This window comes from Megascapheus bottae, chromosome 22, assembly GCF_031878675.1.
Source record: "Megascapheus bottae isolate mThoBot1 chromosome 22, mThoBot2.hap1, whole genome shotgun sequence".
Lineage (NCBI taxonomy): Eukaryota > Metazoa > Chordata > Mammalia > Rodentia > Geomyidae > Megascapheus > Megascapheus bottae.
In genome coordinates, this window is record NC_143530.1 from 7,487,579 (window position 1) to 7,557,923 (window position 70,345).

Here is a 70,345-nt window from a genome sequence, read left to right on the forward strand (position 1 = left end):
CAGGGACAGCACTCAGGCCCTGAGTTCAAGCCACAAGACCTGGAAGGACACACACACACACACACTGTCTGTCTGTTGGTCTGTCTGTCTATATCTATATATATTTTAGACATTAGACTCCCAAGCCTAAGCTTGCAACCAGACAGAGAAGGAGGGAGGGAAGGAGGAGGGGAGGGTCTCCTTGAGTGTTAAGAACATGCTTTACCACTCCCCAGCACAGAAGAATACTTTCAACTGTTTCACTAATTGGCCCATCTCACTGGGTGCATATCCAGTCATGCCTGGAACACTGCGGTTGCACCCAACACCCTGTCCCAGAACACACGCATCCAGATTTGGGCATCCCCTTTCCCTCTGGCGGAAGCTCTTCTTCCTCTGGGACAAGTTTATCATTCTCCCAAATGCCAACTCCTCTGGGAGGTCTTCTATCCAGACAGCAGTTTTTAAAGTATTTAGTGTGTATGTGTGTGTGTGTGTGTGTGTGTGTGTGTGTGTTGTGTGCTGTATGCTCATGGCTCACATCTGTAATCCTAGCTATTCAGGAGGCTGAGGTCTGAGAGTCAAGGTTCAAAGCCAGCCCAGGTAGGACACTCTTATCTCCAATTAACCACCAGAAAACCAGAAGTGGTGCTGTGACTCCAAGTGGTAGCATGCCAGCCCTGAGCAAAAGAGCTCAGGGACAGTGTCCAGGCCCCAATTCAAGCCTCATGACTAAAAAAAGGAAGGGCTGTATGAGGGGAGATGTGTGTATGTGTTTATGCAGGTACTGGGGCTTGAACTCAGGGCCTTGGATTCTCCTCTGGCTTTTATTACTTAACGGTGGTCCTCTACCACGTAAGTTACCCTTCCACGTCCAGTTTTGGGCTGTTTAATTGGAGGTTAAACAGACTTTCCTGCTTGGACTGGATTTCAATAGTGATCCTCAGATTTCAGTCCTGGGTACTCAGAACTACAAGCGGGAGCCAGTGGCTTTCTCACACTCTGTAGTTAACGGGTTGGATCATGGTTGAATGCGCCTCACTCCCCTCCCCGAGGTCTGTGCACACCACCACCGAGTCAGCACATCTCTGGCAGTCTGCACAGCTGTTGACAAACGCAGCAGTGAGAATATCAAAGAAGGAATACTTTCATTGCTTTGGCTCATGTTCACAGCACAATCTATTGGCAAACCCCCAGGGCTGGGCTGGGCGATTCACTTCAACCTTGAGGTTGGCATCCATTTTCAAAAGTCATTGTAGTTCAGTACAGTTTCACTCCCTTCAAAATAAAAACTGTATATAGGTAAAACCAACCAGAAAATATTGGTTGCTAACTTGCCAAAACAGAGCAAATGTAGCCAAATCCTTCACTTAGATAATCAGAAGCAACTATTCTACTATTAAGAAACTTCAAAAGCCCCTTTCTTACCTTACCTCTTTCTCACTAGGCAGGTGCATGCAAGGTTCTGCCCCCGTGCCTAAAGCTCCACGTCTTATTAGGCTCAGAGAGGAAAAGGGCCCAGTGCCAGTGGCTCACACTTGTAATCCAAGCTATGTAGGAGGCTGAGATCTGAGGATCCTGGTTCAAACCTGGATGGGGCAGAAAAGTCTGTGAGACTCTTATGTCCAATTAACCAGCAAGAAGCCAGAAATAGAGCGATGGCTCAAGTGGCAGAATGCCAGCCTTGAGCAACATAGCCAGGTGAGAGCATGAGGTACTAAGTGTGAGTCCCTGTACTGAAACCAAAAAAAAAAAAAAAAAAGGAGAAAGTCCAGGAAGCCAGGGAGAGGCTAGGAAGGGCAGGGGTAGGCTCTCTGGGATGTGGGTCCATAGACCCATATGTCTTAATTACAGCCACATAAAAGGTCACAGTGTGACTTTAGGGTTTTGTTGTCCTTTTTCTGTAGTACTTAGTTTAAAATTCAGGGCCTCAGTCCCATGAGATAATCTCTGTACTCATCTGAACTACCAAGTACAAGTACCCAGCTATGTCCCTCCCTTCTCTTCCGTGTATGCGATAGTGAGGTTTGAACTCAAGGCCTTATACTTCCTATGAGGGTACTCTATCACTTGAGCCACAGTCTCTTTCTTTCCAGTGAAAAACAATGGTGTGTGTGGGGGGGGGGTTGAATGCTGTCCCCGAACTGTTTTGCGCTAGGCAAGCACTCTACCACTTTGAGCCACAACACCACTTCTCCATTTCTGGTGATGAATTGCAGATGAGAGTCTCATGGACTTTCTTGCCTGGGCTAGTTTCAAACAGGGTAGTAGAATGATAGTCATGTGCCCCTGGTACCCAGGAAACATCTGTAACATGGGATCTCACATTGTACGTGTTTTAATTACAGTTTTTATTACTGTGTGTGTGTGTGTGTGTGTGTGTGTGTGTGTGTGTGAAATTCTAGGCCCTCTGAGACCTGGTTCCAGCTTTGAGATCTTCCTCCCTCTTTCCCTTTTTTTTTTTTTTTCTTGCCAGTCCTGGAGCTTGAACACGATACCCCTCCTGCCTTTTTCTTTGTATTTGGTACTGAGGAATTGCAACTACGGCTTCATGCATGGTAGGCAAACACTCTACCACTAAGCCACATTCCTTTTATAAAAAAGAAAAAAGGGGGGGGGGGCAGGAGGAGTTTGGCCTAGTGGTAGAGTGCTTGCCTAGCATGCATGAAGACCCAAGTTCGATTCCTTGGTACCACATACCTACTAAAAAGCTGGAAGTGGTGCTGAGGCTCAAGTGGTAGAGCTCTAGCCTTAAGAAAGTCCAAGGACAGTGCTGAGGCCCTGAGCTCAAGCCCAGGACTGGCAAAAAAAAAAAGATAGGATTTTACTATGTAGCCCAAGCTGGCCTTAAACTCAAGAACCTCCTTCCATTGTCAGCCTCTCCAATTCTGGGATTCCAGGCCTGTGAATGACTCCTTCTCCTTCTCAACAGTTCTTATTTTACCTGCTCCACTTCCAGTGATCCTTTTCCTGAAACTAAAGCATGCCAATCAGCTTCTACCCAGAGCCACCCAGGGGAGCGGGCCCCCACTGAGGAAGACCCAGGCTCTAGAGAGTAACAGCTCACACACAAGAGATCAACCTGTATTTTCACATCATCTTCTGTAGAGTGAATGAGACCATCTAATTCTTCGGGCCTCGTCTTTATTTTCAAGGAGTAATTCTTCGATTATTAATGCACTTGAGTTGTAAAAGTTGTGTTCTAGCCAGCTGGTTTAGTGGCTGGGTAAGTTCGTGCCCATTACAAATTCACGGATTGGCCTAATAATATAAATCATTCTAGAATAACCTCCCTTTCATGTTCACTGCCCTGGGTCTAGCCTGTCATTTACCCATAGCAATCATCTCTCCAGGGCTCGGCCCCCATTCCAATCAATTCTCTTCACCTTCTTGTCCTAAGCACAAATCAAATGCCTCCTTCCAGCTCAAAACCCTCCACTAAGCCAGGAGTCAGTGACTCACACCTGTAGTCTTTGCTACTCAGGAGGCTGAGATCTGAAGACCGCAGTGTGAAGCCAGCCACGAGACTCTAACTCCAAATAATCACCAAAAAGCCAGATGTGAAGCTGTGGCTCATGTGGTACCTTAAGGACAAAAGGTAAGGGACAGTGTGCCCAGGCCCTGAGTTCAAGTCCCAGTTCTGGTGTGTCTGTGTGTGAATGCACATGCCTTCATGGGGACACACACACACACACACCTTATGCTAGGTTCCCAAGGCCTGTAGAATGACTGCAGACGCCAGCCCCTCCCTCTCAGCCATGCGGATCTTGCTGTGGGCATTCTGCCAACTTTACCACATGCCACCAATGCCTGTCTAGCTCTGCTCCCACTCCTCATACTGCCTGGCACCGTTCACTCTGGGCGCTCCCCTACCTGCCCTTTTCCCTTCACTTCTCTTGCTGGACTTCCTCTGATCTTCCTTCCTCCCTGATAGCAAACTGCCATCTTGTACCCATACTTACTAAGTATGGTCTTCATGCTGACCCTTGTAATTTGAGCCTCTCAGAGACAAAGCCCATGCTGTATTTGTATGCTTCTCTTCCTACTCCCTCTATAGGGCTTACTACAGCATCTCCCATCAATACGTTAAATGAACATTTACTAAACAGGTGGAGGCACTTGCCACAGAGGAAGCAGACACTCAACAAACAGCAGGAGCCACCACCTCGCTCCAGCCAGTGGGGGGTGGCACTAAGGAATGTTCCCTGAAGACTGGGCACAATAGCTCATGCCTGTAATCACAGCTACTCAGGAGACAGAGGTGGGAGGTCTATGGTCTGCTGTAGTCCCAGCACAAAAATGTTACCTGAAAAGTGAAAGGGAACGGGGATGGTTCAAATAGTAGAGTGTTTGCACAGCCATTGTAAACCCCAGTACCACCACCCCAAAAATGTAAAAAGAAAATGTTCCTTGGGTCTTAGGCTTGAGTGAAATGGTGCATGCAGAGCTGGGAAGGCACAGTTAGGCTGACGGTGGCATCTACCCAACAGCAAGGACATCTCTTTGGCACTACTTCTTTTTTTCCAAATCAAAACTGAGGGCTGGGAGTGTGGCCTAATGATAGAGGACTTGTCTCGAAGCCTTGGGTTCGATTCCTCGGTACCACATACACAAAAAAAGCCAGGCTGGTGCTGTGGCTCAAGGGGTAGAGCTCTAGCCTTGAGAAAGTTCAAGGACAGTGAATGCTCAATCTCTGAGTTTAAGCCCTGGGACTGGGAAAAAAAAAATCGGGCGTGGTGGCTCATACCTGTAACCCTAGCTACTCCGGAGGCTGAGATTTGAGAATGGAGCATCGTGGTTCAAAGCCAGCCAGGGCGCTAAAGACTGTGAGACTCATCTCCAGTTAACCCCAGAAAACTGGAAGTGGTACTACAGCTCAAGGGGTGGGATGATAGCTTTGAGCTGAAGAGCTCAGGGACAATGCCCAGGCCCACAGCTGACAAAAACAAAACAAAACCCCTGTGGTGTGGTGTGGTGTATGCTGGATGCTAGTTGCTCAGGACTGTAGTCATAGCTACTTCAGAGGCAGGGATCTGAGGATAACGGTTCAAACCCAGCTTACCCAGACAAATCTGAGAGAGACTCATCTTCAATTAACAGGCAAACGGCTAGAACTGGAGGAGGTGTGGCTTATATGGTAGAGTGCCAACTTTGAGGGAAAAAGGTGAGTGAGTTCAAGGGCTCTGAGTTCAAGCCCTACTACCAAGCACACAAAACAAAAGATGGCAGAGCTCTGCAGCCTGGTAGAGCTCCCTGTAGGAGAGCTGGAGGAGACAGAACCAGCCATCCATCTGATGCTGGTAGACCTCAAGTGGCTCTGACCGTCTAGAAACCACACTTTTGTCAAGAGACTCTCTTTCCACCCTAAGCCCCACTCAGGCTTCCCTTTCACTTGCACAGTCACTCTCTCTCCAGACACTGCTGAAGTTCTGATTACTTCAAGGGAGTTAAGCTCTTAAGACAAATAGAAAAAAATCAAATCAAATCAAATCACAGCATGCCAGGAGTAAACACAGAAGCAGGGTGAGGTGGCCTCCCTCCCTCGTCCACTCCCCCCCACAGGCCACCCACCACAGTGCAGCCCTCAACCAGTTCCCAAGGTCTGCGCGGGGTGGACACTGGGATCTGCTCCCCAGAGACCTCACAACTGTGCCAGAGCCCCACGTCCTCCTGCCACACGCGAGCATGTCCTCACCACTCCTCCCTCACCACCCCAGCAGCTCCCCCACCTTCCCACAGCTGCTGCACCTGCTTCTCTCACTATTCTGGAGTTGAGCTCAAGGCCTCATGCTCTTGCTTAGCTTTTTCACTCAATGCTGGCATTTTATCACTTAAACCACCGGCTGTACCCTTTTATTTTTATCTTTGCCTGTCCTGGGTATTGAACTCAGGGCTTGGGCACTGTCCTTGGACACTTTTTGCTCAAGGCTAGCACTCTACCACTGGAGCCACAGAACTACTTCTTCTGTATATATGGTACCCAGAAATCAAACCCAGGCTTTGCGCACGCTAGGCGAGCGCCCTACCACTACACCATGCTCCCAGGCCATCACCCCCCCACACACACACACTGTACCCTTTTGTCAGCATTGTCACTTTCATCATTTCTACAAAACCAAAAGAGGGGAAAACCTTGGCTATCCCATTTTTTTTTTCCAGTCCTGGAGCTTGAACTCAGGGCCTGGGCGCTGTCCCTGAGCTTCTTTTGCTCAAGGCTAGCACTCTACCACTTGAGCCACAGCATCACTTCAGGCTTTTTCTGTATATGTGGTATTGAATCAAACCTAGGGCTAGACAAGCATGCTACCACTAAGCCACATTCCCAGCCTTATTGCTATCAAACAGTCATAACACAAAAAAATGTCCCATCCCCTTATCTACTACTCAACACACACACACTCCCACACCACCCTCACACCCCAGCCCTAACAGAACTGCTTCGCAGGCTGGTGTTCAGTGATAGGATTCAAACTCAGGGATCTGCCCAGGCTAAACCCAATCTCTGTCTCTGTCTCTGTCTGGCATCAGTAAACACTAGAGCTAGAGCTCCAGAATTTGTTTGCTGGGAATGGAGCTGTGGGCCTTGTGGTGCAGGCCAGGCAAATATTCTATTACTGAGCTACATACTAGCCCACACCAAACGTGTGTGCATGTGTGTATCCTGGGGCTTGAACTCACCGCTCAGGCCTTTTGCACTCAGGACTAGAGTTCTACCACTTAGGACCACAGCACCACTTCCAGTTTTCTGGTGGTTTACTGGAGCTGAGAGTCCCATGGACTCTGCTACCCCGCTGGCTTGGAAGGCGGCATCACCATTCACCTTTCAGCACACAGCGAGCCTGTGCACATACAGTACAGAAGGCAAGGGACAGCTCTATCATATATCAAGATGGCAGCCAACCCTACACTGATTGCTGACACCTATGAAGGCATGTTCTATTGTGACAAAGACTCCAAACTCTTCCCCCTCCACCCAACCCCCGTCTTGGGGCTTGAACTCTGGGCCTGGGCACTGTCCCTGAGCTCTTCAGCTCAAGACTACCGTCCTAACCCTTGAGCCACCGCGCCACTTTCCAGTTTTCTGGTGATTAACTGGAGATGAGTCTCCTGGACTTTTTAGTGCCTGGGCTGGCTTTGAACAGAGGTACTCAAGTCTCAGCCTCCTGAGCAGCTACGATTACAGGCGTAAACCACCACCCAAACACTTCTGAGAAGTAGCACTTTTGTCCCTGGCTCTCTTCTCCGGGGCAACACACTTTACTGTTCACTTAACATATGCTTATCAAGCACTCTCTGCCCCAGCACCATGCCAGGGAGGCCTCAGGCTGCCAAAGAGAAGAAGACACATGGGCCCCACCCTCCTTGAGGAGGATGATATTGGGCAGAGAATCACACAAACATGTGAAACTGTAACAAGGTCCCACTGGCAACTGTTATCAAAGAAAGAGGTACAGGGTGTCTCCTGTGTGTTAGGGAAGGTTTCAGAGGCTGCTGGACAGCGAGCACAAGATGAAGGGATGAGTGGAACTTATGAGAGAGAAGTCCAGCAGGCACGAAGAGCGTCCTCAAGACGCATGGCTGGCACAATCTGTGAGAGGCCAGAAGGGTGCCATGGGCCAGGCTGAGTACCAGGCTCAGGATGGAGGGTGGGGGTCAGGGACGAAGGAGGAGCAGAAACAACTCTTGGGAGAAGTCTGGAACAGAAAAGTACAGGAGCTAGAGAATGGGAGGAAGCTCAGAAATGTAATCCTTGCTACTCAGAAGGCCGAGATGTGAGGATCATAATTCAAAGCCAACCTGGGCAGACAAATCCAAGAGACCCTTATTTCCAGTTAACCAGTGGAGATGTGGTTCAAGGGGTAATGCACCAGCCTTGAATGATAAAGCCAGGTCTTAAGTTCAAGCCCCAGAACTGGCACACACACACACACACACACACACACACACACACACACACACACACACAACAATTAGTATTATAGTAATAATAACATTCATCGCACTGCACCTATGAACTGTTTCATTTTTCAACATTACTATAGAAAAGTAGCACTTTTTTTTTTTTTTTGGCCAGTCTGGGACTTGAACTCAAGGCCTGTGCTCCGTCCTTGAGCCTCTCTGTGCTCAAGGCTAGCTCTCTACCACTTGAGACACAGCATCACTTCTGGCTTTTACTGGTTATATAGTATTAAGGAATCAAACCCAGGGCTTCACACATGCTAGGCAAGCTCTCTGCCACTAAGCCACTTTCCCAGTCCTGAATAGCACTTTTTCAACAAGCCCCTTAAGTACAGCAGAACTCAATCTGCACTCACCACCTTCCTGCGCAATGAATGTCTCTCCCTCTACCATAGTTCACCCTTACCTTTGATGAGCTCGGAACACACCCCACATCCTCAGCCATCAAATATCAGAAAGAGGATGCAAATCCAGCCAGGCAGAGTTAGATGCTTCTTAGCCTTTCCACTGCTTAGAATGTAGAAATGTAGCTCCATATCCACTCCTTTTGTGTGTGTGGGGGGGGGGATCATGGGGCTTGAACTCTGGGCCTGGACCCTGTCCCTAAGTTATTCAGTTCAAGGCTTCCCTACCCCTTGAGCCACAGCCCCACTTCCTGTTTTCTAGAGGTTAAAAGGAGATAAAGAGTCTCACAGACTTTAGTGCCCAGGCTGGCTTTGAACTGAGATCCTCAGATCTCAGCCAGCTGAGTAGCTAGGATTACAGATGTGAGCCACTGCACCCGGCATATACTCACGCTTGACCACCTACACTGACCTGAAGCTTTCCTGGGGTCTGCAAACTCTCAAGTGTTTCCAGACAGCCTCACCCCTAACCTCTGGCCCCAGCCATTTAGTCTTCTTAAAAGCCGTGTGACCAGTTAATCTTTGCTTCTTTTCTCTTAAAAATTTATACTAGAGCCAGGTGCAGGTAGCTCATGCCTATAATCCTAGCTACTAAGAAGACAGATTCGAGGATCCTGATTCTAAGCCAGCCCGAGCAGAACCATCCATGAGACTTTTTAATCTCTGGTTAGCCAGCAAAATACCAGAAGTGGAGGTGTGGCTCAAAGTGGAAGTGCCAGCTAAGAGCTGAAAAAGCCAAGCAAGGCTTTGAGTTCTCAGGATCATCATAAAAAAGAAAAGGGAGGGAAAAAAGTTAAAGAAGCCAACTATCAAATTAAAATCTCATGGTCTCCAGACCTATGCAAAAATCTGCTAAGGAGCAGAAATGAAATTCTTAAAAGAATTTATGACATTAAATTCAACTCTGGACACAGCCAAATTCACTGTGAATGCCACCTCACTCTGCAAGCCCCAGGTCCAGTAAACTTTCTTTGGCTACAAGCTTTCTTAACTCCGGGGAGAAGGGTTTAGCTACTGAAAAACTTAAAGGTAGCAAGTCAGATAAACCTGAGGTTCTACCAGCGGTTTGGATGAAGCCCACCACACAGCCTAGCATCTGGGGTTCAGCCTGTACTCCCAGCTACGCAGGAGACTGAGATCTGAGGATCCCCCTTTGGAAGCCAGCTTGGTTGGGGAAAACTCCAAGAGATTCTTATCTTCACATAACCCAGCAAACAGCCGGGAAAAGCTCCTGAAAAAGGCAAGCGGGACGGCAAGGCTCCGAGTTCAAGTCCCAGGACCAGACAACAACACACAGCGTCCACCTCCCATCCAACAGCCATCGCATTCCTCCACAGGACCTGGCCAAGGCCATCGCCGTCTTTCTTTCCCCACAGATGCAGACTTCGGCGAAAATAAAACTGCTTCAGGGAAAAAAAAAAAGGCCTCCAGGAAGCCTCACCTATCGTGTCCAGGGAGTCACACTAAGGAGGACGAAGAAGAGCTCGCCAGCCTGGGCACCGCGGCTTCCGGGCGCGGCTCCCTCTCGGCCTCCCCCGCCCGCCTGCCCCCGCGGGGCGTCCACCGGGGGTGGGGGGGCGTCCACCGGGGGAGGGCGTCCACCCGGGGGTGGGGGGGCGTCCACCCGGGGGAGGGCGTCCACGGGGGGGCGGGCCGGGTTGCTCGCCGAGAATGCACTCTGCACTGGGGATCTGTGTTGGGGGACTATTATTATTATTATTATTATTATTATTATTATTATTATTATTGGTTCGGATCGGAGGCGAGCGGGGCGTGGGGGTCGGAGCTCGGCCTCTACGCCGACTTCACGCCGCAGCTCGGGCTCCCCGCCCCGCCCCGGGATGCGGGACGTGCAGTGACAGCTCCCGGGACAGTGCAACACCTCCCGCAGCTGGGAACCGGGGCGGGGAGACACGAGGTGAACTCGGGGAGTGGGAGGGCGGGCCGGGTCACGCGGGGCCGGGGCCTCGGCCGCCGCCGCCCTGGGCTCCGGCCAGCGGCGGACCGCGCGGCGCCGGGTCCGGGTCGCAGCGCGGGGCCCGCGCGGCGGAGCCCGCGCACTTCCGGCGCAGACCCCTCCCACCGCTGCCCACGCGGGGCTCGGCCTCCCCTCGCTCCCCGAGACCCGCGGCCCCGCCGAGGGACGCGCAGCCCGCGGCCGGGGTCTCCGCCCCGCGAGGCCAGCGGCGCCCAGCTGCGCAGGGCGTGGACGGAGCGGGAGGCGGGCGGAGGGGAGCGAGGCCGCCCCTTCCTGGCTCCCCCCTGCGACTGCAGCAGTCGCCCCCCCATCGTAGATGGATGCGTCTAGAGTCCTGTTTATAGACTCCCCGGTGCCCCGGAGGCGGCCGCGGAGCGGCGCCGGCCTCCCCCACGCGGAGCCCCCGGCGGCGCCCGCCCCACACGCCGCCCGCGGTGGCCCAGGAGCCCCAGGCCGCGCCGCACTGCCGCGGAAGGGGGAGGGCGGGAAGGACGGAGGTGGTAGGGCGGCGGGAATGGATTGGGGGAAGGGGTAATGGAAAGCAAAAGAAAAAACCCCGAGGCATGCAAGCGGCTCCCCAGCCAGCTGTTCCAGCCGCCGCTTCCCCGGCGCGGGCCGGGAGGTGCCACCCCCCCATCCTCCTCTCCACTACCTGTCCCCCCACCGGCCACACGCACTCAGTCCTCCCAACCTCCCCGCGGCGGATCTGCGGCCTGGAGGGGGGTAGGAAGGGGGAGCTGGGGGGGAGGGGGAGGCCTGCGAGTTTCTAACCTTGTTCTTATAAACAAACCCACATGTGCAGCTGCCGCTGCTGCAACTCACCCCACAATCCCGGATATAAGTCCTGCCCCTTTAAGAGGGAAAAAAAAAAAAAAAAAGCTTCCCCCGCCCGCCTCCCACCCCACCCATCCACAAGGACCTTTGTCTCCCCACCCCCACTTGTCAGTCGGCCCCGCCTCCGCGTCCCCGCCCCCGGGCGCGGAACAACCAATCGGCGAAGAGAGCCGGGCCAACGGCCTTACGTCATCGAGGCTGACCAATCGTAGCGCACGTTGGTGGGAGGCCTAGCGGAGGGCGCGCCCGGAGGAAGAGGGGCGGAGGAGCCGCCGCGCGCGTACAAGATGGAGACTGCTGGCTGTTCAACCGCAACCGTGGGCAACGGGGACCAGGGAGCGCCGCCGGACCGCAGCATGGTGCCCGAGCGGCTTCAGAGACGCGAGCAGGAGCGGCAGCTGGAGGTGGAGAGGCGGAAGCAGAGTCGTCAGGACCAAGCCGTGGAGGAGGAGAAGAGCAGCTTCTTCGCCGCCACCTTAGCCCGCGAGCGCGCGGCCGTGGAGGAGCTTCTGCGGGGCGACGATGCGGCCAAGCGACTGGAGGAGGCGGCCGAGCGGCTGCAGGGGCTGCGGAGCCTCCTCAACGATTCGGTGCGGTTCCTGTCTTCCTACAACCTGCGGCAGGGCCAGGAGGCGCTGACCCAGCTGCAGGCCGCCCTGGCCCAGCGGCGCCAGGAGCTGCAGCCCGAGAAGCGGTTCGCGTTCAGGGCCCGGAGGAGCCAGGCCGCTGGGGCCGCACGGGTGGATGCGGCTCCGGAGGCCCCGGCGCCTGCCAGCGCCCTGGTCCCCAAGGAAGAGGTGGAGGCGGCATCCGAAACCGGCTGGGCCTGCGGCTTCTCCGACTTGGCGTGCCAGGTCTTGGAGAAGAGAGGCGCCGAGCTGCGGCAGCGCGACGTACTCTTGAGCGGACTGAGAGACTGCACCGTGAAGCTGCTGGGCAACCCCAACACCTTGCGACTGGCCCAGGCCCGCGGCTGCCGGGTGCTCTGCGGGCCCGTGTCCACCTCCGTGTTCCTGGAGAACTGCTCGGACTGCGTGCTGGCCGTAGCTTGCCAGCAGCTCCGCGTGCACACCACCGTGAACACACGCATCTTCCTGCAGGTCACTAGCAGGGCCATCGTGGAGGACTGCAGCAGGATCCAGTTCGCCCCGTATACCTGGAGCTACCCCGGCATCGAACAGGACTTCCAGAGCTCCGGTTTAGATCGCAGCAGAAATCACTGGAACGACGTTGATGATTTTAACTGGCTGGCCCGGGGTGTGGCCTCCCCGAATTGGAGTATTCTTCCCGAAGAGGAGCGGAATATCCCCTGCGACTAGGCTGCGGCCAGCGCCCCTGGTCTCCACTCTTACCAAATACACTCCTCCTGGGAAGGGCTGCTGCTAACAAGTTTAGATATTGTTGTCACATGGTGTGCGGTTTACAGTGTTTCCAGGCTTGAGATTACAAGAGGTTCCTGACTTGAGACTTCCATTAAATTCATGTTCATTCTAACACTTTGAGTTTTTCATTATGGTAATCTGAAGCAATAAAGAAAAAGAGTGCTTTTGTGGATTTTTTTAATGGCTTGTGGCCTCAAACATGTAATACTGGCTATTCAGAAGGCTGAGATCTGAAGAATTGCAATTCCAGGTTAGTCTGGACTCAAAAATTTGCTGAATTCCATCTCCAGAATAACAGCAAAATGCTCAGTTTAGAGATGTGGCTCCATGGGCCGGTAGGAGACCCTGAGTTCAATCCTCAGTAACTGGCTGGTGCCTCAGTGTAGCTTTTATACATTTTTGAAATCCGAAAATATAAGAGGTTCTATCAGTCTAGCAACTGCCAATCCTTAGGCATTGGTTTGTGTGTATAAGATAGATGAGGCCTACCCCAAACCCAGCTAACTTCCTGTACTACACAGCACTTTCTTCTTTTGGGGGGGGGGGTCGATTGTGGGGCTTAAACTCTAGGCCTGAGCTCTTCAGCTCTACCCCTTGAGCCACAGTGCCATTTCTGGTTTTCTGGTGGTTAGAGATAAGAGTATCACAGACTTTCCTGCCAGGGCTGGCTTTGAACTGGGATCCTCATATGCCAGCTTCCTGAGTACCTAGGATTACAGGCATGAGCCAGCAGCATCTGTCTTTATTTCTATATATATATATTTTTTTTTTGCCAGTCCTGGACTTAAGCTCAGGGGCAGAGGACTGTCCTTGGATTTTTCTTTCTTTTTTTTTTTTTTGCCAGTCCTGGGCTTGAGCTCAGGGCCTGAGCACTGTCCTTGGACTTTCTCAAGGCTAGAGCTCTACCACTGAGCCTCAGCACCACTTCCGGTTTTTTTTCTATGTATGTGGTACCGAGGAATCGAACCTGGGTCTTCATGCATGCTAGGCAAGCACTTTAACCACTAGGCCAAACTCCCGGCCCTGTCCTTGGATTTTTCTCAAGGCTAGAACTCTACCACTTGAGCCTCAGCACCACTTCTGGCTTTTTCTAAGTATGTGGTACCAAGGAATCGAACCCGGGTCTTCGTGCATGCTGGGCAAGCACTCTACCAGCAGGCTAAACTCCAGGCCCTATTTCTATATTTCTTTATTTCCATAGAGTTCCCAGATTTTTTGTGTGTGTGTGGAGGTTATGGAGCTTAAAACTGGGCCTGGGTACTGACCCTGAGCTCTTCAGCTCAAGACTACCACCCATCCTGTTGTGCCAAGATTGTCCCATGTTCTGGGAATGACCCCTTCCCCCCTGCTCAGGGCCCATGTACTAGGAATCACAAACACATGTTCCTGGAACTAGCCTGGACGTGCTTGAACCCCAGGTGGCAACAGCCCAATGCTCAATGGTTAGACACCTGAGCTCTGACCAATCCTGAATCGACCAGTGGTTCCAAGTTACCAAACCAATCAGGTGATTGTAACTATGGAATTCCCCTATAAAAGCCGTGTAAAACCTTTGTTTAGGGCCTCTTAGCGTTGCCGGCTACGGGCACGCAGAGGTCCGAGTTAGAATTCACAATAAACAACCCTTGCTTCTTTGCTTTGACTTTGGCCTCTGGTGGTTCTTTTGGGGTCCTAGGAATTTGGGCACAACAACCCTACCCTGTGAGCCACAGACTCATTCCCCTTTTCTAGTGATTAATTGGAATCTCAGGTTCTTGGTAGTGCGGTAGCCTTGAGCTGTAGAGTTCAGGGACAGCGTCCAGGCAGAGTACAAGCCCCATGACCCACAAAAAAAAAGTCTTAGGTTCCTTAGTGCCCAGGCTGGCTTTGAACCAGGTCTCAGCATCCTGAGTAGCTAGGATTACAGGTGTGAGCCAGGGAGCCTGGCAGAGTTCCCAGATTTATTTATTTTACCAGTCCTGGGGCTTGAACTCAAGGCCTGACAACTGTCTTTGGGCTTTCCTCAAGGCCAGCTCTCCACCACTTGAACCACAGCACCACTTCTGGCTTTTTTTTTTTCTATGTATATGGTACCTAGGAATTGAACCTAGGTCTTAGTGCATGCTATGCTAGGCAAGCACTCTATCACTAGGCCAAACTCCGGGCCAAGTTCCCACATTTTTACCAGGTAGGGGAAGACAGATTTAGATTGCATCTGAGTCTTGTAATCTACTACCTTTTAAAAGAAAATATGGCTTACCTGCTTTTTCAGTTTTACTTCTCTCTCTCTCTCTCTCTCTCTCTCTCTCTCTCTCTCTCTCTCTCTCTCTCTCTCTCTCTCTCCCTCTCTCCCCCTCCCTCCCTCCCTCCCTCCCTCTCTCTCTCTCTCTGTCTCTCTCTTTTTGACCAGTCCTGGTCTTGAGCTCAGGCATGAGCACTGTCCTTGGATTTTTCTCAAGGCTAGAGCCCTACCTCTTGAACCACAGCACCACTTCTGGCTTTTTCTATGTATGTGGTACCAAGGAATCGAACCTGGGTCTTTGTGCATGCAAAGCACTCTACCACCAGGCCAAACTCCCGGCCCTTCCCCTTCTCTTATTTTTTTTTTTTTTCCTTGTACAAAGCTTAAACTCTGTCCCTTGAACTCTTGACTAGCTTTTTCCACTCTGGGGTGGCCACACCTCCACTACAACTTCCCGCTGGTTAGAATTGAGTCTACCAGATTTGTTTTGCTTTGGCCAGTTCTGAACTCTGATCCTCAGATCTGTCACATGAGTAGGGAGGGTTACAAGCATGAGCACCAGTGCCAAACTCATAAACACTGATAAGACTGATAGGTATTAGCCACTTGCCTTCCCAAGGGGCTTATCAGTTTACTCTTGTTAGCCTGTATGGGATGGTTGTTTCTTATCTACACAATGTAGAGAATACTTGTCACATTTTTGGATCTTTGCCAATCTGAGATGGAATTGCAATAACTGGTCTTTCTAAACCATTCTGCATATAACTACCTGTTTCTTCTCATCGTCATCATCTCTCTCTCCCCTCTCTCTCCCTTCCTCCCTCCCTCCCTCTCTCTTTTTTTGGTGCCAGTCCTATGTCTCCAACTCACACCTGGGTGCTGTCACTGAGCTTTTATGCTCAAGGCTAACCCTCGACATTTGAGAGAGCTACAAGTTTACTTGTGGCTTTTTAGGGTGGTTAATTGGAAATAAGAGTCTCTAGGACTTTTCCTGCCCAGGCAGGCTTGGAGGATCATGGAATCTCAGCCTCCTGAGCAAGCTAGGATTACAGGCATGGGTCCTATTGCACCTGGCTCAAATTCATCTTCAAGTATGTGGCTGTTCATCTAAAGTCTCCCCAGAGTCCCATTTTCACTGGGACACCTTGGCCTATGAGAGCAGCCTCTCCTCAATAAGATGGCAGCCTCTGTCCTCATGCGATGCACCACTGTTTTATCTCAGGTCATGCTCCAGCCAGTCTGAATTAATACCCATTCATCAAACACACTGCAGCAGGCAGGGCCCTGGCAGGAAACACATGTCACACTCCACGTGGGTAATTTGTAAAGAGCTTAATACAGGAAGTATTTACAAAGCTGCGGGCAGAGTTTAGGAAAAGCAATAAGAGGTCCTGCAATACCAGCATCATCATCATCCCTAAGGGGCAAAACTAGTAGCTGAAGTAGGAAGGAGCAAAAAGAGGAGAGGGAGGGAGGAGGCAGTGCCAGCTACTGCCCAGAGGAAGATTCCGCCAATCTACAGGATTCTGGAGACCAGCCAGGGGGAAGCCATGGGAATTGAAAAATGCCTCTGTTGTGTATTGCTGCTTTCCACTGGCTGAGCCCAGTTGGAATTATTTTGTATTGCTTTTGCTTTTTGGTCTATGACTAGGGCTATCCCTTAGCTTTTTCCACGCTGGTGCTCTATTACTTGACCCGCAGTTCCACTTTTAGCTTTTTGCTGCTTAATTAAAGGTGAGAGTCTCATGGACTTGCCTGCCCTGGCAGGTTTTGATCCTTGGTCCTCAGATCTCAGCCTCCTGAGTCGCTAGGATTATAAGTGTCTGCCCTGCTTTCTCAACTCCCTTTCCACACACGTGGGCCCAGGTGCACAGCTAAAATTTTGTGCAAACGAGGTGTCAGTCCCCTCATCTGGGAAGTCTTCCAGGGTTACCTGCAGTTTCTGAAAATGAAGCAAGAAAGAAAGTTGAACTGGCTGGTCCATGAAATGAAGGCAATGATTTGAAGACAGAAGCACCAGTCACCAGCATCCACGTGCTGGCAGAGCCGGAGGAGGCAAAACATGACTCCAGTATGCTGTGACACTCCAGTAGGCTGGAGTTATGCCTTCACTGCAGCCAAGCCAAAGTTCATGAGGAGAAGCATCAGAGCAAGAACATTAAAGAGACAAACGACTACCTTACAGGAAAAGAAAAGGTGAGAGCTCCAGGAATATAACAGACCCAAAGAATTAAAAGCTATAATCCTTGAAAAGTAAAGGGAGGCGAGCCATGGCCTTTGCCCTCGTTTGGGTGCTGAAAGCCTTGTGGAAAGGGCATTCATAGCTAGCATTGTAACTGGACCTTCAAAGCTGCTTTTCTGAAAAACACCTGTTCCTTCCTTGGGCCCACAAGTTCACTACAAAGAAGAAATATCCTTGCCTCCATTGTGTATTAGACAGCTGAGAAAGCTTTTACCACCAAGGGCCGTTTGGATATTTATAACATCACCCAAGGACCATATAAAGTTGAGACAGGCCTGGCAGCTACATCACATGAAAAGCGTATGTGAGGCAGGCACTGCTTAAGTGGAGATGAGTCTCATGAGCTTTTCTTGCCAAGGCTGGCTTTGAACCATGAGTTTTAGATCTCAGCGTCCTGAGTAGCAAGGATTACAGGCATGAACCACTGGCACCCAGCTACATTTGGATGTTTAACGTATATTTTTTATGCTTTATTTTGGTTTTGTGTTGGTACTAGGGTTCATTCAGCCCTGAATTAGGGAATTTATGGGAAAAAAAGTGAATCACTCCCTGTTTAATACCTTTTGTTCTTTTTCTTTTTCTTTTTTTGCCAGTCCTAGGGCTTGAACTCAGGGCCTAAGCATTGTGCTTGGGCTTTCAAAAGGCTAGAGCAGGGTCTGGAGTTTGGCCTAGTGGTAGAGTGCTTGCCTAGCATGCACAAAAGCTTGGGTTCAATTCCTTGGTACCACATACATAGAAAAGCTGGAAGTGGTGCTGTGGCTTAAGTGGAAGAGTGCTAACCTTGAGGAAAAAGCCCAAGGTCAATGCTCAGGCCCTGATTTCAAGCCCCAGGACTGGCCAAAAAAAAAAAAAGGCTAGCGCTCTACCCTTGAATCACAGCACCACTTCCAGCTTTTGCTGTATATGTGGTACCAAGAAATTGAACCCAGAACTTCGTGCATGCTAGGCAAACACTCTACCATTAAGCCTAGCTCCTGCCCCCCTTTCTTTAATACCTTTTTACCTGCTTACCAGATTTAAAGTATCTAGACTTAACATCTATTGATCCAGAAGAAGGAAGCTTTCCATTCTCTACCAGACTCCCTTCATGTACTTCCTTGGAAGTCCGCTTCTTTCTTGCTCATCACCAATTTCTTCCTGCCCTGATTCACTTGGAAACTGGCCAGAACAAGCACTTCTGATGAGCTTGTTCTTCCTCTTTGTTGGTCACCAGATATCTTTAGAGACTGAAGGCTGGATAGACACAATCGCTCATCCACTGAAGCCATTCTCTGTCTGGCCACCAGGGGGCGTCCATGGGCTCCACACAGGTTTGAACTAACTGCTTCTCAACTGGGGGTCAGAGGAGAAATATGGGGGTGTCTAATCTAGTTATCGTAGTAGAAGTAGTGTATTTTTCTTTTGGTGGGTCATGGGGATGGAACTCAGCCTGGGCGCTGTCGCTGAGCAAATCAGATTAAGGCTACCGCCCTACCCTTGAGCCAAGCCCCACTTCCCATTTTCTAGTTAATTGGACATAAGAGTCTCAGGTCCTTTTGTGCCCAGTCTGGCTTTGACCTTGGTCCTCAATCTCATCCTGCTGAGTAGCTGAGATTACAGGCTTCAGCCACCTTCCCGGCCGTTGATTTTTTTTTTTTTTTTTTTTTTTTTGGCCAGTCCTGGGCTTGGACTCAGGGCCTGAGCACTGTCCTTGGGCTCTTTTTCTTAAGGTTAGAGCTCTACTACTTGAGCCTCGGCACCATTTCTGCTTCTTTCTATGTATGTGGTAATGAGGAATCAAACCCAGGTCTTCGTGTATGCTAGGCAAGCACTCAACCATTAGGCCAAACTCCCAGCCCAGGGCTAACATCGTACCCTTCAGCCAAGCCCTACTTCCTGTTTTCTAGAGATAAGAGTCTCAGGTGCTTTTGTGCCCAGTCTGGATTTGAACCTTGATCCTCAGATCTCAGCCTCCCGAGTAGCTAGGATTACAGGCGTGAACTACTGTGCCCAGCTTGTCCCTGAGGTTTTTGCTCAAGGCTAGCACTCTCCTACTCAAAGCTGCTGTGCTACATCCAGTTTTCTGGTGGTTAATTGGAGATAAGAGTCTCACAGACTTTCCTGCCCTATCTGGCTTTGAACTGTGATCCTCAGATCTCAGCCTCCTGAGTAGCTAGGATTACAGGCAAGCTACCACATCTGAGGATGCATGTGGAGGAGAGAAAAATCAGGAGAGGAAGACACGTGTAAGTCAAACTATACAACAGCCTAGAAAAGATGGAGCCAGTAGTGGCTGAGTCCAGGGAAGGAAGGGTGCAGGGGTGGAACAGGGTCATTTAGAGAAGAGGAACTCTATTCTGTGTGATGTGGTAATGGTGGGTATGGGACATAGTATGCTTGGTAAAACCCACAGGACTACAGCAAAAATACACGACAACAATGCAAACTGTTACTTCAGGAAAAGTAACAGAAGATACTCTTCTGGTGAGGAAGTCCATAAGAGATAAGCACTTTTTTTCAAATTTTGTGTAAATCTGAACTCACTCTAGGAAATAATTTAAAATTACAAACTTAGGCTAGCAGTGGTAGCTCTTGCCTATAACCCTAGCTACTCAGGAGGCTGAGATCTGAGGATCATGGTTCAAAGACAGCCTGAGCACTAAAGTCCGTGAGTCTCTGATCTCCAATTAACCACTAGAAAACCAGTGGCGATGTGGCTCAAAGTGGTAGAATGATAGCCTTGAGCTGAAGAGCTCAGGAATAGCACCCAGGCCCAGAGTTCGAGCCCTACCACCACCACCAACAACAAAAATTACAAACTTAACTGGACACCAGTGGCTCCTGCCTGTAATTTTAGCTACTGAGTAAGCTGAGCTTGGGCCATGAGTTTGGCCTAGTTGTAGAGCGCTTGCCTAGCATACAGGAAGACCCAGGTTCGATTCCTTGGTACCACGTACATAGAAAAAGCCAGAAGCTATGGCTCATGTGGTAGAGCTCTATCCTTGAGAATGATAAGGACAGTGCTCAGGCCCTGAGTTCAAGACCCAAGACTGGCAAAAAAAAAAAAAAAAAAGCGGGGCCGGGAGTTTGGTAGAGTACTTGCCTAGCATGCACGAAGACCCGGGTTCAATTCCTCGGTACCACATACATAGGAAAACAAAAAGCTGGAAGTGGTGCTGAGGCTCAAGTGGTAGAGCTCTAGCCTTGAGAAAGTCCAAGGACAGTGCTCAGGCCCTGAGCTCAAGGCCAGGACTGGCAGGAAAAAAAAAGCAAGACCTGAGTAAGCTGAGCTCTGAGGATCACAGTTCAAAGCCAGTCAGCCAGGGCAGGAAAGTGTGAGAGATTATCTCCACTCTACCACTAAGCCACATTCCCAGCCGTAAGTTCTGAATTTTGAAGTCACTGCTGAGAAATGGGCTTCAGGACGGGCGTCCTCCTGAGCCAGTCTGGTAGGGACAAGCCATTACTCTTCTGCTCTGGTCCCACATGTCTACAGAGGCTCCTTGGGCCATGTTTGGAGCCCGGCCCAGCTTTATCTAATGGGATGAAGCGGACTAAAGAGATTAACAAGAAGTCTTGAGGATCCCCATTTGTACTCTGCAGTATTCAGGCAGTCCCTGCTTGGCTGGAGGGGAGCTGAAGAAACAACACGGGGACTGGGCCGGCTGTCACTACTGAGGAAGGGGTCTTAGGCTGGGGGTGGAGCCCAGCATGGCCGCCCTCAGGACAGCTTCCTGCAGTCCAGGCCATCGGCTCCCTTCCTGAGCCCCTGAGTGGCCAGCCGCGCTCCCCGAGGCTGAGAGCAGGAGCCTTGCGTGGCTGACCACACTTGGCAAAGATGGCTGTGCTGAAGGTCAAGTTCGATCAGAAGAAGCGGGTGAAGCTGGCCCAAGGGCTGTGGCTCCTGAACTGGCTGTCCGTGTTGGCTGGCGTCCTCCTCTTCAGCCTTGGGCTGTTTCTGAAAATCGAGCTGTGGAAGAGGAGCGACGTGATGAATAATTCCGAGAGTCACTTTGTCCCCAACTCCTTGATCGGGGTGGGGCTGCTGGCCTGCGTGTTCAACTCCCTGGCTGGCAAGATCTGCTATGATGCCCTGGACCCTGCCAAGTACGCCAGGTGGAAGCCCTGGCTCAAGGCCTACCTGGTGGTGTGTGTCCTCTTCAACCTCCTCCTCTTCCTCGTGGCCCTCTGCTGCTTCGTGCTGCGCGGCTCCCTGGAGAGCACGCTGGCCGCCGGGCTGCGGAGTGGCATGAAGTACTACAGGGACACGGACACGCCGGGCCGCTGCTTCATGAAGAAGACCATCGACACGCTGCAGATCCAGTTCAGCTGCTGCGGCAACGACGGCTTCCGGGACTGGTTTGAGATTCAGTGGATCAGCAACCGCTACCTGGATTTTTCCTCCAAGGAGGTCAAAGAGTGAGTAGCTCCCAGCCCTGGGGTGGGCCGGGGGGGGGAGAGAAATGTGGGGGGGAAGGCGTTGGCCCGTGGAAGTCAGGGGGCCGTAGGAAATGCCAGGCCCCGGTCACCACCAGCTCCTAGAAATGGCAGCATTACATGACTGCGTCTAGTGTGAGACTGAGATTAGAGCAAAGCGCGCCATTGCCTCCCTCCTGGGGTGGCCAGGAAGGAGATCTGCTCAGGAAGCTGTGGTGGCACAGGGCAGGGGTGAGGCAGTGCTGAGACATTTAGTATGTGTCCGGTTCAGTCCTAAGAGGGGAGGTTAGCCCACTAGTTTACAATTTCTGGTGTGTTCCCTGGTTTTCCAACCTGTCCACCCTGATCTCCTTCTCCCAAGGAGTTTTTCCTGGATCTGATGCGATCCAGTCCATTCCACTCCTCTCTGGATAGGGCCAGGGGAAGTACCATCCCATCGGGTCTGGAGTTCCGGTTGGGTGAATGGGCTGGTGACCTTGAGCAGGTCTCTGGCTGCTTCAGGCCTCCGCTTGTCCTCCTTTCAAGCGATGGTTCTGGAACAGGTGGATTCTAGCTCTGCCTAGGGCCTGGTATACAGTAGGTGCTCATTTAACACCTATTGGTGCTTACGTTTGAAACATGAGAAAGTATTCCTAAAGCCTTCTTGGCCCATGGCAAATGAAATCCTATGGTGGGCTCTTGGTGGGGATTCTGCCAGAAATATCACCTTGTATCAGGAAGGATTCTTCCAGAGCAAGGCAGCTTTCCCTGAGTCTCAGGTGCTCTCTGCCTCTTCTTTCTATCCAGCTCTACACAGCCCTGGCTGGCAGCACAGCTGATTTTCCCTCTGAGGAAGTCTGGCAAGCCCCAGGGGAGATTTGAACTCGAGTGGTACATGAGCAGCAGAAGATGGCTTGAAACCCAGACATGATAGCCCCAAATAGCTGGCTGAGCTGGCTGGGGTGGAAGGAAGCCCGGGTGAAGGTCACTGCTTGGGTTTTATTGTCTGAGGATGGAGATTATGGCCACAAATCCTCAGGGGAGAGGATTGTGGAGGGTTCTGTCTTTCCTAGGTGACAGGCCCGCAGGCGCAGTACAAGCTGGCACGATTTATTTAAGTTGCCCTACAAAAGTCTGCAGCCAGGGGCAGGAAACAATCCTAGCAGGTCCAGGAGGCTCTCCATCCATGCCTCTGCCAATGCTGTTTCTTTTTAATAAAATAATGTTGAGGCTGGGAATGTGGCCTAGTGGCAGAGTCCTTGCCCAGCATGCATGAAGCCCTGGGTTCCATTCCTCAGTACCACATACAAAGAAAAAGCCGAAAGTGGCACTGTGATTCAAGTGGTAGAATGCTAGCTTTGAGTAAAAGAAACTCAAGGACAGTGCCCTGGCCCTAAGTTCTAGCCCCAGGACTGGCAAAAAAAAAAAAAATGCAATCAGGCGTTCCATCTTGCAATCTGATTGTTTAATATTTCACAATATTGCGTCCTCTTCCAGGGAATAAATGCGCATCCTCAGCCAGCATTTCAGTGACTCTCAGTTGCTCATGTCTGTCTCCATTCTCTTATTTCCTTTTGGATAAATTTCTCAGAAGGAATTTCTGGCTTTCCCTACCTCACCCTACGTGGTATCCAGGAATTGAACCCAGGGCTTTGTGCATGCTAGGTTGCATTTTACCACCAAGTTATGCTCCTGGCCCAATTTCTGGCTTTTGTTTTCCCAAATTTAATTTCTATTTTTTGGTGATATGAGAGTTTGAACTCAGGGTTTTTCACTGACCAGGCAGATGCTCTAATGACTGAGCCATAGCTTTGTTAGTTTGGGATCTTATTTTTCGGTTGGGCCAGCTAGGACCTCAATCCTCCCATTTATGCTTCTTGAAAGCTTCTTGGATGTCAGGTACTCACTACTACGCTACGCTATGGATTGGTAAACAGGTCTCAACAACTTTTCTGCCCTGGCTTGAACTGTGATCCTCCAGATCTCTACCTCCTAAATAGCCGGGCTTATAGGTGTGAGTCACCACACCCTGCTCATTTAGAAGTCTTAATAAATTTATGTGAGGGGCCAGGAGTTTGGCCTAGTGATGCAGTGCTTGCCTAGCATGCACGAAGATGGGTTTGATTCCTTGGAACCACATACATAGAAAAAAGTCAAAAGTGATGCTGGGGCTCAAGTGGTAGAGCTCTAGCCTTGAGAAAGTCCAAGGACAGTGCTCAGGCCCTGAGTTCAAGGCCCAGGACTGGCAATAAATAAATAAATAAATAAATAAATAAATAAATTTATGTGATAAAGCTGGCTCCCCAGAATGCTCCACTGAAAAATAGGAAATTCACTTATTTCCCTCTTGAATGCTGGGCACAGGGAAGTAGTCTGTGGTCCCTTTGGCTTATTTTAGGCCTGGGGCTCTCTGGGGAGGAGCCTAGTTGAACCGGGTGGGGGATGGGCCAGATTCTCAGGGTCTCACACCTCTGGGACCCCCAAGGCTGTCACCTTGTTAACTCAGAGCCTAGTTCTTTCCAACACTGAATAAGGCCGCCCAAGTCTCTTAAGACAAAGCCCCTGAGCCCAGCAGAGTGAGTTAGGTGGAGGGCTATTTATAGCAGAGGCTATTTTCCCAGCCTTCCAACTGGCTCTCTTGTGTAGGGGTCCTTCGGATTGTAGAGTCTTGAACAAGGTGAGGCCTACCTGTAGCCAAGTGATATAGCCCATAATCCCAGCATTTGAGAGACCACGGCAGGAAGATTAGGAGTTTGAGGTCAGTCCTGGCTACATTAGCAATGTTAGGTAAACAAAACAAAACAACACCGAGATTAGCGCTGTGTTCTGTGCACTTCCTGAGGCCAAGTGCCTGGACGAATATTTCCATCAGAATTTCTCCTGAAGAAGCAAAGGAAATTTAGCAAGTGAATCAATAAAGCAGAAGGAAAGCCGGATGGGAATGGGGTGGGGGTGGGGATGACTAGCCCCCCTCGGCCTGGTGAATGACAGCTGGGGAGTGGTGACCCCTGGACCTCTGAGCCTCCTCTACCAAAACTGGCAGGGCTGTGGGGGCTCATGGCAGATGCAGGGGGACACACGACCTGCAGCGTCCTCGGGGAGCCCCTGCTCAAAGCACCCAGCCTGTACTGTGGAGACCTAGGGCGGCCTGGCCCCCCAAGGCTGGGAGGTGAGGTTGGGGTGAGGCCAGCTCCAGGCTCAGGGCAGCGTGGAGACTCTGCTTGGTTCTGCATTCCAGGCCTGGCCCGAGTTCAGGCTTCACCTGCCTGGGGACATGAGCAGGGGCCTCCAGAGGGGACAGCAGTGGCCCAGCTTGCCGGGGTGGGGGGAACAGCGCCTGGCCGTGCAGGAGCACTGGCGAGGTCCATCTGAGGCCAGGGGTGCGAGCTGACTTCCCATGTGGCTTTGGGCGAGACCCTGGCCTGCCCGGGTCCTGCTTCCTCCCGTGGAGAACCTTCCAGTGGTTTTCAAAGCCCTGGCCAGAGGACTCTACGTGGAGAGGGGGCCCTGCTCCTACCACTGAGACGTATACCAGCATGGCCACCTCGCGCATGAGCCCCACTGCTCACAAATGTGACTTTGGGACCCGAGGGACTCAGGGGCAGCTGGCCCGTCAGAAAGGGAGAAACAGCACTGGGCGCGGAGGACCCAGCCTGAAAGCCAGTGTGGGCCGGTTTGTGAGTAGCAGGGGGAACCTTATTTTTTTGGCCAGTCCTGGGGCTTGAACCCAGGGCCTGGGCACTGTCCTTGGACACTTTTTGCTCAAAGCTAGCACTGTACCACTTGAGCCACAGCACCACTTCTGGCTTTTTCCGTGTGTGTGATACTGAGGAATAGAACCTGGGTCTTCGTGATGCTAGGCAAGCACTCGACCACTAGCTACGCTGTTTTTGCTGACCCTGGAGCTTGCATTCAGGGCCTAGCAGTGGCCCTAAGCTTCTGTGCTCAAGACTAGTGCTCTACCACTTGAACCACAGCACTGCTCCCAGCTTTTTTTGAGTAGTTTTTAGTGGAGATAAGAGTCTCAAGGACTTTCCTGCCTGGGTTGGTTTCAAACCGTGATCCTCACATCTCAACCTCCTGAGTGGCTAGGTTTACAGGCATGATCATTCTGAGACTGAAAGAGAGTGGAGGCCACAGGCTGAAGACCCCCCCTCCCCTGCCCCAGGCCCTCCCCACCCCAGGACTGACCAGGGCCCTGGTGAGCCAGGTGCTGAGCCAGGCTGGGTTCTGTTCTCCTGTACTCATGGCACTCATGTCAGCCCAGACACCGCAGCCGGCCAGCCAGTGCCACCCACCTCTAACCCACCGTGGCCCTGCAATGTCACTGGCCTATTAGCAAGGAGGTGGGGCAGGAGTCAACCCAGGGTCATCCTGCACTTATCCCTGTCCTGTGCCCTGTGCCCGTGCCATCTGCTCTGTAGGCAGTGGTTATGTCAAACCATGGAGCACTTGGCCAGGCACTAGGGGCTCGAGTCTCTAATCCTAGTTTCTCAGGAGGCTGAGGACGGCGATATCTGAGGACTGGGGTTAGAAGCCAGCCAGGGCAGAAAAATCCCTGTGAGATTTGTTTCTTTTTGCCAGTCCTAAGACTTGAACTCAAGGCCTGGCACTGCCCCTGAGCCTCCCTGTGCTCAAGGCGAGTGCTCCACCACTTGAGCCACAGCACCACTTCTGGCTTTTTCTGTGTATGTGGTACTGAGGAATCAAACCCAGGGCTTTATGTATGTTAGGCAAGCACTCTACCACTAAATCACATTCCCAACCCCCACTAGATGCTTATCTCCAGTTAACCACTCAAAAATTGGAACTGGGGGGCTGGGAGTTTGACCTAGTGGTGCAGTGCTTGGCGAGCATGTACTAAGACCCGAGTTCCATTCCTCAGTACTACATACTGAGAAAAGGCTGGAAGTAGAATTGTGGCTCAATTGAGAAAGCCCATGGACTCAGTGCTCAGGCCCCGAGGACTGGCAAACCCTAAGACTGGCAAAAAAAAAAAAAAATCAGAAGTGGTGCTGTGGCTCAGGTGGTAGAGCACTAGCCTTGAGTACAGAGGAGCTTTGGAGCAGCACTCAAGCCCCCTGATTTCAAGGCCCACAACCAAACCAAATCAAACCAAAAACAAAAAAGTAAAAAACAAAAATTAAAATAATAACAAGCTAGGTACCTTTTTAATTGTTCTTGGTGGTAGTGGAGTTGGGACTAAGTGACTCACAGTTGCTAGTCAGTTGCTTTCCCTTGAGCCACGCCTCCAGCCCTTTTGTGACTGGCTATGTTAGATACGGTCTCATTCCTAACCAGGCCCATGCTCATACTTCAGCCTGTTAGGCTTCTCATTGTGGCTGGGGTGGCAGGCATATACCACCGTGCTCAGCTTATTTCCATCAAGATGGACTCTCATTCACTTTTTTGTCTGGGCTGGACTGGGCCCTTGATCCTCCTGATCTCAGCCTCCCAAATCACCAAGATTTTACCTGGCTAGATGGTCAGCATTCAAATGTGGGAACCGTGTGGGTGTGGCTGTGAGGATAGTCTCGCCCATCCTCCCAGGAGATTGGGGGCGGGACCTCTGCAGGTCCCTCCCCCACCCCACCCCCACAGAGTGGCATCTGCAAATTTACTGTCTGGAAATATTTGCTAGGTGCATCATGACTCACATCCATGCCGTGGGAACAGAATGGCTAGAGCCCAGCAGAAATGCCATCGACCCGTCTGGGACCCTGAAACCTTTGCGGAACTTGAGCTTGCCTGAGCTTGTGCACACGTGTGCGGGGCCTCTGGGCTTGATCTCAGGGCCTGGGCACTGTCCCTTTCTTTTTCCCTCAAGGTTGGTGCTCTACCACTTGAGTCACAGCTCCACTTCTAGCTTTTTGGTGGTCACAGAGTTTTCTGCTCTGGCTGGCTTTGAGCTGTGGTCTTCAGATTTCAGCCTACTGAATAGAGGTTAGAGGCATGAGCCACAGGTGCCCAGTTTAAAAGGAATGTGTGGAGCTTTTGTCTTTTTCTTTTTCCTTTTTTTTTTTTTTGCCAGTCCTGGGGCTTCAACTCAGGGCTTGGGCACTGTTCTTAGACAGTTTTTTGCTCAAGGCTAGTGCTCTGCCACTGGAGCCACAGCGCCACTTCTGTGTGTGTGGTTCTGGGGAATTGAACCCAGGGCTTCGTGTATGCTAAGTGAGCACTCTACCACTAGGCCACGCTCTCTGCCCCTGGCCCTTTTTCTTTTGTAGGGGTTTACTGCAGGGGCTCCTGCTTGTGAGGCAGTTACTCTACCTCTCAGGCCACACCCCCAGCAAATGGGCAGGTTTGAAAGAGTGTGATACCAGGCAGGTGAACACGACTGTAAGTGTTTCGTGCTTTCTGGTCTTGGGTTATGCACATCTGCTCCTAATATGCAGTGCATGGTTCGTGGACAGCTCTGCTACTCAAACAACACACACCTCCTGTGCACAAATCTTCGATGGGTACTTGGGTGAGTTCAGGCCTGATGGAATATCTGCATTGTATCGCTGTATGATATTCTCTAAAGAAACACAAGATCAACTGCATAAGAGGCTGGGATTGGAGGATCCCATTTTGAAGCCAACCCAGGCAGGAAAGTCCATGACACTCTTATTTTCAGTTAACTACCACAACGCCAGAAGTAGAGCTGTGCTCAAGTGGAAGAAGGCTGATCTTGAGTAAAATACCGAAGGCTCAGCACCCAGGCCCTAAGTTCAAGCCTCAGACCCAGCACCAAAACAAACAAACAAATAAAACAAAATCACATAATCACAAAGATCCGTGTTTGTTGGCCAGTTCTGCGGCTTGAATGCTGAGCCTGGATGCTGGCCCAGGGCTTCTTTTGCTCTACCACTTGAATCACAATGCTACTTCCAGCTTTTTTGAATGTTTTTTATTGGAGATAAGAGTCTCACAAACTTTCCTGGGCAGGCTGGCTTCAGCCCACAATCCTCAAATCTCAGCCCTCTGAGCTCCAGGTGCTCAGCTAACAAAGAGCTTTTTTAAATGGCAGTATGGGACTCAAGGCCTACCATTTGCTAGGTAGGCGCTCTACCTCTGAACCATATCCCGGCCCTGTTTTTGGTTTTGGTTTTGGTTTTTTTGGTGCAGCATTGGCCTGGGCCATGGTCTACCTATTTAGGCTTCCCATCGTTGCTAGGGTGATAGGTGACCACCACAACATTCAGATTCCCTCAGCTGAGTTTTCTAGACTTTTCTGCCTGAGCTGGCTGTGATCTTCTCAACCTCGGCCTCCCACATAGCTGAGGAAGACAGGTGGATTAAGATGGCGTCTTATAAACCCTTTTTTTTTCCCCTTCCCAAAGCTGACTTGGGACTGTTATCCTGCCAATTTTGGCTTCCCAAGTTCCTGAGTGATGGGTGCCTGGCATGGCAGGGTAAAATCTCTACATGTCTAGGTTTTACTTGCCTCTTGGTTTACCAGCCCCTACCTTCTAGACCACGTGCTCTGTTAAGCAAGCATATGGCTGGGTACTCACCACTCTATCTGCAGTGCCAAGAATCGGTTGACACCACTGGGCATCTGAGCACGTGCGTGAATGAAGATCCAGGTTTTGGGGGGTCAGGAGGATCTGATGGTTGGTGAGAAGTCTGGGAAGGAAGAATCAGGCTGTCTGTCTGTCCTGCAGCCGCATCAAGAGCAATGTGGACGGGCGGTACCTGGTGGATGGCGTCCCTTTCAGCTGCTGTAACCCCAGCTCACCACGGCCCTGCATCCAGTACCAGCTCACCAACAACTCAGCACATTACAGCTACGACCACCAGACGGAGGAGCTCAACCTCTGGCTGCAGGGTTGCAGGGCGGCCCTGCTCAACTACTACAGCAGCCTCATGAACTCCATGGGCCTTGCCACGCTGCTCGTCTGGCTCTTGGAGGTAGGCCGCCTGTGCGGGGCAGAGGAGCCTTTGGTCCCCGCAGTTAAGTGGAGCAGGGCCAGGCTCAGCCCAGCTTCTGGTCTCCCTGTAGGTCAGAGCACTCAGTGTCGCCCTGCCTCAGCCTCCCACTCAGCTGAGGTTACAGGTCTGAGCCCGAGAGCCCAGCTCCATCACTTTCACTTTGTGTCAGAACTGAGGATCGAACTCAGAGCCTAGAGTTCTCATTCAACTCTCCTTCTTATCACTCATGCTTTGCTACTTGAACCTCCGGCCCAGATGGAGTCTTGCAGTTTTCTACCTAGGCTGGTTGCACATGTTGGTCCTGTAGGTTTCAGCCTGTTCAGGAGCTAGGATTACAGGTGTGAGCCCCAGTGGCCAGCTTATTTAAGGAAGTGAATATACAACTTCCACCTCAGGCTGGGAGTGTGGCCTAGTGGTAGAGTGCTTGCCTAGCATGCACAAAAACCCGGGTTTGATTCCTTGGTACCACATACATAGAAAAACACTGGAAGGGGCTGGGAGCATGGCCTAGTGGTAGAGTGCTTGCCTAGCATATACAAAGCCCTGGGTTCGATTTCCCGGAACCACATACACAGAAAAAGCCAGAAGTGGCGCCGTGGCTCAAGTGGCAGAGCACTAGCCTTCAGTAAAAAATGTCCAACAACAGTGCCTAAGCCCTGAGTTCAAGTCCCAGGACTGGCAACAAACAAACAAAACAAACCTTCCACTTGAAACACAACGCAGTGACATTTAGTACATTCACAATATCACACAAGTACCACCTCAGGCTAGTACCAAGGCATTTCTAGCACCCCAGTGACACTCTCAGGAGCAGTTCATTCTCACGCTACCCTGCCCTAATCCCTGCCAGCTCTTTCCAGTGCTCTGTGCACTCATCTGTTCTAGGCATTTCACAGAAATGGACCCACGCACTTGGAAAGGTTTTGTGTTCGGCTTATAATTTGTCTTAGAGCTTTGTCAGGTGCTTCCTGTTTTTGAGGAGGCCTTGACCAGTTATTTAGCTTCTCTGGCCTGTGGGGCTGACATCACTCAGCTTTGGTGGCCAGCGCATCCCGTAAGTATACACTGGGCCAGTGCATGAGAGCTATCTGATTTGTGCCTTCATGAAATTCTCACCATTATGACATGTGAACCTAGTTTCCTCCTGTGTTGTGTGTAAAGCTTAGTTCCTTTGTCTGCAGCGTCAGAACTTGACATGTAGCCATCTCCCAGGGAACACGTTGAATTCATTCATTCACTCATGGAAAGGAGAAGTCTCAAACACCAATCATCTGCCAGTCCCTGTTCTAATGTGCTGAATGACAGTACAGTGCCAACGAGGGGACTCAGCACTAACTTCAAACTTCTCTCTCTTCTTCTTCCCCTTTCCTTTCCCTTCCCTTTCTCCTTCTCCTTCTCCTCCTTCTCCTTCTTCAAGACCAGTATTGGGGCTTGAACTTAGGACCTGGGCCCTGTCACTTAGCTTTTTTCCCCTCCATTCAAGGCTTGCATTCTAGCACTTGAGCCATAACCACTACCTGACTTTTTAGTGATTAGAGGTAAGAGACTCAGGAACTTTTCTTTCTGGGCTGGCTTTAGACATTGATTCTCAGACCCCCGAGTAGCTAAGATTATAGGTGGTACTCTTTACCACTTTGAGACACAGCATCACTTCCAGTTTTCTGGTGGCTCACTGGAAATAAGAGTCTTACAGTCTTTCCTTCCCAATCTAGCTTTGAACCTTGATCCTCAGCTCTCAGTCTCCTGTTAGCTAAGATTACGGGCAGGAGCCATGGCATCTGACATCTAGATATTCTTGACCAAAGAAAATCCAGATTCCAGAATCTAAATGTACAAGATCAGAAACATTAGGCAGAGAATCTTTTCCCATGGAAGGAGGGTCCATGAAGGTTCAAGCTTTCAGTGCAGAGAGATTGCATAGGGGGAGTTGTGGGAGTAGGGGGCTGCTGCCCACTTTTTCACTCACCTCAGGACTTCTAGGGGACGGGACCACTGGGAAGGCTTCTGTGCACTCAGCAACCAGCAGAGCACCCTCGACCCTCTATTGGTGGTTCACTCCTCAGGCAGAGTCTAGGAGATGAGGAGGTGGAATAAAGGCAGCTCACTGCCAGCTTAGGCCCAGATCCTCCATACCCACGAGGACAATAGGAGTTGGTGGGCAATGGAACCCCACTGGCTGCATCTGAGCTCACTACTCTATAGGAACCTGGCCTCCTAGGATGGCTCCCAGGAACAGAGGCCTTTGACCTTTCCTGAGGTCTCTAGTGGAGAGAGAAATGATGAGCATGAGGGTGACAGTGCTGTAACAGGATTCTCACCTTAGCCTTGAGCCAGTCAGGAGGTAATATCACACTTAAGAACATAGCAATGGTTCACACCTGTAATCTTAGCTACTCAGGAGGCTGAGATCTGAGGACTGTGGTTCAAAGCCAGCCCAGGCACTAAAGTCTGTGAGACTCATCTCCAACTGACCACCAGAAAACTGGAAGTGGTGCTCAAGGGATAGGGCCGTAGCCTTGAGCTGAAGAGCTCAGGGACAGAGCCCAGGCCCAGAGTTCAAGCCCCATGACTGACTAAAACAACAACAACAACAACTTAGAAGCCAAATAGAGGACCGTTATTAATTGTGAAGTTTACACTACAGTGAGTCTCCTTCAGGAAGCTGAGGAGCCAAAATGGACAGCCTTGGGGCCGGGAGTTTGGCTTAGAGGTAGAGTGCTTGCCTGGCATGCACGAAGATCCGGGCTCGATTCCTCGGTACCACATATACATAGAAAAAAGCCAGAAGTAGTGCTGAGGCTCAAGTGGTAGAGCTCTAGCGTTGAGAAAACCCAAGGACAGTGCTCAGGCCCTAGCTCACTAAACTCTCACCTGACAATAAAATATAAAACTTGGTCAGGCGGATTGATGAGAAGATATGTACTGAGGGCTACATCACTGGATGTCTTCTAGGAGCTGGGGTATTGGGTAAATGAGATGCATAAAGGGCCAGCCATTCCTCTTGGGCAGCAGCCTGGTCCATTCACACAGGAAGTAGAAGAGTGCAACCTGGGTCATGTGTGAAACAGGTGAATACAGCGGAAACAACTATGCTAGGCTCTGTGTGCGTGCCGTGGGCCGAGCACGCGAGGTGAGGTGCTATGTTCATCTGCAAGACTGTAACCCAGAGAAGAGCGTGGCCAGCTAAGTGCCAGGCTGGGCTCCAAGCCAGGCATTCTTGGCACCTGCTACCACAACGACTGCCTAGTGAATGGATCCAAATGATCACTAACCATTCATCACCACACGCACCAAAGCAGCAGAAAAGGAAAGAAACCACACATTGCCACATGGCTGGTAGAAAAAGAGGTGTCTTTATCTTTGGTGGGGGTACTGGGGAATGAACTCAGCTCTTCTACTTTTCTGGTGGAGATGAGTCTCAAGGACTTTCCTACGGTGGATGGCTTCGAACTGTGATCCTCACATCTCAGCCTACTGAATAGCCAGGGTTATAGACGTGAGTCACTGTGGCCAGCACAAGAACAGTGGATGGATAGAAGCACCTGGAGTGGACAGGAGGGCTGTGGCTCACACAGAGGCCCAGATGGGTGGAGCAGAAGCAATCGGGGTTCCTAGATGAGGCTGGAAAGGAGACTGGTACCCTGATCATTGGGGCCAGGTGAGCATGGGGGGGGGCGTCACTCCATCACCAATCTCGACATCATGGGTCATCCTCATTTAGGCTCCCCTGGGTTGTAGGAGGCACAGGCTGGTGGCTCGAAGCTCAGGCCTTGCATCTAAGTTTGCTTCTCCCCCCCAACCCCCAGGTGAGCATCACAGCTGGGCTACGGTTCCTGCACACAGCCCTGGAAGGCATGTCCAACCCAGAGGACCCCGAGTGCGAGAGCGAGGGCTGGCTGCTGGAGAAGAGCGTGCCCGAGACCTGGAAGGCCTTTCTGCAGAGTCTGAAAAAGCTGGGCAAAGGCAACCAGGTGGAAGCGGAAGGTGCAGATGCAGGCCAGGCCCCTGAGGCTGGGTGAAGGCCCCAGGGTCCCCTCCCCTCCTGAACACTGAGTAGTAGACTCCGGGAAATGTGGAATCCCCTTATCCAACTCAACGCCTGCATCTCCTGGGAAGGCCGGTCACCTGACAGACCCTTCTGGATGGTGGGATTTCAAGTCCCAGCTCCTAAAGCTAGTGGCAAGTTAAGTCCACGAGCACAACCCTGCAGGCCCCGTGCTCGGTGTGTGCCCTCATGGTGAACAATGACACAGAAACAGGACATGACTAGTCTATGACACACCCATCTCTTAGCATGCAAACCCACTTCCACGCTTAAGGTAACAGACCATGTCAAGGGCTGTACCCCCTTTAGAGTTTGTTTGCCTGTTTTGAGCTCCAAAATGTTTCATTCTACGTTCAGAGCATCACTGGACACATAAACACAAGGAAGTCTTTCAGTAGAAAGTAATGCTGCCTGTAGTATGCTCTGGGGTCATTCTCCACCCAGATCTGATGGAAGATACTTGGACATCCCATCAGACTTTGGTCCTGCATTTATTCAGATGCTTGAGTCTCTGAGATCAAGGAATGACACTCCTTAAAATTGCAGAGGCAGCCTTCTCTGGAGAGGGCCCCTCAGCTCCTTGCCATCTCTCAGGAGTGCTGAGAGATGTTGACAAAGTACTTCTGAAGGCCTGGATGTGAGACTGTGATGTCAACACTTGTGTAACAGATATTAAAAATTATATTGTGCGCAAACACTTATTACATGACCGTCTTAGTCCATTCAACATGTAACACAGGGTACTGAACTACAGCTAGGATTTGTTAAAAGGAACCAACTCATCAAGCACTGGTGGCTCACAGCTGTAACACTAGCACTAGACCTGAGGATCGTGGTTTGAAGACAGCCGCCTCGGCAGGAAAGGCTATGAGATTCTATCTCCAATTAGCCACCAAAAAGCTGAAGTAGAACTGTAGTTCAAGTGATAGAATGCCAGGTTAGGAAATAGCTAAGGAACAGTACCTAGGCTCTGCACTGGAGCCCAAGAACCCAAGTACCAGCACACAGACGCGCACACACAGGAATGCACACATGGAACCTTACATGACTTCTAGGTCATCCAAATAGCTCACATTTAGTAGAATTTGAGTCAGAATGGGAATTTTAATGTAGCACTTGAATCTAATGATTACAAAAAATTCAAACTGAGGCTGGGTGAATATGAGACCTTGGGTTCCCTTCTTAGTAGAGTAAGCAGATTTCCCTGCTGCCTTGGCCAAAACATTGCTCCCAAGCCTGGATCTGAATATCCATGGGCAGATCCTAGGCAGAGGGCAGCACTCTTTGAGTGGCTGAATCCAGCTTCAGATACATATGCCCCACCAGCTGAGTTTAACTGTACTTGGTCTTAGGTAGCCAAGTACTAGGGAAATTTGTCCATTCTTTGAACTTAAGGCTTCAGACATGCTAGGAAGATGCTCGGCTATTTGAACTATGCCACAGCTCTTCTTGTTCTGGTTATTTTTGAGGCAAAAATCTTCGTTTGACTTTAAAAATAATTTTTTTTTGTGGGTCATGGGGCTTGAACTCTGGCCTGGGCACTGTGTCTGAGCTCTTCAGCTCAAGGCTACCGCCCTACCTCTTGAGCCACAGCCCCACTTCCCATTTTCTAGTGGTTAATTGGAGATAAGAGCCAACATGCCTGGCTACGCTTTGACATTTCTCTCTGTAGCTAGGATGGCAGACATATGCTACCATGCCCAAGCCTTTTCTGATGAGGTAGGGGTCTCATGAACTTTCTGCCTGGGTTAGCCTCAAACCAGGATCCTCCTGAGTAGCTTATAGGTGAGTCACTGGTATCCTAGAACCAGGTTCTTCCTTAGTGTCTAACTTTGGTCTTTCCTAGGGCTAGAGGATATTTCTCCCAAGGGACTCAGTTAAGTCTGAGTTTGGTCAATCTAAGCCTAGATTGGGGATGAGGTAAGTATTAAAGGCAGCCTGAGGATGCTCTTTTCTCTAGACTGGGGCCTGAAGTAGGGCAGGTAAGTGCTGTATCACTTAGCTATGTCCCTTGCTTAGGAATGACTGACCAATTGTGGTACTGGGGAGCAAACTGAGAGCCTCACACTTAGTTACCTGGTATACCACCCAAGTCATGCCCCTAACCTTTGTGCTTTTAAGTTTACTTTTAGATCAGGTCTCTTGTTAGCTTGGCTTCAAATGAAATCCTATCTCTGTCTGCCAGACTTCTACTTTTCCAGACACTTGTAGTTCCTGCCCACAATCTTCCTTACTCAGGAGGCAGATACCTGTAGGATTATAGTTTGAAGGTAGTCAAGATGGAGAAGTTGGCTAGATTGCCATTTTGAAATGGCAGTGTGGCTCAAGTGGTAGAATGCCAACAAAGCAAATATGAAGCCTTTCAAACTGTAGCACTGCCAACCTCAACCCCTACCCCAAAAAAATTCATTAAAAAAAAAGCTATATATGAGGCTGGGAATACGGCTTAGTGGTAGAGTACTTGCCTAGCAGGCATGAAGCCCTAGGTTCAATTCCTCAGCACCACATAAACAGAAAAAGCCAGAAATGGTGCTGTGGTTCAAGTGGTAGAGAGGTAGCTTTGGGAAAGCTTACGGACATTGGCCTGGTTCTAAGTTCAAGCCCAGAACTGGAATTTTAAAAAAATTAAAAAAGAGAAAGCTACATATTCTGGAATTTGTAGCCTCAGCTCAAGAATGTACAAGTTCTTGCAACATGCTTCATGCTCAAGGCTGAGCCACCACAGATAAATCCCAGGTGACCTCAATACAGATTAGTGAGTTTAGCTGCTTGCTTGGCACACTCCCTGGCTCCTCCTAGTCCAGTCATCTGTCATGTTAGGCCAGCAGGTTTGCAGCTTAGCTGGGGCAATGGTGCACCATGACTCACTTGTGGGTGAAGATAGCGCTGGCTGGCAGTGTCGGGAACGATGCTCTACTCACAACATGCTACAGCTATTTCCTCAAACACTCAGGGTCACACAAAAACCTGAGCACATGTGTTTATAGCAGTAATCACAAACTAATCATAAGGTCCTTTACTGGGTGCCTACCTAAGCAGCAGCAATGGGGGAGACCTGGAAGGCTCCTGTGAGATTCTATCTAAGTAACACTCCAGAGGATGCTGAGGGACAGTAGCCCGGCACTGTGGAAGTTACAGGTCAGGAGAGGGACAAAAGCTGAGTACAAAGGGGGTGTGGAATGTTTTGGGGTGATGGAACTGTAAAATCTCTCAATTGTGCTGTTAAAACAAGTGCATGCATTTGTCAGCAGGTACAGAAGTACACATTAACAGGGGTTAACCTCCTTGATCATAAAACTCCACTCAAAAAAAACAGAGCAGGGGGGGGGAGGGAAATGGGTACCAAGACATGTGAAAGGGTATCAATGTATGTGAATTAATGCACCTTCTATCTGGCAAATATCATGTAACCCTTTTACTAATTACAATAAAAAAAAAACAGAGCAGGGAATGAGCAAGTTGTAGGTGGAAGAGCTTGGAGGTAGCTGGGACAGTGTTAGGGACAGGAGGTGGGAGAGAGCAGGAAGGAAACTCAATCTTTACTGGTGCTTTCCTTTAAATAAGATTCTGAAAAGCATACTCTCTCAAGCAATGACTTCCTTATGAACAGAACCCAGCTTCCTTCTTACAAGTCTCAAAGGTACAACATGTATAAGATCAAGGTCACTAGGTGAGGATGGCAGAAATTAAATCTGTGGCAGGTTTGACAGTGCCTCATAGCCTTGTGAGCAGAGGTGAGAAATGGTCCTGAAAAGCCACAAGCTGTCACAGAGGAGGAACACGGAACTTAATCAGCAGAAGTAATGACTAAGCTTTCTCTGGGCAGGTCAGGATGGCTTGGCTAAGTGGCTGTAGTTGACACTAATACTATAAGCCTCTTAAATTTCACACTAATACAGATGTCCCACTTTCTGTAGCAAGGTGACATGGAGAGTACAGCTGTGGTGGTGGAGTGTGGAAACAACAGCAAGGTGCAGGCCAGCCCAACGAAATGTCAACATCTAAAGCATTTATTCAGATATCTTTAAACTTTTTACATATGGTACAATCCCAATTTTATAAGTTGTCCACAGATATTAAAAGTAATAGCCAATTTATGAAACAGATCTGATTTTCCCTGATATGGAAGGCAAGTTTTGTTATATAACCATTTATACATTAAACATAAGACATGCGGAACGAATCATAAAATTAAGATGCTTCAGCAGGTAGGGAAGACGACTAGCTTCACATCAGAAAATAAAAGGGTGTGATGCTGTTTCAGGGTAACTCACCCCCAGACCCTCTTGACATCCCCAGAGGATCCAGGGAAATCCCTGGTAACTCCAGGCTTCAATGGAGTCATGCTGGAGAATTTTCATGATTTGTGAAAATGCTAATGTCCCCTTAAAAGAGAAACCTGGTCTGAAGGTTTTAGTTTAAGCATGGTGAACATACAGAAAAGAAGCTGAAATTACAAGTTAAGAAAGATGCATGTGTCAAGGGTGAAAATAAACATTATGCCTTCCACTGTCCTAATGACTGAATTGGATAAATGGAAAAAAAAAAAAGGGCCAGGGAAAGGGAGAGTTATGGGTTCAAGTCCACACTTTTATCCTGTTGGACCTCTTCTGAGCTGCACACAGCAGTCTAGCAGTGCCAAGCAAAATGGTAACTGAATTCAGCCTCTAAGCCATGCGTCTCCCATGCGGCCTTGGAGAGATGTGGCTCCTTCATCCCTACACTGTCATGGTTTCTGACGGTGTAGAGTTGAGAGGATCAGAACTTGGAGATGAGATTCAGAAAAGCTGAGTTAAACAGTTAGTTGAATTGGTTAAAAAAAAAAAATCCAAGAGCCATCTGCCATCTGGCTGGGGCTCTGGCCCACGTTAAGAGAAGCTCAAGATGCACTGGGCACTGATGGCTCACACCTGTAATCCTAACTACACAGAGACTGAGATCTGAGGATCATAGTTCAAAGCTAGCCCAGGAAGTGAAGTCTGAGAGATTCTTATCTTCAACAACTACTAAAACATTGGAAATGGAGCTGTGACTCAAGTGGTAGAGCTCTAGCTATGAGTAGAAAAACAAAACAAAACAAAAAACCCCAAAACATTTCAGGGATAGCTGTGAGCTCAAGTGCTAGGATGAGGGCTGAGGGGAAGGCTCAAAATTCTTGTGCTAAGTCTGGCGACACTGTGCATGTATTCAAGCTACCAGTACACATGTATCACACAAGAAAGAGTAGCTGTGTGATCTGACTGGGAGTCGTGTGACTATGCAGCTGACATTCTAGAAAGGCACCTCTAGTAAGAATGACATTTTACAAAAGGATAAAATGCCTGGGTGTGCCGACTGTCCCAGGAATACAGGAGAGGAACCAGAGGTAAGCAGTAGAACATGTTGGTACAGTGGGTGGGGAATTCTCAAAAAATGCCTTCATACTTTTGTGCTAGTGTCTGATTCAAGATGCTCTTGGTTTAGCCTTAGAACAGAAAAAGTTGTTGGTCTGAAAAATTGGGAGATTTATGTTTCCAAAAAGCCCTTTATGTGAATTTCTCTTTCAAAGCCAAAGTCTTGGCAAAAATAGAAAAAAATAACACCAACCAAAAAAAGCCAACCTTCCATAGGTATAATAAACCTCCCTCGGTGTTCCTTCTGTACCAGGTCCGGAACTCTTCTGAACCATTGAGAGCAGGGAATCCTGTCTTCAAATTCAACAGTTTTGCTTTGGAGGTAGGGTCCTGGCAGCAGAGGCCAACACCAGTGTAGAGGGGAGCCAGGCAGTCTGATCCTGATGGGCCACAGAGCCTAGCTTTCTGCCTCAGCTGAAGCAGCACCAGTCAGCCCCAAGTTCGCCAGGAACAGTGATGGGAAATGAGCGGAAGACTGGCAGGTCACGGTGGTCAAAATCCCAGAGGGACGAGGTCCTGTCCAGGAAGGGAAGCTCTTTTTTCTCTGGAATTTAGGAACCAGGCAGTGACATCAGAGGGACAGAGCAACAGTGCAAGGACATCTGCTGACAGCAATGTTTTCCTCAGTCCCAGAGTCACAAACTATAAAAATAAAACTGGGAAGGGAAGTTTAAATAAAGAATTTGTTTTTAGTAGAACATATTTCTACTTTTTTTTTTTTTGAAAAGCCATCCAGGTTATAAAACTCCAATGTTCTGGGTAGTAAAGGGATTATAAATGCTGCCAATCGATGCCAACCAGTGTTTGATTTGCTTCTTGTGCATGGCCGATTTCTTCTGTGATACTGTGTTGATGCCAGAGCTTCTGAATCTTCTTAAATCGCTCTTTGCACAAATGTAAGGGATTTCCTCGTCTAGAAAGAAGACACACATCACTCAGGATGCATCCCTAATCCTTCCTGGTTGAGGAAACATACATATTAACTGGTTCTGTAGGTGGCTGGCTCTCCTCCCCCCACCCCCCACATACATATATATACACTGTAAAGGTTTGCTATGAGGGGCTGATGGGCAGCCGGCATCTGCTGAAAAGAGAAGGTACCACAACCCTACCTCTACTCAGTGTGAGGTGAGCTGAGGGTTCAGGAGGTTTGGGTTGAGGCTAAAATCTGTGCTGATCATTTTGTGGGTAGCATATAAACAGGACAGGGGTGCAGAAGAGAGAGGGAAAGGGGAATTACTGCTGTACTCCAGTCACAGCAGCGGCCAAATATGAGTCTAATTTAACCCCTAAGTATAGCTTCCCTGAGCCATTCAGATCACTCCATCCTGTCACAGGTGAGTGAGGCCCCCTCCTCCCAGAGCCCACACTTTTCAGGGCAGTAGAAAGAGTCATCCTGGTAGCAAAACTATCACAATGGCATAACCATCACTCAAGTACCTAGAAGCAGATTCTCTATCTGCCTGGCTTTCCAGATCTTCAGCTTTAAATACTCAAGCCTGGGAAGACTTATTACAAGTCTTATTTCTTGTGGACTAAAGGGAAATTTTAAAAAAGTTCTTTAACAGTGCTCAGTGAATTGCTAGCATTTTGCTTGTGACCATTAGAAGCTTCCAGAGTAGAAGTGCCTAAGTCTCATATGCCATGAAATCTTGGTCTATAGACATGCCCCCTTTTTGTTCTGCCAGTCATGGGACTTGACCTCAGGGCCTGGGCGCTGTCCCCGAGCTCTTTCACTCAAAGCTAATGCTCTGCCATGTTGAACCACAGTGCCAATTGTCTCAAGCTACCAGCACCCAACTTAAAATTTACTTTTTGTGTGTGTTGGTTGTAGGGCTTGAACTAAGAACCTAGGCACTGTCCCTGAGCATTTTTGCTCAAGGCCAGTGCTTGACTACTTTGAGCCCTAACACCACTTCCCTGGGATCCCAATTCTTTTTTTTGTTTTCTTTTGTGCCAGTCCTATGGCCTGAACTCAGGGTCTGTGCACTATCCTTGGGCTTTTTCAAGGCTAGTGCTCTACCACATGAGCCACAGCACCACTTCCAGCCTTTTCTATGTATATGGCCCTGAGGAATTAAACCTGGGTCTTTATGCATGCTAGGCAAGCACTCTACCACTAGGTCAAACTCCCCGTTCTCTCATCTTAATTCTTTTTTTTTTTTTTTTTTCCAGTCCCGGGCTTCAGCTCAGGGTCTGAACACTGTCCTTGGACTTTCTCAAGGCTAGAGCTCTACCACTTGAGCCACAGCACCACTTCCAGCTTTTTTCTATGTATGTGGTACTGAGGAATTGAACCTGGGTCTTCATGCATGCTAGGCAAGCATTCTAGCACTAGGCCAAACTCCTAGCCCTATTATCTTAATTCTTATGCAGAAGAAAAGTATGACTCTGAGCATCATAACCCCAAGAACTCTGTATTCTCTGTACAAAGCATGTATGTCAGACAGGCCCATCTTGTTCTGCCCTAATGCTGGGGAGGCTATGTGAAAATTTAAACGAAGTTTCACAGGACAAATGGAATCAAGTTGCTTTCATGATCCTCATGAAATTTCAAGGCCAGAAGAACACTAAGCAGGCAGTCAGGTCCACTTCCACAAGGAGTAGGCCAACTTCAGACCTGCTTGGCTCACCGTGCTCAACTGTATGGAAGGACAGTGAGCCTGACCCAGGATGGACCTTTACCTGAGTCCCTGGTCTGTCTCCCCGTAGTCGTCAAGGTATGGAGGAGAATAGAAACAGCCTTTGGTTTTGCCAGCTAAAAAGAGCACCTGACATTCGCGAACTCTGTAGAGAGATTAATATAATTATACATCAATAACTGAGATTTGCACACAGTTCCAAATGTGATAAGGTCTTACCATTAAGTGAGAATTTAGTGTGTAGGAAATGGTCAGGGCCAAAGGGACCCCCTGATGACCAAAAAGAGAGCCCAAGGAACTTAAGACTCATTTTTGTCTCCAACCAATCTTTTTTTCTTTCTTTTTTCCTTCCTTTCTTGTACTAATCAAGGGGATCAAATCCAGGATGTTGCACTTGTTTCAAATCCTGATCCAGCTTCCATCTCAACCACAAATGTCATAAGGTCACACCATAACCAAGTTTCTCTGTGTCTACCACCTCAATGACCCCAGCCTGTCTTGAACAGGGCAGGCACTCCACATCAGTAACTGGGTACTAGTGGCTGCCCTCTTTTCTTTAGCTTTTCCTTGGACTGTCACATTCCTAGGGAGTTACCTCTAGATCTAAAGTTCCACTACTCAGTTCCTATTTCATAAGCTCCTCTCTGCCTGAATCTTCCCTTATAACGTACATCCCTGTCTAAATTCTTTTTAGGCTTTCTTATATCTGTCTCTCATTTGAAAATGAGCTCCCCTAAGGGCAGAGGATGAAATCCAAGGCCAAGTGAATGCTAAATATTCAGCTACCATTGAGTTATAGCCCCAGTCGTAGGGTAGGGAGTCTGGTCTGTTTGTCAAACACCCAGTTCTCAATGTCTACTACATACCAGTTCCTGAGTATCTGTTAAACACTGTTGAACAAGCAAACACATTCCAGTTTGTGGTGTATGGATAGAGGCAAAAATCTAAAAGCCAGGACATGACAGAAGGGAAGCAGTGAGTCCAGCTGGAAGTCTCACATAAGAGGGAAACATGAAGGAAACAGAGCAGAATTATCAGCTGTGGGCAACGGTGTGGGAGGGAATGATGACAATGGACAGAAGCCAAATATAAGATGTGAAAATTGGAGCTTCAAGTTTTTATTGTTGTTATTGGTTGTGGGACTTGAACTTGGACTTGAACTCTGGGTCTGGGAGCAGTCTCTGAGTGCTTCAGCTCAAGGCTACCACCCTACCCCTTCAATCACAGTCCCAGTTCCCAGTAGTTAATTGGAGATAAGAGTCTCACAGTTTTAGTGCCCGGGCTGGCTTTGACTCCATCCTCAGATCTCGGATCTCGGTCTCCTGAGTAGCTAGGATTACAAGCGTGAGCCATCCTGCCCAGCTTGGAACTTTGTGTTCTATAAGTAAGCAATAAGAATAGTAGTTTCAAGCTGTGCAGTGGCTCACACCTATATCCCTAGCTACTCAGGAGGCTGAGATCTGAAGATCAAGGTTTAAAGTCAGCTGGCACAGAAGGACTTGAGACTTTTCTCTAATTAACCTCTAGAAAATAGGAAGTGGAGGTTGGCTCAAGGGTAGGGTGGCAACTTTGGGCTGAAGAGCTCAGGGACAATGTCCAGGCCCAGAGGTGGGGTGATAACCTTGAGCTGAAGAGCTCACGAACAGTGCCCAGGCCAAGTTCAAGTCCCATGACACCCCCCCCCCCAAAAAAAGCAGTCTCCATGGGGTCAGGAGTTTGGCTTAGTGGTAGAGTGCTTGTCTAGCATGCATGAAGACCCAGGTTTGATTCCTCTGTACCACATACATAGAAAAGCCAGAAGTGGTACTGAGGCGCAAGTGGTAGAGCTCTAGCCTTGAGGAAAAGCCCAAAGGCAACGTCTAGGCCCTGAGTTCAAGCCCCAGGACTGGTTTAAAAAAAAAAAAAAAAGAATAGCAATCTCCAATGTCTTCACAATGCTGTTATTTTTATGTCAATCTTTCAAAAAAAACAAACTTGAGTAGAGCCACAGTTAAGAAGCCCCTGAGGGTCCTTACCTCAGGAAAATGCCAGCCCCAGAACCACAGGAGTAGGTGTGAGCTGTGCAGGCACCTACATCTTCCCCTTCTAGTTCTGTCTGGCAGCAGTAGCTCTGGGAGCACAAAAGACTTCCACACACAAGGCACAGAGTTGGGGCTCTGCTCTTATCGCCACCTGATTTTGGACACCTCCATGGAACAAAGATAGTAAGTCATTACTCAAAGAAGGGCTGGAGAGCTTACAGTGGAAAACCACCCTGAAAACAACTACATTATTAGAGTTCAATACATACACTATGTGGGTCTATAACAGGGTATGGGGAACAACTCATATGTATGTATCTAAACCATGTACGAGAACATCCAAGAAATCAACAACCAGTGAAAATATAAACAGTGGCAGGTAATGAAACATCACACAGCAGGGAAAGCAACAACTTAAAGGTTCTATGTCATCTGGATTAATCTTAGAAATAATGCAATGAAACACAGGTATAAAGTATGTATAGTTCAATGCCACTTAAATAAAATAGTAACCTGCTGTGTAGAAAGATAGCCTAAGATGTTAACATGTAGAAGAACAGGAATGCACATCATACCACTTAGAGCAGTGGCTGTCTGCAACAGAGAGATGTCCAGGGGACATCAATTATCTAGGTAATGTTGAATTTCTAACATTGTTGTATTCTTCCTTATGCTGCTTGTACATGGAACAATTAAACACATATTAAGTTACTCTTATTACTTCAAAAGTGCAATTATTGCTATGTGTTGGTGGCTTATGCCTGTAATCCTAGCTATTCAGAAAGCTGAGTTCTGAGGATTACAGTTCAAAGCCAGCCCAGGCAGGAAAGGTCGTGAAACTTATTTCCAATTAACCACCAAAAAAATCAGCAGTGGAGTTATGGCTCAAAGTGATAAAGTGCTAACTTTGAATACAAAAGTTTAGGGATGGTGCCCAGACCCTGAGTTCAAGGCCCATGACTGACAAAACAAAAGTTACTGAGATAAGCCTTCATTCACCAAACTGTAATAAGAAGTACTATGTTAGACATTTCCTGACCCAAACAAAACTAAGAACTATCATCAAATCCGCCAACTTACGAGAAATTGGATGCTTGATTAATGAGGCTGCTATAATCCTCCGGAAGATCTATCAATTTGTTAGATTCTCTTGGATAGCTAAAGGAAAATAGTAAAAATTCAAAGAACTCCTTAATATGAAATCATATTGTAAGAAATCATTTGACTAAGTTACCCTTAGTCAAAACAAATAAAAGTCTGACTCTAATATTACATGCTACCATGTGGTACAAGTTGGAATAAACTGGATCAGGAAAGCAGTAATGGTGCAGACCCCTGACCTTCTTAAACAAATTCGGGAGCCACAGGAAGAAGAGGAAGGGCAGACAAGGATATTCATTCTTGGCTATTACCTAGACCACAGAACTGGAGGACTCTTAGACAGAAGGATATACTTACTAGGGGTAATCAAGGTGAGATGAGACAGAACAGAAGACAGTAAAATAGACACACTGTTTGTAAACCAGAGTTAGTCAGCATGTTTATAATGTGACTCTAACTAATTCAGAAAAAAAGATAGGTCAGATCCAAGGTTTGAGGCCTGTAGTCAATGAGAGGCAATTTGTATGCACAGCATAGACTGTGCTAAGGGCCAGTAGAGAGTAGCTCCTAACTGTATCAGAGTCAACTAAGAGAGTTCTAAGAATATGTACATGTCAGGACCCCAACTGTAAAAAAAAAACCAAACAAACAGATTTGGGAGGTGGTAGCTTTAGTATTGTTTTGAGTATACTTCAAGTTGACTAAAAGATTCAAATAGACAATATTCAACAGCTTTATGAAAACTGAAATTCCATGTTTCAGCCTAATAAATATATAAACATATAAAAGCAAGCCAAAAGCTGGGCGCCAATGGCTCACGTCTGTAATCCTAGCTACTCAGGTGGTTGAGATCTTAAGATCGTGGTTCAATGCCAGTCCAGGCACATAAAGTCCGTGGACTCTATTTCCAGTTAACCACCAGAAAACCAGAAGTGGCGCTGTGACTCAAGTGATAGAGCACTTATCTTGAGCTGAAGAGCTCAGGGATAGTACCCAGGCCCAAAAAAGGCAAACCAAACAGATATCTATAGCCTTTTTCTGTTTGTGAGTACTGAGGTTTGAATTCATGGCCTCATAATTGCTTGGATTTGCTTGCTCATGGATGGTATATGCCTCTAGCCCAGCATTATGATGGCTAACTAGAGATGGGAATTTCTCATGTTTTTCTGCCCAGGCTGGCTTCAAACTACAATCTTGCAGATCTTAATCTCTCTCTCACTCCTTCTTTTTTTTTTTTTTGGCCAGAGCTGGGGCTTGAATTCAGGGTCTGGGCACTGTCCTTGGACACTTGTTGCTTAAGGCTAGTGCTCTGCCACTTGAGCCACAGCACCAGTTCTGGCTTTTTCTGGTAGGTGGTACAAAGGAATTGAACCCAGGGCTTTGTGCATGCTAGGGGAGCACTCTACCACGAGGCTACATTTCCCATCCAGGTCTTAATCACTTGAGTAGCTAGGATTACAGGTGTGAGTATTCTGAAGGAAGTTGGAACTCATGGTTTTACACCCAGGATCAGCCTTTACTATAGAATCAGAGTAGAACTGACACAACAAACAAATGAAGAAAATAACTGGCCATAATTTGATACTATTTACAGGTAGTTACTGTCTTATTTCAATGAGACACATAAAAAAATAGGGCTAAAAATTTAGATGAGGAATTATAATATTTTAAGCAGGTAATTCCCAAATATAATAAAATTTGCCTTCTCTAAGAATAATATAACAAGTTAGGTGCTGGTGGTTCACATCTGTAATTAATTCTAGTTATTCAGGAGGCTGAGATTTGAAGATACAAGTTTGAAGCCTGCTCAGCAAAAAGTTCTTGTGAGAGTCTTATCTCCAATTAACCACTCAAAAACCAGAAGGGGGCTGGGAGTTTGGCCTAGTGGTAGAGTGCTTGCCTAGCATGCACAAAGACCCAGGTTCGATTCCTCAGTACCACATACATAGAAAAAAGCCGGAAGTGGTGCTGAGGCTCAAGTGGTAGAGTGCTAGCCTTGGGAAAGTCCAAGGACAGTGCTCAGGACCTGAGCCCAAGCCCAGGACTGGCAAAACAACAACAACAACAACAACAACAAAAACCCAGAAGTGGGGGCTGGGAGTTTGGCCTACTGGTAAAGTGCTTGCCTAGCATGCACGAAGACCTGGGTTCGATTCCTTGGTATCCCACATACATAGCAAAAAAGCCGGAAGTGGTGCTGAGGCTCAAATGGTAGAGTGCTAGCCTTGAGAAAGTCCAAGGACAGTGCTCAAGCCCTGAGCTCAAGCCCAGGACTGGCAAAAACAAACAAACAAACAAACCAGAAGTGGAGCTGTGGCTCAAAGTGGTAGAGTGCTAGCCTTGAGCAAAAGAGCCGAGGCACCTAGGCCTTGAGTTCAAGTCACATGACCCACAAAACCAAAAATGAACAAATAAAATAATACAAGATTTTTAGTTTTGGAAAGACAAGTGTGAGGAAGTCAGTTTTGAGGAAATCCAGCACTCATATCTATGCCTTTTCCCTGATCAGCCACCCACCCCAAGTAAGTGATTGACTACTTTTAACTTACCTTATCACATCTCTTTCACCTTCTAGATACCTTTTAACTTCACTGTTATGACACCAACTTCAATATAAAAGGGGAAAACAATATTTTTTTAGAAAAGAATTAGAACAAGATTGTCCTCCTTCTCTATAGATAAAAGAAAAATGAGGGCTGGGAGCATAGCCTAGGGGTAGGGTGCTTGCCTAGCACACATGTAACCCTGGGTTTGATTCCTCAGTATCACATACACAGAAAAGGCCAGTAGTGGTGCTGTGGCTCAGTTGGCAGACTGCTAGCCTTCAGCAAAAAGTGTCTAAGGACCGTGCCCAGGGTCTGAGTTCAGGGCCCAAGACTGCAAAAAAAAAAAAAAAAAAAAAGTATGAAAACATGGAGAAATGCCATATTTTCCTTATCATTTTATCTGCCCCCCTCCTTTTTTTTTTTTTTTTTTCTGTTTATATGGTATTGAGGAATCAAACTCAAGGTTTCATGTATGCTAGGCTAGCACTCTACCTCTAAGCTACATTCCCAGCCAACTCTTAATTATTTTTCTTTTTTGCCAGTCCTAGGACTTTACCTCAGGGTCTAAGCCTGTCCCTGAGCACTTTTTGCTCAAGGCTAGTGCTCTGTCACTGAGCCACAGCACCACTTTTACCTTTTTCTCTGTGGTAATGAGGAATCAAATCCAGGTATTCGTGCATACTACTCTACCAGTAGACCACGCTCCTGGCCCTAAGCTTTAATTCTTGTAACAGAAAGTATGTGTTGAAAGAGACCAAGCTTGATATTTGAAAATTTTGTCATGTATGAAAAAAATGGTGGCTCGTACCTGTAATCCTATCTACTAAGGAGGCTGAGATCTGAGGATCAGGGTTTAAAGAAAGCCTGGGCAGGAAAGTTTGTGAGACTCTTATCTCCAATTAACCACCAAAACTCCAGAAGTGATAATTTTTTTTTTTTTTTTTTTTTTTTGCCAGTCCTGGGCTTGAGCTCAGGGCCTGAGCACAATCCTTGGACTTTCTCAAGGCTAGAGCTCTACCATTTGAGCCTCAGCACCACTTACAGTTTTTTTTTTTTTTTCTATGTATGTGGTACAGAGGAATCTAACCCGGGTCTTCCTGCCTAGTAGGCAAGCACTCTACCACTAGGCCAAACTCCTGGCCCCCAGAAGTGGCAACTTTGACTCAAAGTGGTAGAATGCTACCTAGTATTGAGCAAAAAGAATTCAGGGATAGTGCCCATGCCCTGAGTTCAAGTTCCATGATTGGCCAAAAAAAGCTTGTTTTATATACTTTGTCAATATAATCATTACCTTTCAATCAGTGAATTTATAATCTCACTATTTTCTTGAAAAAGGCATATGAGGTTGGTTGGCAGGTTAAGATAGTTACACAAATGTTCAAAGTGTCTTGTTCCAGAAACTGCAAACAGAGAAAGAGAATATATAAAATAGCTAAGTACATCCTCCCAGGGGGGGAAGCAAGAGGAGAACTTTAAAAGAAAATATGACAAGTTCATTTAAAGCACACAAGACAATGGGCAGAATGGAGGAAAGTTACAATTTCCTGGTGTCTCAGCTTGATTATCTGCAAGATGGAATACTCCCAGCCCAAGAGTTACTTTTTATTTCTACTTTAAAAAAATCTGAGGGAGGTCTGGGAGTTTGGCTTAATGGTAATGTGCTTGCCTATCATGCACAAAGATCCAGATTCGATTCCTCAGTCCCACACACATAGAAAAAAGCCAGGAGTGGTGCTGTGGCTCAAGTGGTAGAATGCTGGCATTGAGGAAAAAGCCCAAGGACAGTGTTCAGGCCCTGAGTTCAAGACCCAGGACTGGCAAAAAAAAAAAAATCTGAGGGACCCAATCTATAATTATATATGCTGGACAATTAAACATCTAAAAATAAAACTAAGAGCTTTGTGAGAAATGTATTTCACAAAGCAGGAACACATCAGTACATTTACTGAGATCCAAACAAAGCAGCAAACACAGACACAGACAAGACATATAGATACAGGCACAAATAAACACACAATGTTTCCCAGATGTGTGCTTTTATGCTTTAATTGGACTTTAACTTTTTTTTGTGCTTGTCTTTTGGGGCTTGAACTCAGGGCTTGGATGCTGTCCCTGAACATTTTTTCCTTGAAGGTGGGGATCTTTACCACTTGAGCCACAGCTCCACTTCTGGGTATTAATTTTTTTTTTTTTTTTTTTTTGGCCCCTTTCTCCTTCTGGCCCCGCTCGCTCCGGCCCCGCTCGCTCCGGCCCCGCTCGCTCCGGCCCGGCCAGGTCCCCTTTCCAGCTCAGGCCCCGCTCGCTTGGGTATTAATTTTTTTCTAAGGGGTTAATTAGAAATAATGGTCTTGTGGACTTTCCTGTATAGGTTGCCTTTGAACTGGAATCCTAAGATCTCAGCCTCCTGAGTTGTTAGGATTACACGGGTGAGCCACCAATGTCTGGTTTCAGCTTTTGTTTTGTTACTTTCCTTTACTGCTTACTGCTTGGGTAATGTTACATTTTCTACATTTCTAAAGAAATAAGAAGTTACCTCGCATTTCAGGTGGAGGTGGAACTCCATTAAGATAATGGAAAAACAAGGCAGAACACTTGAGGAATGGCATGATTCCAGCTTTAACACTCTTCCACAGATGCCAGCCAGATGATACTTCTTTCAAGGCACTGGAAAAGAGAAAACCATTAGGGTATCTAGAAAGAAAAGGTATTGTTAGGGACTGGAAGTTTAGCCTAGTGGTAGAGTGCTTGCCTAGCATGCATAAAGACCCAGGTTCGATTCCTCCGTACTACATACATAGAAAAAAGCCGGAAGTGGTGCTGAGGCTCAAGTGGTAGAGCTCTAGAAGTCCAAGTACAGTGCTCAGACCCTGAGCTCAAGCCCAGGATTGGCAAAAAAAAAAAAAAAAAAAAAGATACTGTTAGATAAAGCATACTGTGACCATGATATGAAATTGATGGGGCATGTAGAAGCAGACTAACAGGCTAGTAATTGACTTGGTTATTTGAAAATCTTAGGTTTAGATAGTAATATACCCTCTAATGCTGTTAAGATTTCCAAGAGGAATATAGTCATAAAAAATATAACAAAGTCAAGAGCAGTCACTCATGCCTGTAATTATAGCTACTCAGGAGGCTGATCTGAAGATCTTGGTTCAAAGCCAGCTCGGGCATGAAAGTTGGTGAGACTCTTATCTCCAATTAACCACCAGAAAACCAGATGCAGCGCTGTGTCAAGGGGTGGTAGCCTTGAGCTGAAGAGCTCAGGGACAGCTCTCAGGTCAAGTTCAAGTTCCAAAACAGACCAAAATAAGAAAGAAAGGAAGGAAGGAAGGAAGGAAGGAAAAGGAAAGAAAGCTGGGTGCTGGTGGCTCACACCTATAATCTTAGCTACTCAGGAGGCTGAGTAGCTAAGTCCAGGCATGAAACTCCATGAGAGATTTACCTCCAATTACATACCCTACCCCCACCACCAGAAAAAACCAGAAGTAGTGCTGTGGCTCAAGTGGTCACTACCCTTCAGCTGAATAGCTCAGGGACAATGCTCAGGCCCAGAGTTCAAGCCCCACAACCAGAAAAAAACAGAAACAAAAATATAGTAATGTGCCATATATATATATATATATATATGTATTTTTTTTACACACACACACACATACACACACACACATATAAAATGAAAGGCGGTGTGAGGTCCTGAGATAAATTTCTACCAATTATCTTAACATCTTGTATCAGTATTATTTTGGCTAACTATTGTCATACTAATTTATCCCACATATTTGTAACTATATGAAGTTTCAGCTTAACATGGCTTGCAGAACAGCATTTGATCTAATTTTTCTTTTTCTTTTTTCTTGCCAGTCCTAGGGCTTGAAATCAGGGCCTGGGCACTGTCCTTGAGCTTTCTCAAGGCTAGTACTCTACCACTTGAGTGCTTCATGTATGCTAGGCGCAGCACTCTACCATTAGGCTATGCTTTTGATTCAGAATTTTTTTATTTTATTTTTTATTTTTTTGCCAGTCCCTGACTTGGGCTCAAGGTATGAGCACAGTTCTTGGGTTTTCTCAAGGCTAGTACTCTACCACTTGAGGCATAATACCACTTCTGGCTTTTTTCTATGGATGTGTTACTGAGGAATCGAACCCAGGTCTTCGTGCATACCAGGCAAGCACTATACCACTAGGCCAAACTTTCAGCCACTCAGAATTCTTTTATGCCTGTAGACATGAGCCTCCTACATGAGCCGGGCATGTTGGCTCACGCCTGTAATTGTACCTACTCAGGAGGCTAAGATCTGAGGATCGCAGTTCAAAGGCAGCCTGGGCACTAAAGACCGTGAGACTCTCATCTCCAATTAACCACGAGAAAACCGGAAGTGGTGCTGAGGCTCAAGTGGTAGGGCAATAGCATTGTGCTGAAGAGCTCAAGGAGAATACCCAGGCCTTGGGGTAGGGCAGTAGCCTTGAGTTGAAGAGCTCAGGGATAGTGCCGAGGCCCAGAGTCCAAGCCCTAGGACTAACAACAACAACAAAAAATTCTTTCCTACATGTTAATAATTACATTGTTAGGGGATAGAGAATAAAAAACTGGGAAGAAGCGAGGGAAGCAGTGATGCTGTTTTGAAATACAGTCATCAGTTGACATATATAGCTGAGGATGGGCTCAAAAACTCATGTTCCTCTTCCTATTTTAGCCTCTTTTTCAATGTTGTTGGGCAACACTTTGTGATACAAGAAAAAAAAATTATAGGATTTTGATGTACACTGTGAAGAACCTCAGTGAATCCAAGGGCTGGTGGCTCACACCTGTAATCCTAGCTACCCAGAAAGCTGAGATCTGCGGATTGTGGTTCAAAGTTGATTGGAGACTTATCTCCAATTACCTAGCAAAAAGCCAAGAGTGAAGCTGTGGTTCAAGTGTGTTGGGAGCCAGAGTGGAATCAAACTGTACCTTGATTTGCATCAGACAATGGCTTTATTGTCTTATTGTTTTCTGGCCTTATTCTGTTTAAATGACCTGAGATTTACCATATGAATGTAACACCTGGAAGTTCCCTGGGTGTCAAGGAGGGAAGAAGCTGGAGTGAAAAATAAACGCAGCAGTCTTTACCTGGACTGCAGACATCCAGGACCCGGTGTGTCTGTCTCTCTTCTATTTCTTCCTAGTCCTTGCCCCCTATTTCAGGAACCCCAATCTGCGAACCCTGGTTTGCTGCCGGTTGGCCCCGGCAACGTGGTAGCACACTAAGCTTTAGCAAAAACCTTGGGGAGATCACTGTCTCTGACTTCAAACCTCAAGACTGTTTCCCCTGCCCCCACCCCCACCCCCCTCCCCCCTGCAAAAAAAAAAAGAAGTTAAGTGAGACTGCAGAACCAAAATGTCATTACTACAACCATATGGAATAGGAATTAGAAATGCAACATATTAAAGAACTGTAATTTTACTTCACACCTGCAACTCCTGAATATTAACTTAAAAATATACCATGTCAGGGGCCAGGAGTTTAGCCTAGTGGTAGAATGCTTGCCTACCATGCTTGAAGACCTGGGTTCGATTCCTCAGTACCATATACATAGAAGAAAGCCAGAAGTGGTGCTGAGGCTCAAGTGGTAGAGTTCTAGCCTTGAGAAAGTCCAAGGATAATGTTCAGGCCCTGAGCTCAAGCCCAGGACTGGCAATAAATAAATAAACAAATAAAAACAAAATAAAGTAAAATAAAAATATACCATGTCAGGGAAGTGTGGTGGCTTACACCTATAATCCTAGCTACTCAGGAGGCTGAGATCTGAGGATCATGGTTCTAAGCCAGCCCAAGCAACACAAAGGCATGAAATTTGTATCTCTAATTAATCACTAGAAAACAGCCTTGAGCTGAATAGCTCAGGGATAGTGCCCAGGCCAGAGTTCAAGCCCCATGAACCTCCCCCCCCCAAAAAAAAAATATCTATCTATACATATATGCCATGTCAATTTCATTAGCATCTCTCAATTCCTAAAGAGACAACATATGTTTAGAAAAGCAGCTATTCAAAGTCCATTTATTTTTCTATCCTGTGTCAGGTCTCTGAACAAATGGAGGAATAAAAAATAAATCCATGTGGCAAGTTTTGTATGAAACCATTCTTCTCTGAGAGATTAACAGTTTTCTCTAGTGAATGGTCACTCATTCCTATATACATGCTATCTATTTTTTTTTTTTTTTTGGGTGGGTCATGGGGCTTAAACTCAGTCTGTGCTCTTCAGTGCAAGGCTACCACCCAACCCTTGAGCCAAGACCCACTTCCTGTTTTCTAGAGGTTAATTGGAGATAGAAAGTCTCAGGAGTCTCAGGTCCTTTCTTTCTAGAGTTCTACCACTTGAGCCTCAGCACCACTTACGGCTTTTTTTTACGTATGTGGTACGGAGAATTCAAACCTGGGTCTTCTTGCATGCACGTACTCCACCACTAGGCCAAACTCCCAGCCCCAGTCTCAGGTCCTTTCTTGCTGGGCTGGCTTTGAACCTCAATCTTCTGATCTCAGCCTTCTGAGTAGCTAGGATTACAGGCGTGAGCCAATACCGGTAGCTCTCCTAACTAATAAACAAACTCCCATCTCAAGCTAGCCTGATTATTAATGGAGGATGCTTTGGGAAGAGGGTAGCCTCACCTTCCTGTGATCCGGTGAAGGCTGCTATATATAGCAAGAACTGCCACTTCTTCTTCTGTAGAGCTACTTTCTTGATCCATGCCATTCTCCTCTGAAAGATAGGCAAATACTAACACTGTTTTCCTAGTGTGTTTGTTATCAAAAGGACTGATCAGTCAAGCTCTGAATTATATCCATACACGTATATATAACATATAACTCATATATGAAATAGTCTCACAAATAATATACAATTTCAGCTCTTCAAATGTGAGCACAGCGTTGATCTATATTAGACCAAGGAGCCAGCCAGCCAGCCAGCATGAAATGGGTAAAATCAACAATTTTTTTTTTTTTGCCAGTCCTGGGCTTGACCTTAGGGCCTGAGCACTGTCCTTGGGCTTTCTCAAGGCTAGATCTCTAACTACTTGAGCCACAGTGCCACTTCTGGCCCTTTCTATGTATGTGGTACCTAGGAATGGAACCCTGATCTTTATGTATGTTAAGCAAGCCCTCTACCACTAGGCCAAAATCCCGGCCCCCTAAAATATATGTATTTTTTAAATGTTTGATAGCCAGGTGCTGGTGGCTCACGCCTGTAATCCTAACTACTCAGGAGGCTTACATCTGAGGGTAGTGGTTCAAAGCCATCCTGGGCAGAAAACTCCTCAGGAGACCCTTATCTCTAATTAACCACTGAAAAACTGGAAGGAGCACTATGGCTCAAAGTGGTAGAGTGCTATACTTGAGTGAAAAGGCTCAGTGCAGGCACTGAGTTCAACCCCTACAACCGACAAAAAAATAAAAAAATAAAATAAAAAGTTTGATAAACAGGAAGTTTCAATGAAAATATAATGATAAACACACAGGGCATTACTAAATGCCTAAGTGACACTTTTGTGTTTTGTTTTGTTGATCCTGGGCCTTGAATTCTGGGCCTGGCACTGTCCCTGAGCTTTTCAGCTTAAGACTAGCCTTGCTCTGCCACTGTGAGCTATAGTGCCGCTTCCAGCTGGAGTGGTTCTATATGAAGACAAAGTTATTATCTATGATTCTCATTGAAACATCTTTTTCCTTTTCATGCTTTTTGAAATGGAGGTAACACAACTACTTCCTTGAAAATGCTCACAAAAGAAGGCAGGAGTTACCTGTACATGAGGTAAGTAAGATCTGAACGATGTGTGCCATAATAACCAGATGGAAAATGTGAAGGTCTCCCGTGCTGAGGCTGGTCCCTGAAAAATCTTGACACTGCAGCGCAGGTAAAGCAAGCACCAAGCCCACCTGAACACCAAACCCAGAACATTAGACAGTGTAAAGTCACTTGCTTAAACAGATGAGCATATTTCGATTTTCACCCTGGGAAAAGGTATCTAAACACTCAGATCAAATCTGTCAATAGGTCTCTTACTATTTTTTGTGGGTTCTGGTCCTGGAATTTGAACTCAGGACATGGGTGCTATCCCTGAGGTTTTATGCTCAAGGATAGTATTCTACCACTTATGCCACAGCTCCATTTCTGGTTCTGAGGTGGTTAATTGGAGTTAGGAGTCTCATGGACTTTCCTGCCTGGGCTGGCTCTGAACCACGATCCTCAGAACTCAGCTTACTGATTAGCTAGGATTGCAGGTGTGAGTCACCAGCACCCAGCTACTATTTTCTTTCTGAGGCTCCTCATAAAAGAATTCAATGCAAAAGTGGTCAGGGAGGATGATATCCCTTCACTACTCACCAAACACAAGGAGAGCTATGGACTACAATGAATATCAAACAAATGGTACAACACTCACCAGCAAGTGAAACATGTCAATGTCTAATATGGAAGGAAGGTCTTTATAGCTGTCATTGGGCACCAGTGCTAAAGATTTAAAGAAGAACATGTGAATATAGTTCACATGGCAACATAAACTGAAATCTGTAAAGTCTAATTTTATTTATTTATTTTTTTGTCAGTCCTGGGGCTTGAACTTGGGGCCTGGGCACTGTCCTTGGACACTTTGTTCAAGGCTAGCACTCTGCCGCTTAATACACAGGACCACTTCCAGCTTTTTTTGTGTATGTGGTACCAAGGAACAGAACTCAGGGCTTTGTGCATGCTATGTGAGCATGCTACCATTAGGCCACACTACTCGCCCTCAAGTCTAGTTTTAAACTTATCCTTTTGAAGACAGAAATGAATTTTCATAAAAGAAAAATAGTCCTATAAATCACTTATTTTTCCTAGTCCCGGGGCTTAAACTCAGAGCCTAGACACTATCCTTGGATACTTTTTGCTCAAGGCTAGTGCTCTGCCACTTGAGCTACAAGCACCACTTCCCACTTTTTCTGTGTATATGGTACTGAGGAATCGAACCCAGGGCAAGCATTCTACCTCCTGGCCCCTATAAATCATTTAAAATTGAAAGAAATTATACTATTAATAAAAAGAATTGGGGCAAGGAGTTTGGCCTAGTGGTAGAGTGCTTGTCTAACATGCACAAAGACCTGGGTTCAACTCCTCGGTACCACATATATAGAAAAAAGCCAGAAGTGGTGCTAAGGCTCAAGTGGTAGAGCTCTAGCCTTGAAAAAGTCCAAGGACACCACTCAGGCCCTGAGCTCAAGCCCACGACTGGCCAAAAAAAAAAAAAAAAAAAAAAAAGAATTGCCGAAGACGAGAAATAACCATAACATGTGCTATGACCATAACATGTAATGTATGGATACTTACAGGCAAAAAGTTTACAAAAGTGTCCTTGAACCACTGGAAGTGGTGACACTGTCCAATGTGCTGCTGCAAACCTTGTTATTGACCTAAGACAGTCATCCTGAAATAAAGAAATTGATACATTTATCGAAGAAGTCAATGCAGAAAACAATTTTCTTCTTTTAGGGAGCTAGATTGAAGCATAGGTGAACACACAATGGAATATCTTAGGGATATAGAACTGAATCTATGACATCTGTAATGACTGCTTCTATCATGGAATGAGTGGATGTTAAATACACAAGGGCTATATCCCTTTGCCACTATGCCACTGGATCTCCCTGAAAAAGAAAAGATCTTGGGCAACAAGTATGGCCTAGTGGTAGAGTGCTTGCCTAGCATGCAGAAGCCCCGAGTTTGATTCCTTGGTACCACATATATAGAAAAGGCTGAAGGCAGTGCTATGGCTCAAGTGGTAGTACACTAGCCTTGAGCAAAAGTGCTCAGACAGTGCCCAGACCCTGGGGCATTCAAGCCCCAATACTAGCAAAAATAAAGAAAAAAAAAAGATCTTTCCTGTAGAGCACAGGTGGCTCAGGCCTGTAATCCTAGTTACTCCACAGGCTGAGGATTGCAGTTTGAAGCTAGCCTGCGCAGCAAAATCTGTGTGACTCTTGTCTCCAATTAACCACCAGAAAACTGGAAGTGGAGCTGCACTGTGGCTCAAAGTAGAACATTAGCCTTGAGCGAAAAAAGCTAGGTGATAGTTCCCAGGCCCTGAGTTCAAGCCCCATGAATGACGACGACCACCACCACCACCACCATCACCACCATCTCAGTCCTTGTGCTTGAACTCAGGGCACTGTCCTTGTGCTTTCTCAAGGCTAGAACTCTACCACTTGAGCCACAGCACCACTTCCGGCTTCTTCTATGTATGTGGTACTGAGAAATCGAACCCAGGTCTTCATGCATGCTAGGCAAGCAGTCTACCAATAGGCCAAACTTCCCACTCTATTCTAAATCTAAAGAATATTTCCTACTCTCAAGAGGAAGGAAAAAGCCAAATATCAATGGCACTATGTCTTTACTCCTATCAACTCAAAAGACTGAGATCTGATCCAAGGATCATAGTTCAAAGATAGTCCAGGTAGGAACATTCATTATACTCTTATCTCCAATTAACCATCAGAAAATGGGAATTGGAGCTTTGGCTCAAAATGGTAGAGTGCTAGCCTGGAGCAAAAAGCTGTTAGGGACAGTGACCAAGTCTTAAATTGAAGCCCCACAAACGACTCCCCCCCCTGCCCCCCCCTAAAAAAAAGCTGGGCATGGCGGCTCATGCCCGTAATCCTAGTTACTCAGGAGGCTAAGATCTGAGGAATGAGGTGCCAAACCTGCCTGGGCACTAAAGTCTAAAATAGTCTGGGAGACTCTTCTCCAATTAATTACCAGAAAACCGGAAGTGGCACTGTGGATCAAGGGGTCAGGGCAGCAGTCTAGAGCTGAAGAGCTTAGGCACAACACCCAGCCCAGAATTCAAGTCCCATGATTGCCCCAAACAACAACAACAATCACAAAACAAACAAAAAACCAAAACAGAAGTGGAGCTGTAGCTCAAATGGTAGAGCATCCAGAGTATCTAGATTTGAATGAAAAAGGTAAAGGACAGCATCTTGACTTCAAGTTCAGGCCACAGGGCAGGTAAACACACACAAAAATTTTAAGTAACAGTTCTGAGTTTTTCTCATCTTTTTAAGTGTTTAACAAAGAGCTATGTATGAAAGAGAAGTACAGTGTCTTCTAGAAATCTATGGAAAAGACAAACCAAGAAAAGCTAAACCACAAACATTACTTCTTCAATATTTTTACAGAAGATATGCTTTACTCTGAAAAGAATGAACTTGGGCTGGGGATAAGGCCTGATGGGTAAAGTGCTTTTCTAGCATGCACAAAGCTCTGGATTCAATTCCTTGGTACGACATACACAGAAAAAGCCAGAAGTAGTGCTGTGGCTCAAGTGGTAGAAAGCTAGCCCTGTGAATGCCTAAGGATAGTGATCAGGGTCTGAGTTCAAGTTGCAGGACTGGCAAAAAAAAAATAATAAGACAAGAAAAGAATGAACAGTTACAAAAATGACTTCAGGTTTGTATGTTTATAAGAAGCAAAATCTACCAGAACCCCTACAGAACCTACCAGTCTGCAAGGCAAAGGACCAAATAATGGCTTATCTTCATCACTCAAAATTCTTTCTGTGGATTAAAAATAATTAATATAGTCAATTTATGTTGTGTTTATTACTTTTTAAAAAATAGTTAAAAAATCTGTATAAAGTGCAATACTGTCAGGTTTGATAATCATTTCATAAAAGTTACTTTTTTTTTCCTCTTGGTTGATTGTGGGGCTGGACCTGGGTGTTGTCCCTGAGCTCTTCAGCTCAAGGCTAGCACTCTACCAATTGAGCCACAGTTCCACTTTCAGTTTTCTGGCAGGGTGGGGAGGAGTAGTGGTAGGGTAGAGTGTTAACTGGAGATTAAGAGTCGCATAGACTTTCATGCTCAAGCTGGCTTTGAACCACAATCCTCAGATCTTAGCCTCTTGAGTACTTAGGATTGCAGGTGTGAGCCACCAGTGCTTAACTCATAAAAATTATCTCTGAATATGAAGTAAAAATGAACAATTTCCTCCACTAGTAAACAGCTGTAGCCACTACCTCTGTGAGTTTTCTATTGCTGTAGTTTATAAGCTGCCAGACTGGTATTCTGTCTATACGTGACACCTCCTGCCTTTAAGCCCTTTTATCATTTCTTTATATTTTTGTCCACTTTAAACATTCAGATAAAACAGGATTCTAGCTGGGCACTGGAGGCTCACATCTGTAATTCTAGCTACTCAGGAGGCTGAGATCTGAGAACTACAGATTGAAGCCTGCCCAGGCGGAAAAGTCTCTAAGACCCTTATCTCCAATTAACCACTAAAAATCCATAGTGGTGTTTGGTTCAAATCGGTAGAGCACTAACTTTGAGCAAAAAGACCTCAGGGACAGATTATGGCACTGAGTTCAAGCCCCACGGCTAACAAAATACAACAACAACAACAACAATAAATAACAAAAACAATCTCCCCTTCCCCCCAAACCCAGGATTCTAATCAACCAAGCTAATTCTAATGAACTTATGTGAGTTACAATGTCGAGTCAATCTCTCACCTATGCTCTGGATAGTGTAGGCACAACTACCCCAACATGTAATTGGCACACGGGGGTCGCTCTCATTGGGATGAACCTTTAGTCCCACCTTGTAAGTAGCTGTTCCAAATGTTGTTAGCATTTCTTTTATGCTCTCAGAATAAGGGTTCCTGCAACAAATGTGTAGGATTAGTTCAAAACAATGTGTAATAAAATGATTTTCTTTTTTCTGGTTCTGGGGCTTGAACTCAGTGTCTGGGCGCTGTCCCTGAGCTTCTTTTGCTCAAGGGTAGCACTCCACCACTGGAGCCACAGTGCTATTCTTGGCCTTAAGGAACCGAACCCATGGTTTCATGCATACTAGGCAAACACTCCATCACTAAGCCACATTCCCAAATGAGCTATTTTTAAATGGCTACCCAAGGACTCATAAAAATTGAGAAAGTACAAAAGGAAGCTACTGAAATAAACAAGCAGAAAGAAAAACTTGGAACTTGGTATTCAGCTCAATGGGTATAGCAAGGCCCTAGGTTTGATCTTTAGCATCAAAATAAAATACCTGACCACCATCACCAAAAACACAAACCCGACAAAAAATTAAATGTTTAGTTATTATTTTGTAGGAGCCTGTCAAAGGATAGATGTGAGCAAAAGAAGGACTACAACTGAAAAAAGTCTCAAGGTGACAGCTGGTGAAGGAGGGCAGAAGCTGTGTGTGGGAGGGAGGATTCCAGGAAAGAAGATAATCTATCCGGTACAAGCACTTGAGTTAGGCATCCAGTAGGCCTACAATAGTATTCAGGGGACAAACAAATTTTAAAATACACACATAGAAAAACAAATACAGGAAAAAGTAATTATTAATTGTGGAAAAAAATCAAACTTGTACAAGAAAGGAAATAGAACCAAAAGAAATACATTTACAGTACTGATGATTTAACCAAAATTTCTAAAATGACTTCTTGTCAACATAAAGATAATGTTGAACTGGTTAGAAATATGGACTTGTGGGTATAGCTCAGTGGTATAGTACTTGCCTAGCAAGTATGGGATCCTAAGTTGAATCTCTAGCAAGGGGAAGGAGAAAAAGATACATTAGTAATGACAGAGAGACAAACAAAAAAACAAGGTTGGAGGTGGAAAAGGGGCACAGGAGGCAGAATACATTCCTTCACTTAGGCCTTCCAGTTCTATGTTGAATGGTAGTATATCCTAGGCACAGCTCACAAGTAGTTTGTGAGCATTACATCCTCTCACCACTCTCAATGTGGCTATCCTCACATTACAAACTAGGGAAACAAAGTACACAGGGATGAAGCAATTTGTTCAATGTCACACAGCTAATAAGTAGTAGTGTTGGGAACCTAACCAAGTAATCTGTCTTAGCTATCCTGTGTAATAATTGGTCATCACTAAAACAGAATTGAAAAGACTCTGCTTTTTGGGTGTTGGTGATTAAGGCTGGTTGGTCCATAAATGGAAAAGTGTAAGGAAATATAGGACTTGGTGGGGGAAGCTAGTGTGTGGCTTTAGATGTCTTGATGAGGTGGCCATGAAGCGTATCAGGGGAGTGCAGCTGGTCAGCCACACACAAGAAAGTGGACATGAAAACTGTCACATGGTCCTTTTATCATGGAATGCTTAAGCTTCAGAATTTAACATGAGTATTCTGTTACACCTTGGTTTCTAGCTTGTCAAATTATTTTCTTACTAATTGTTGACATCATTTTCATTTTGTATGAGCCAAATTTAATAGGAATGGAATGATATACTCACTTAGGCTGAAAACTGGGTCTGAATCCTTCTGGAAGCTGTAACTCATTCATATTTTCTGAATTATCTGAAGAGGCAGTATCTACAGAAACAAATGTTTTATATAATTTTATATAATTTTTCTATAGATCACAGTGTTTCTATATATTTCAGCCACTTAGGCAAGAAATATATTGGAGAAAACTTCCCAGTTATAAAACATGCATAATATACTGTTCACATAAAGCATAACAGATACTAGTGCTTATTTGATGAAAGTACTGTCTAGCACTAGACCAAGAGCATGCTGTTGTCTTTCTGCTTATACTGTTTTCCCACAGGTGATCAGGGGAGTGTATGGACTATGAAACTTGGGGAGCCTTTGGGAATACCTACAATGTGAACCCACCCACTGAAAACTAAAGATTGCTCAACACCCAGTAACATTTACATTTCCCTTTCCCCAGCATTATAGCAAAATGGAAAAACATTTATTATAAACTTAACTCAAGCTTATATGTTTTCTAATAATAAAGATTAATATAGCTGAGCACCAGTGGCTCACACCTATAATACTAGCTACCCAGGAAGAAAAGTCAACATGAGACTCTTATCTCCAATTAACCACTCAAAAACCGGAAGTGGACTCAAGTGGAAGAGCACTAGCCTTGAGCACAAGAGGCTCAGGGACAGCACCTAGGCTCCGAGTTCAAATCATACATTAAAAAAAAAAAAAATCTAGCCACAGCACCACTTCCGGCTTTTCTATGTATGTGGTACCAAGGAATCAAACCCTGGTCTTTGTGTATACTAGGCAAGCACTCTATCTTTAGGCCAAACTCCTGGCCCTTCCCCAAATTTTTTTGAGGCAAGATCACTATATACTCTATATATCCCAGGCTGAATTTAAACTCAAGAGCCTTCTGCCTTAATTTCTTGAGTGCTAATATTACAGACATATACCTACACCTGCCTTAAATAAACGACTTTAAGGTTTTTAAATACCTTAAAACAATTTCTTCTGAGCCAGGTGTGGTGGCTCATGCCTGTAATTCTAGCTACTCAGGAAGCTGAGATCTGAGGATATCGGTTCAAAGCCAGTTCAAAGCCAGCCCAGGCACTAAAGCTATGAGATTTATCTCCAATTAACCACTAGTTAACCAGAAGTGGCACTGTAGGTCCAGGGGTAGGGTGGTTTCCTTGAGCTTATGACCAACCGAACACCAACCAACCAACCAATGGACAAAACCAAAACAAACAAATTTCTTCTGGTTCTTGTTTTTCCAAAGACCTCAGGCTTTAAGGGGGGGGGGGGGCAGAAAAGAAAAAAGGTTACCAGAACTTACTGGATGCACTTTCTTCTTTCCTAAGAGCCTGTAATGCTTTTATCTGCTGAGATACTGTTTTAATCCACTGAGTCAGATTTGGTTGATGTGAAAAATTTAACCTCCTAGAAAAGATTATAGAGAATACTTAATATTACAGAAAAGAATTCTTAAATTATCAAGAGTATAATATATTATACCCACTTCAAAGAACTGAGAACAGGTCAGATGAAAAGTTATTTGAAAAACCCTCCAAAACAAACCAAACACAACTCAAACAGAACATGTGCATCTCTAGCACATATACACTGGGGTACTTGATTAAAATGCATGAGACTAAAGGTTCAATCCCCAGCACTGGGGGAAGGGCAATCCAGAATATGACCAATAGCCAGATATGACAAATAGCAGTTCAGTACTGAAAAAAAATTTCTTAAATATCATGTGTAGCACCACAATCCAAAATTTATTACTGCTTATTTGATAAGCTCTTAGCAAATGCTTTATTGTATATGTTTACTATAATCCCATATATTATTGTTCACCTGGGGCTCTGGGCCCCAAGTCTGTGAAACTTTTATCTCAAATTAACTACCAGAAATCCGGAAATGGTGCTGTGGCTCAAAGTGGTAGAGCACTAGCCTTGAGCTAAAGGGCTCAGTGACAGTGTCCAGGCTCACAGTTCAAGCCCCGCAACCATCACCAACAAAAAATAGGTGTCATGAAGGAAGACTTACCTGTTAAAAATATTCCTTGGAGGAGGCAGCAGAGGAATGACAGTATTACTCAAACATTCACAAAGGGGACAGAGGAATTCTCCATTCTCTACATCATAGCTTGTGTGCAAGCGTAGCCTCTGTTGCCTTCTCTGTTCTTTAGCTTGAACAGAATCAAAATACCTTCACAATTAGAGAACATGAGGGGTCAAAGTCAGTCAGTGGACATTTATTCCAACAAGAGTCAAACTTCAACATTTTAAATCACTTGTTTTCATAGATACTTAAAAATGAACTGAAGTATTTTTTACAGTGGCACTGATTTTTTTAGTTTTTTTTTTCTTCTTAATCAAACTATATTAAGAGTTCTAAAGTAGGAAAATGAAACGCAGACCAACTGGCAAATAAATATTTCAAAAGCAGTGATAGAAATCTATTGCTGCTATTGTGGTCCAGTCAATTCTGAAGGCCTATTGGGTTACTTGTTTGAAACAGTTCACAGTAACTCCATGAGCACATTGCTAGAATAATACTGGCATTGCTTTTGCAGAAGCACAGAAAGTACCAAGGTTGAAAGTGTTCATGGTTTTCTCATATTAGCACAAGGAGTCAAGACAATATTGGAAGTAACAAAGCACCAACACCCTTGTAATCAAGAGCAGTCTACCTTGGATCTGGAAAAAGATATTATTATCCCACTCTAAAAATAAAACAAAACAAAAACCTTTCTTAGCTAGGTACTGGTGGCTTACATCTGTATTCATAGCTACCTGGAAGGCTGAGATCTCAAGATCATGTTTCAAAGTCAGCCTAAGCAAGAAAGTCTGTGAGACCCTTATCTTCAATTAACCACCAAAAAGCTGAAGTAGAGCTGTAGTAGAGTGGTAGACATGAGCGCAAAAGCTCAGGAACTACACAAGTCCTGAATTCAAACCCCAAGGTGAGCAAAAATAACCCCCCCAAATAAAACTCCTTTCTTCCAGTTTGTTATAGATCCACTTACTTGTTTGGAGGATCAAAAAGCTTGCTATAGGGACCAGGAGTTTGGCCTAGTGGTAGAGGCCTTGCCTACCATGCACAAAGACCCAGGTTTGATTCCTCGGTACCACATACATAGGAAAAAAAAAAAAAAAAGCTGGAAGTGGTGCTGTAGCTCAAGTGGTAGAGCTATAGCCTGACCAGTGCTCAGGCCCCGAGTTCATGTACCAGAACTGGCCAAAAAAAAAAAAAAAGCTTGCTATAATTTGACAGATGTTAAAGTTTTGATTTGTTTATATACATGAGGAAGCAAATCAATTTTTATGATTAAGCAAAAATCTGTATTTTTTGGTCAATATCTTTAGTTCTTTTTCCTAGAATGGAATTTCCTTTACTTAAAATCTCAATTTTGAGCCTTCAGATAAGCTTCTCTTCTCTTGATCACTATGAAGAATATATATATTACCTTTGCCAACAATGGGCATGCATAATGTGTCCACAGCTACCTGTGTGTGTTCCACAAGACAAGTCAGGATGCATGAATAATGGATTGCATTTCTCTGCATTATAAAACAAAACAAAAAGACCAAAGCATTTAATTTTCTAATAACAAATGTGCAATTTTATTTATTTATTTGTCGGCCATGGGGCTTGAACTCTGGGCCTGGGTGTTGTCCCTGAACTTTTCAGCTCAATGCTACCTCCTTACCTCTGAGCCTGGTCATTGTCCCTGAACTCTTCAGCTCAAGGTTACTGCCCTTCCCTTGGAGCCACAGGGCTACTTCCAGTTTTCTAGTGGTTAATTGGAGATAAGAGTCTCTCAGACTTTAGTACCTGGGTTGGCTTTGAACCACAATCCTCAGATCTCAGCCTCCAGATAAGCTAGGATTACAGGCATGAGACACCACGCCCGGTTAAATGTGCAACTTTAAATTTGTAAAATCCTTAGTAAGGACTTTTAAACTTGCTACTCTGTAAGGCCTTGAGTATATTTGGACTTTAGTGTCCACTGGGGGTTCCTGAAGTCAATCTTCCAGGAATAACAAGCATGATTAAATATTTAATCTTGGTCAATGAAATATTCACTTCTTTCTAATCAGGTGCTGAACTCAAGATAAAGAAGATAATTCTTGTGAGTTTGACTTTAATATATTCAAAGGTAGATTTAAATGCTCTAAGAAAAAAAAAAAAGATGGTGCTGTGGCTTAAGAGGTAGAGCAATAGCCTTGAGCTGAAGAGCTCAAGGACAGTGCATAAGTCCAGAGTTCAAGCCCCACAACTACCCCAAAACAAACTGGTTTAGCACTACAAAGCATGAGACTCTTATCTCCCAATAATCTCTAGAAAATGGGAAGTGGGGCTGTGGTTCAAGGATAGGGTGGTAACCTTGAGCTGAAGAGCTCAGGGAAGCACCCTAGCTCAGAGTTCAAGCCCCATGACCCCCTGCCCCCCCCAAAAATGTTTTAACAGAAATGGGTATGCATTCTTAAGCATCTGTCTAATGACACTTGTGCAGAAATAATGATAGCCATGATAGGCCAAGTGATAATAAAATATTTAAGCTCACAAAAGATATTGTGGGCTAGTTAGAATCTTCCATATTGGTGTTTTTTTGGGGGGCCATTCCTGGGACTTGAACTCAGGGCCTGAGCACTGTCCTTAGAATTTCTCAAGGCTAGAGCTTTACCACTTGAGCCACAGCATCACTTCTGGCTTCCTGCATATGTGGTACCATGGAGTCAAACCCGAGTCTTGGTGCATGCTAGACAAGTGCTCTTACCACTAAGGCCAAACTCCCAGCCCCTCTGGTGCTATGTTTTTTTTTTGGTTAGTTTGGACTTTTAACTCTGGGCCTGGGTGGTGTCTCTGAGCTCTTCAGCTCAAGAGTTCTGCCCTACCCCTTGAGTCATAAGGCCATTTCCAGTTTTCCTGGTGATTAATTGGAGATAAGAGTCTCACACTCACAGACTTTTTAGTGTTCAGGCTGGCTTTGAACTGTGATCCTCAGATCTCAGCCTCCTGAGTAGCTAGGATTACAGGCGTTAACCACTATGAAATTTATAGCTATGTCTTATAACTAAGGGGTTTCAGTCATACTGTGAAGACTTCCCTTTGAGGGAAAATTCACTGCCTCTAAGTGAAAGGTTCTGACTAAAGAGGTGCTTTGGAAATCCTGCAGACAAGGATCCTCCTATCAGGAAGTTCATCAGGTAACAAACTGAAGAGAGGAGGCATACAACTGTGTAATTTAGATTAAACACCTGGGCAATTCCTGTTTATGCACTACCAACCCTATGGGTAATTATCAAATAAATAAAATCTCTCTAAGTCACCAGCCATACTAAACGACAATCATTGAATAGGGAGAATGTGGACTTAGCTACTATGACTTACCTAGATCCTCAATGATTTTTTTTCTGTTTTTTGATAGTACAGTTGATCTTTGAACAAAGGCTGCCAAAACCATTGCCCTATTTTCCACATTAACTTCTTGTTCTTCTTGACACAATATACAGGTAACAAATTGTCTTTGTTCAGGGACCTGAGTTTGCGCTGGGCCCAATGCTGTAAATGTCATATCTGAAACCACAGGACTGAAATACAAAACATTACAGATATTATCAATGAACCTAAGGACTTTCTATATAATTGTAACACAGCAGACTTAAGTATGTATGTATTGAACACATTTTTTATTATGACTTGAGTTACTTCAAACTCTGGGCCTGGGTATTGTACCTGAGCTCTTCAGGTCAAGGTTAATGCCCAACCCTTTGAGCTACAGTGCCACTTCCAGTTTTCTAGTGGTCATCTGGAGATAAGAGTCTCACAGCTTTAGTGCCTGGGCTGGCTTTGAACTGAGATCTGAGGATCTTAGCCTCCTGAGTACAAGGATTATAGACGTGAGCCACTGCACCCAACTTAAGAGCCATTTTCTTTAATCCTCACTACCCATATGCAACCAATGACAGATGCTGTGCTTAGAGCACTCATTTTTTTAAGGAAGGCTAAAAGTCTTTTGTAGAAAACATTACACATGCTGAGTGCCATTGCCCACTCCTGTCATCTTCCTAGCTACCCAGGAGGCTGAGATCTAAAGATTGTGGTTTGAAGCCAACCTGGGCATGAAAATCTGTGAGACTCTTATCGCCAATTAACCACCAGAAAATTCAAAGTGGAATGGTGGCTCAAAATGGTAGAGTTCTAGTCTTGAGCCAAAAAGCTTAAGGACAGTGCTCAGGTCCTGAGTTCAATCCCCATGACAGACAAAAAAAAGAAAAGAAAAGAAAAGAAAAATACTACAGATGAATGATTTTACTCAGTGATTTTCTAAAGATGATTCCTTGGCAGTCCACAAAATTTATTATTTACCTTACTTAAGGATTAAAAATGTACTAATTAAGTGGATACTTGCCAGGCACTGGTGGCTTACATCCTAGCTACTCAGAAAGCTGAGATCTAACAATCGTGGTTTGAAGCCAGCTTCGACAATAAAGTCCGTAAGAGTCTTATCTTCAATTAACTACTCAGAAGTGGTACTGTGACTCCCTGTAGCGCTACAGAGCGCTATATCCTTAAGCCAAAGAAACTCAAAGACAACTCTCTGGCCCAGGTCTGGCAATAGACTGAATAGCTAGGAAAAGTGACAGAGAGAGAGAGAGAGAGAGGGAGGGAGGGGAGGGGAGGCGAGGGGAGGCGAGGGGAGGGGAGGAGAGGAGAGGAGAGGAGAGGAGAGGAGAGGAGAGGAGATACACAAACAGACAAAGTGGAGAGGAGAGGAGATACACAAACAGACAAAGTGGATGCTGGTGATTCATGCCTATAATTCTACCTACGTAGATGGCTGAGATCTAAGTATCTCAATTTGAAGCAAGTCCAGGCAGGAAAGTTTGATAAGACATTTACTTTCAATTAACCACCCCAAAAGCTGGTAGTACACCTGTAGCTCAAATGGTAGAGTGTTAACCTTGAGCAATAATGGTCAGGAATAGAACTCAGGTCTTGAGTTCAAGCCCCAGGAACAACAACAACAACAACAAAAAGTACCTATAGCTACTCAGGAGGCTGAAAGGTAAGGTTTGAAGTTCAAAGCTAGCTAGCCTAGGCAGGAAAGTCCCTAAGACTCTTTATCTTCAATTAATACCAAAAAGCCAAAAGTGATGCTGTGGCTCCAGTGGTTGAGTGTTAGCCTAGAGCATAAAAACTCAGGGACAGAGCTTGAGTTCAAGCTCCAGAATCAGCACACAAAACAAAACAAAAATTTAAAAAGTACATGTAAGGAAAAGGAATTTTGTTCCTAATTGAAATTCATTTATGACCACTTCATTTACCTATGATCCAGGACAGCAGAGGTTGAGGCATCCAGTTCTAGTGTCTGCTGGAAAAGCTCTTTGTTCTCATCAATGAAGTGCCGCTGCATCTCAGACATCTGGGCCATAACCTTTTCTCTGCGCAGCCTCGCAATCTCAGCCTTTCTCTTCCGTTCAGCTTTGTCTTTGTCTCTGGAACTCTGAGATTATGCTTTAATTACACCACTATATACTATATGCACCTTTCTTTCCAAAGTAAAACAATTTAATGAGCCGGGAGTTTGGCCTAGTGGTAGAGTGTTTGCCTAGCATACACGAAGACTCAGGTTCAATTCCTTGGTACCACACACATAGAAAAAGCTGGAAGTGGTGCTGTGGCTCAAGTGGTGGAGCTCTACAGTGCGCAGGCCCTGAGCTCAAGCCCCAGGACTAGCAAAACAAACAAACAAAAAACACCTCCCCCCAAACCACCAATTTAACTACCATATTAAATATTAAGGCTCTAAACCTGCTTATTAAAGAAAAAAACAAAACAAACAAATAAGCCAGAAAACCTGCCATGAAAAATACAGATAAATAAACAGTGGGACATTTTACAAAAACATGTGGAATTTCAGATGTATGAGAATATCTACTGATAACTTATTACAAATAAACGAACCTGCTGTATTTTTTCAATATTATTACATTTTACTTTTTATTTTTTATTATATATATATATTATATTTTACTCTTTGTACCTCTTCCATTATGGTTCCTTCTGTATCTGTCACAGGACTAGTAGATGAATTCTCCCTCATCTTCTTAATAGTATTGTACATCTACAAGAAAAAAAGTATCCTATCAGTTATCCCAAAGCTATGCAACTTTATCATGACATATTATTTATTTCAAGAGGCAGTAAATAAGTAGAACAATGTGGAAAATGTTACCTTTAGTATCCACCTAATCATGTCTTTGTGGACCTCCAGGTAGGGTGCATTCTGCAGTGTCTCCAGCATAGCTAGTATACTGGGAGAGTTGTTTGGTGCTACCCCAGGCTCTAAAGCAGACAAAGAACAAGCACAAAACAGCAGCTAGCACATTCCAGTTCTTATTCTCATAGGAAAAAAACTGCATTCTTACTGTACTTAGTAGTCATTTAGGAAGAAATAGCACTGAATAAAGTGACCAAAAAATCTTTTTAACCTAAATTCATATGATCCTACCATAACATATTAATTGGGAATTAATATATTATGAAAATTACTAGAAATTGCTAACTTGGGTTGGGAAAATACCAGGCCATCTTTTGTGCCAGAAAAGGGTGGCTCTGTGAAGGGACATGGAAACTGGACTGCTAATGACTAAAAGGGGTACAATAGGAACAGTAAAACAAATACAAGAGGCAGTATATGGCAGCATATGCCTAATTCCAGGCACTGAGGAGCTGTAAATAGGAGGACTATAGCTTGAGGCCAACCTTGAGCAAAAATAAGCCTACTTCTATAACTATACAAGCTAGTAGTACATATCTACTTGAACATGAGGTCTTGGCTCAAGAATGAGGATGTGGGCTGGGAGCATGGCTTAGTTAGTGGTCAAGTGCTTGCAAAGCATGCATGAAGCTCTGGGTTTGCTTCCTCAGTACCACATAAACAGAAAAGGCCAGAGGTGACACTGTGGCTCAAGTAGTAGAGTGCTGGCCTTGAGAAAAAGAAGCTCAGGA

General features: G+C 46.3%; 3 protein-coding genes across 7 annotated transcripts in view; 2 read left to right on the forward strand and 1 right to left on the reverse strand.

Moving 5' to 3' along the window:
* The first annotated feature begins 11,087 nt into the window (after positions 1–11,087).
* On the forward strand, positions 11,088–12,708 carry Tbcc (tubulin folding cofactor C). Its single transcript, XM_090355648.1, has one exon. The coding sequence runs from the start codon at positions 11,442–11,444 to the stop codon at positions 12,471–12,473; it is 1,032 nt and encodes a 343-aa protein (XP_090211774.1). The 5' UTR covers positions 11,088–11,441; the 3' UTR covers positions 12,474–12,708.
* Positions 12,709–20,816: 8,108 nt separating this feature from the next.
* Positions 20,817–33,998, forward strand: Prph2 (peripherin 2). The gene is made up of 3 exons (XM_090355304.1): positions 20,817–21,397; positions 29,044–29,290; positions 33,118–33,998. Exons 1-3 carry the CDS (start codon positions 20,817–20,819, stop codon positions 33,328–33,330), a joined length of 1,041 nt encoding a protein of 346 aa, XP_090211430.1. The 3' UTR covers positions 33,331–33,998.
* Positions 33,999–37,348: 3,350 nt separating this feature from the next.
* Positions 37,349–70,345, reverse strand: part of Ubr2 (ubiquitin protein ligase E3 component n-recognin 2) — a 98,107-nt gene continuing 65,110 nt past the window's right edge. For 3 of the 5 annotated variants that reach the window (XM_090355650.1, XM_090355649.1, XM_090355653.1), the window contains 21 exons: positions 69,570–69,679; positions 69,378–69,458; positions 68,659–68,837; positions 66,722–66,921; positions 64,794–64,887; positions 63,371–63,532; positions 62,655–62,758; positions 61,333–61,411; positions 59,578–59,726; positions 58,566–58,621; positions 56,397–56,493; positions 55,477–55,544; positions 54,835–54,970; positions 53,708–53,798; positions 49,593–49,723; positions 48,351–48,459; positions 47,063–47,119; positions 44,493–44,570; positions 43,407–43,577; positions 41,435–41,536; positions 37,349–39,662 (listed from right to left, as the gene is read on the reverse strand). In XM_090355650.1, the coding sequence (XP_090211776.1) occupies positions 39,521–39,662; positions 41,435–41,536; positions 43,407–43,577; positions 44,493–44,570; positions 47,063–47,119; positions 48,351–48,459; positions 49,593–49,723; positions 53,708–53,798; positions 54,835–54,970; positions 55,477–55,544; positions 56,397–56,493; positions 58,566–58,621; positions 59,578–59,726; positions 61,333–61,411; positions 62,655–62,758; positions 63,371–63,532; positions 64,794–64,887; positions 66,722–66,921; positions 68,659–68,837; positions 69,378–69,458; positions 69,570–69,679 (2,396 nt within the window). In that variant the 3' untranslated portion in view covers positions 37,349–39,520. Of the gene's footprint in view, positions 39,663–41,434; positions 41,537–43,406; positions 43,578–44,492; positions 44,571–47,062; positions 47,120–47,833; positions 48,460–49,592; positions 49,724–53,707; positions 53,799–54,834; positions 54,971–55,476; positions 55,545–56,396; positions 56,494–58,565; positions 58,622–59,577; positions 59,727–61,332; positions 61,412–62,654; positions 62,759–63,370; positions 63,533–64,793; positions 64,888–66,721; positions 66,922–68,658; positions 68,838–69,377; positions 69,459–69,569; positions 69,680–70,345 lie in introns of those variants that run through there. The other 2 variants (XM_090355651.1, XM_090355652.1) reach the window with 2 other exon arrangements.

Bases quoted from the DNA above. Each gene is read 5' to 3' on its own strand.
- Tbcc (XM_090355648.1), top strand. From the start codon at position 11,442: ATGGAGACTGCTGGCTGTTCAACCGCAACCGTGGGCAACGGGGACCAG.
- Prph2 (XM_090355304.1), top strand. From the start codon at position 20,817: ATGGCTGTGCTGAAGGTCAAGTTCGATCAGAAGAAGCGGGTGAAGCTG. The intron at 21,398-29,043 runs GTGAGTAGCTCC...TCTGTCCTGCAG, and splicing joins TCCTCCAAGGAGGTCAAAGA to CCGCATCAAGAGCAATGTGG. The intron at 29,291-33,117 runs GTAGGCCGCCTG...CCCAACCCCCAG, and splicing joins TGCTCGTCTGGCTCTTGGAG to GTGAGCATCACAGCTGGGCT.